This window comes from Neltuma alba, unplaced genomic scaffold (assembly GCF_004799145.2).
Source record: "Neltuma alba isolate B1F8T4 unplaced genomic scaffold, ASM479914v2 tig00012039_pilon, whole genome shotgun sequence".
Taxonomy (NCBI): domain Eukaryota; kingdom Viridiplantae; phylum Streptophyta; class Magnoliopsida; order Fabales; family Fabaceae; genus Neltuma; species Neltuma alba.
In genome coordinates, this window is record NW_021636604.1 from 90,302 (window position 1) to 162,390 (window position 72,089).

General features: G+C 32.5%; 1 protein-coding gene across 1 annotated transcript; it reads left to right on the top strand.

Annotated features, from left to right (window-relative positions):
- Positions 1-26,136: 26,136 nt before the first annotated feature.
- On the top strand, positions 26,137-53,504 carry LOC114721465 (linoleate 13S-lipoxygenase 2-1, chloroplastic-like). The gene is made up of 11 exons (XM_028907278.1): positions 26,137-26,200; positions 26,328-26,409; positions 41,024-41,214; positions 41,685-41,944; positions 47,902-48,139; positions 49,105-49,422; positions 49,635-49,720; positions 50,011-50,121; positions 50,218-50,519; positions 50,866-51,132; positions 52,541-53,504. The coding sequence occupies exons 1-11, from the start codon at positions 26,137-26,139 to the stop codon at positions 53,298-53,300; spliced, it is 2,679 nt and encodes an 892-aa protein (XP_028763111.1). The 3' UTR covers positions 53,301-53,504.
- The last annotated feature ends 18,585 nt before the right edge of the window (positions 53,505-72,089 follow it).

Below are 72,089 nucleotides of genomic sequence, written 5' to 3' on the forward strand. Positions count from 1 at the left end.
GTGTTGATGTTATTGATTACCATGGCTCTAATAAATGAATGGAAATGATGTGTTGATGCATTTAGGGCCATGAGACATCAAGAAAAAGGAATGGCAAAGGTTGAGTAAGTAATCTTAATGGTTGGTAGCAAAGGGAGCAAGAGGAAGTAAAGAGAAAGTTTAAAGACACAAGGTAGCAAACTTGACCTTACTCTTATGTGCTTGGTATTTGCTTGCATGTTTGACATGTTCTGTGTTTATATAGTTTTATGAACTCATGCATTGTGATTGTGAATATGTTTGAAATGTGTCATAAGCCTATGTGTTTCATGGTTAATGCATGATGATTTCCAAACATGTCATCATATTATAAAGGTGTTAAGTTGCAAGCATATTATAAATGATAGGTAGATTACCTCAATTGGATATGCATACTAAGAGATATGAATTTCCAAAGTTGAGCCAAAAAAACTAGAAATTCCAAAATTTATCAAATGAATAGTGATTTTTATGGATTAAACTATACAAATTAGCTTGAGATAAGTCTAGTTTGATATTTTCTCTTTCGTAGAGAATTGAAATAGATTTGAGTAGAATTTTGGAGCACCTCAATAGGAGTTTTATAGCATTAGTTATGATTTTTCAAATTTGAACTGAAAATATGGAATTTGAATAGTGAATAGTAATCTGAGTAATTATGTTGAAATTTTTAATCCACGGGCTTGTTTCATGAATCGCTTGAACCGTAACGCTTCCGAACACGTACTCTGAGGGGTTAAAGGAAGGATATTTAATTAAATGGGCTGTCATTGGTAATACATTTGAGCGGGTTTTCATTGCATACAATTCATATATTGAGGGTTTTTTTAGTAATGCAAGGGCTATATTATATGTTAATAAAACTCATTTAAGTGGTCCATATAAAGGGATACTACTCTCAGCATCAGGATATGATGCGAATAATGACTTGTTGGCTTTTGCAATAACAATGGTGAAATCAGAGAATCTTAATGACTGGACTTGGTTTCTGTACAAAATTAGACAAATTGTTGGTTTGGTGCAACTGACGATTGTGTCAGACCGACACAATTCCATATAGGAGCTGTCCAAGCAATATTTAGGAGTGAAAGGCATGCGTATTGTTATAGGCATGTGAAGAACACTTCAGTACTGAATAAGTGAAAGTAAATAGAGGTAAAATGACAACCCAATGCTCAAAAGAAGATGCATTAAAGGTTCTTGATAGAGTAGCTTATGCAAGGGTTGATAGTGAATTTGATTATGCAATGGCAGAGTTGAGAACTGTCTCCTGAGTTATATGATTGGGTTATCAATCAAGGTAACGTCAATAAGTGGGCAATGAGCAAGTTCCCATTTAAAAGATATGAGAGTATAATAACCAATATAGCTGAGTCTTTCAATGCTTAGATGGTGAAAGAGAGAAAGCATAATGTGGCCCAAATGATCTATAAGCATTGGGAGAAAGTAGCAAGGAAGATGCATACATCATATGTGGCAGTGACTAAGTAGAGGAATTGGTTGAGCCAAAAACTAAGGCAAAAGATCTAGAGAATGTGTATTTCAATAGGTATATGATCTGTGACAAGTATAGAGGCAGAACACTATGTGTACATACATCTCGCAAAGACCAAAGAGTATACCTTGGTCTACACCAATGTAGTTGTCTTGGTTGGCAAATGTTTGGAATTTCATGCTGCCATGTTTGTGCAACCATTAAGAGTGTGGGAAGAAATGTATATGAATATGTTAAAGACTGTTACAAAATTTTAGCACAGGAGAAAATATATGGTAGGAACATGGTTCCAATGTTGACAATTGATATACTTAACCTAAATAACTATATGTTTGAGAATCTCACTAAACAAACCCTGGTTTTACCACCAAACACAATACGGCCTCCTGGAAGACCAAGGATTAAATAGCAGGAATCACAATGCCAGAACAAAAAGTCTACCATTGTAGCAGATGCCACCAACTTGGACACACAAGGAGGACTTGTAAAAATCTTAACCCATCTTGAAGTTATTTTCTACAAGGGACAACTAATTTTTTGGTGTATATACGCTTCACCCTTCTTAATTTTTTTAGGAGAAACACATTGGTAGATTGGCATAGCTACACAACTATTTTTGCAAATAATATGTTTAATGACAAGGGAAAATGAAGTCTACAGATGTTGTTAATGTCCTTTTGTCATTAACAATTACAAAATCTAGTTACCGTAAACGAATCTCTGACTTGTTGTTAATTGACATAGTATTGTTGTAAATTTCCTTGGTTGTATTGTAAATACGGTCTGCTTACTTTGATGTCAGTAAAATCAGATTGCTGTCAAACCACCTGTGGTTTATGGTTAATTGACATAGTATTGCTGTAAATTCCCTTGATTGTATTATAAATGTAGACTGCTTACTTTGATGTCAACAAAATTAGGTTGCTATCAAACTACTTGTTGTTTTGTGGTTAATTGATATAGTATTGCTGTAAATTCCCTTGGTCGTATTGTAAATGCAGACGTCTTACTTTGATGTTAGCAAAATCATATTGCTACAAACCACCTATGGTTTGTGGTTTTTTGGCATACTGATGTTGCCAATTAGTTAACTGAAGTTGTTATTTGGCATACTGATATTGTCACTCGTTAAAGAAAAGTGGAAATAGCGTTATTTGAACAGAAAAAAATGAACTTCATCAATTCCATTTCGGAAGTTGTTATTTGGCAAATTGAAGTTGTCACTTGTTAAAGAAAAGAGGAAAAAAATGTCATTTCAATAGAAAAAAATTGAACTTCATGTATTGCTTAATTGGAGTTGTTATTAGGCAAACTAAAGTTGTCACTTGTTAAAGAAAAATGGAAATAGTGTCATTTCAATAGAAAAAAAAGGAACTCTATGTATTGCTTAACCGAAGTTATTATTTGGCAAACTGAAGTTGTAAATTGTTAAAGAAAAGTAGAAATAGTGTCATTTCAGTAGAAAAAATGAACTTTATGTATTGCCTAACCAGAGTTGTTATTTGGCAAACTGAAGTTGTCACTCATTAAAGAAAGGGTTAAGGTGCAATTTTAACAGCAAAGTTTACCCGAAAGAGCACTGGGCACCATAAAGTTTATTTGGGTGCAAAAATATACATGAAGTTGTCAAAAGGGAGCATTGGCACCATGTCGTTAACGTCAGTCAATTTACCATTAGAGGGGCCCAAAAAGTTAGTTTTAAGGTGCATTTTTAATAACAAAGTTTGCATCAAGGGGCATTAGGCACCATGAAATTTACTTGGATGTAAAAATATACATGAACTTTGTAAAAGGAAAAAAATAACAAAATTCTTCAACCTCCATAAACATCCATTAATTTTATTCTTTTGGGACTCACCAAATGCTATATTTTCTCTCCATCAATTTTCACTTCCAAGTCGATCCATCTTTCTCTCATCATAGTCAACATGCATAATCTCTCTGTCATGTCGTTTTCTTAGCCTCCAAGTCTTTTATATGTATTTAAGCAAAACACATATTTCCCTTCTACGATATGAGGTTTATTGCTTGCATCCAAGTACTACCTCCAGTCCTTAATATAGGATGCAATGGACTAATTTGAGGAGATTAAAAATAAATAAATAAATTACTTTAAAATATTATATTTATTTATTGTTTTTTCTCCAAATTAATTTTCTTGGCTTGTAAACTAATATATAATTTAATGATGCATATAAATATTTTAGAGAGATCATGTACTATATGCTATTGCGTCAAATAAATAAATAATATAATATTTAAAGTAATTTATTTATTTATTTTAATCTCCTCAAATTAGTCCATTGGATCCTATATTAAGGACTAGAGGTAGTACTCGAGTGCAAGTAATGAACCTCATATCCTAGAAGGGAAAGATGTGTTTTGCTTAAATACATATAAAAGGCTTGGAGGCTTAGAAAACAACATGACAGAGAGAATGTGCGTGTTGACTATGATGAGAGAAAGATGGATCGGCTTGGAAGTGGAAATTTATAGAGAGAAAATATAGCATTTGGTGAGACCAAAAAGAATAAAATTAATGGATGTTTATGGAGGTTGAAGAATTTTGTTATTTTTTTCCTTTTACAAAGTTCATGTATATTTTTACACCCAAGTAAATTTCATGGTGCCTAATGCCCCTTGATGCAAACTTTGTTGTTAAAAATGCACCTTAAAACTGACTTTCTGGGCTCCTCTAATGGTAAACTGACGGACGTTAACGACATGGTGCCAGATGCTCCGTTTTGACAACTTCATGTATATTTTTACACCCAAATAAACTTTATGGTGCCCAGTGCTCTTTCGAGTAAACTTTGTTGTTAAAATTGCACCTTAACCCTAAAGAAAAGTGGAAATAGTGTCATTTCAATAGACAAAAATGAACTTTGTGTATTGCTTAACCGAAGTTGTTATTGGGCAAACTGAAATTGTCACTCGTTAAAGAAATGTGGGAATAGTGTCATTTCAATAGAAAAAAATGAACTCTGTATTGCTTAGCCAGAGTTGTTATTTGGCAAACTGAAGTTGTTAATCATTAAAGAAAAGTGGAAATAGTGTCATTTGAACATATACTTTGAATTATGTCAATAGAAATGTCATTTCACCATTACATAATTGTCATTACTGGGTAGCAGTTAAAACCAGTCAACAAGTTCACTACACATAACGATAATGCAGTAACACTATGTACAGTGAATGTCCTCCATTCCCAAAATTCTTCCTTTGTAGCGACTTTCTCCTTTTTTTTTGGACGTTCGCCCCTTCTGTGGATGTGGAATAAAATTTAGCGCATCCTCACACTATTCATTGTTATCATGGCTCACTAGCCACCATATCAGATCACGTTAAAAAGCTGCCACTTCACCCTGCACAACAAATTCAACAACAATATTGCCCTTTTGCTAGTTACAACAATTAAGCAAACCATATCACCTAGGTATATTCTAGTGAAACATTAGGTTCCCATCTACTGAGCCATATTAGAACATGCACACTGCAATCCCTCCTTAGAACAACATTACCATTGTAGTTTAACAATTCCAAAATAAATATAGGAAATCAACACATTACATGTGCAGTGTCTGTATACCCACAAATTACTTTGTTGAGGTACATCAGGCCGTATAATTTCTAAATTTGGCATTTCTCAATCAAATCTGGCCTAACCATATGGATAATGTCATGAAGCCTTTCTCTTTACACATATATCAGATATTCATCAAGATCACTATAATTTTAGACACTAATAATACAATGAAATATGCCTAGGTGATTCTTACACATCCTACTATGGCTATTTCCTGAGGGTTATACGTGACTGCCTACTTCTTCTTAATTGTTGTCTTCTTAGGCTGAATAGTTCCTCACATGGAATCCAAGACATAAAACTTCATGGTGTTAGGTTTAAAGGCAAAGCAAAACAAGTGCTCACCAATAATTGTAGGACCCATAATCAAGTCACAGTCTCCTATATTGTTCCTGACAAAATAAGGAATTATTTGTCGTGTATGATGGTTAGGGTCCCACAAAGTTGGGTCACGGATCATTACATCCTAATAAAAACACAAATTGAAATTGTCAGTTTGCAATTAGTTTCTTAAACAGTTATTTGCCTATGCAGTCTTGTTACTTTACATACTACACTTTTTATTTCCCTTTAAGGACTTGTAATTTTCCTATCTAGACTTATCATTCCATAAACTAATGAAGAAACCTCACCATGAAGTCCACATCAAAAATATGCCTCCTTACTCGCCTTTCTACTGCCTGTTGCTCATCCACCACAGCTTTACGAACCAATTACATGACCCTATTACTAACTCTGTTATTTCTCCCAAAAGAATGCAGCAATCATCAGGTGATGTCTTCATCATACATTTTAATCAAAGGATTGACAATTGTTGAAGTGAGTTAGCAAATGGGTTATATTAACATGTAACAAAACACCATCAGAAAAGTTGAGCATCACAATAATTACTAGTTTCTTTTATCACCTTTCACACTTCAGCTGACAATAGTAAAGAAAATATCTTTATCCTCTACAAGCCTCTTCAACCTTGTCTATGCCTTTAACTCCAACCAAGGAGACTTAATTTTGCTAAAGCCAACCCTGGTAGATCTCCTTACTTACTGTGCCTGCACACCTTTAGTTGCTGTCATAGGTTCTACTATGATGGGGTTTGACACTCAACAGGGTCAACATATTTGACAATTGCCAAGGAGGATATAGTCATGGCTGTGTCACCCTTCGTATAATCACCTTCAATATTGGATGACAGGTTTATGGGGGTACTAGGCACGAGTATGTTACCCTCCATTTCATCATTGTTCTTGTCACCACCGGTTCTATCACCCTTTTCTTTACCCTTCCCTTCATCCATTTCATCACCATCCCTATCAGCGTTGCCTACACTGTCCCTATGATCCTTCTATGCACTCTATCCCTCATCCTTTTCCTAACTATCTTTATCATCATTCTCTCCATCATCCTTTTCCTTATCCTCCTCCTCACTTGTCCCATCATCACTCCCCACGTCACCCTTGTCCTTCTCCTCCTCCTCACTTGTCTCATCATCACTCCTTCCGTTATCCTTCTCCTTCTCTTTCTCCTCACTACTCTCACCATCACTCCCTCCATCATTCTTCTGCATAGTTTCACTAGTCTCATTAGTATTCTGTCTCTCCTCATTATCATCTTCAGAGCCACTGACAGTTGGTGTGAGTGTCTCAGTAGGAGCCTTTCCTTTTCTCTTACCATTTGTCTCTCTTGGAATATACACCTTCAACAGCTCCTCATCTACTATATTCATCAGCCTTGATGGCTTTCTTCTATCCTCTTTATTAATCATGCACATAATTGCTTCAGCTCTTGCATGAAAATGGCATTTATCAATTAACTAACAACATAATTATACCACATGATGACCTCACCATTATAGATGACAATTTCACTTTATTCAGTGACAAGTTAACTATTATAAATAACAACATCAGCATATCAAATAACAAGTTACCTACACTATAACAAATAACAACCTATCACTATTACAAATAACAAGTTCATCAGTGGCATAAATAACAACTTCAGTGTATCAAATAACAGCTTTACTATATCAAATGAGAATTCAGTTCACCTTATCACAACTTCAGAATTATAATTAGCAACTTTGATACATCAAATAACAACTACACTATAACAAATGATAGGTTCACTTGACCCCATCGCAACTCAAGTATAATCAATAACAAGTTTATCAAATAACAACTCAAACCTAAACTTTAGCGAATGACAAGTTCACATTAACCAATCACAACTTTGGTACTGTATGTAATAGGTTAAGTTTATCAATTAACAATGTCAACCATAGCAAATGACAAGTTCACTTAACCTAATCACAATGTAAGTTTTATATATAGCAAGTTCAATTTATCAAATGATAACATAACTGTCACAAACAACAAGTTCACTTCACCAATAATATCACTCTACTAAAGATACACATACCAAGTCTAGAGAGTCAACATTTATCCTCTTGTCTTTGCCAGACACAACATTACTCCCTTTCTGACCATGCAAAAGCCCCCTGATGCTCTTCCTCTTAGTACTCACCAATTCTTTGATCTTCTCATCTATCCAATATGGGATAGCACTGGTGGAGCCTCACTGTGCACCTTAGATGAGGTTAAAATGCTCCCAAAAAAAAACACTGCAACACCACATATCATCACCAATTACATTATACATATTGCTAATAAAATAAAAACACATTGAGAAACAAAATGATCATTACCAGAAGCAAGTATATGCAGCCACTAACAGTATTGCTCCCCTCCCATCATTACCCTATCTATACAGCTTCACAAAGTCGGCCATTTCTTTCCACAGGTCCTCCATAATATATGTTGCCTAATCATACTTTTTAAAGTCATCTATTGTGGAATGCATGACTCTCACTAGCTTCTCACTCACTTTTGAGCTAGATAACAGACATAAAAAGGTACCCAGCATGTATAGGACAAACAAGAATTCAAATCTATGATCCTCCTCCACAGAAATAATGTCATTCAGTATTCTCCTGAATGGCACTCTCTGATACTCATTCTTCAAGTTCTTGTATATTTTGTCATCCTCTGAAACTTTAATTTTAATCTTCTCCCCACCATGGCGTATTCCTAAGAGCTTCTCAACATGTTTTTCTCCTATTTCCTCAATTTTTCCCTAGATTGTAAGTTGATGTGTTGGTAGGCCATATGATCTTAGTATAGTCACAATGATATCATGGGGGAGTCTTTTCAATCCAATCTTCAACAAGCTTCCAAATCCTATCCTCTCTACCCTATCCCTTAACTCATCATTATTATTCACAAAGTGCATTAATTTCTTAAAACCTTTCATGGACACTCGGGTTAAAAATAATGGAATATATTTCTTTTTTTTCCTCCTCTTCTATCTTTTTTGGCCTTCATTTCTTTACCTCCTCTATGTACCTCTTCCTCTCTTCATCAAACAAAGCTCTCCATGCCTTTGACACAACGTTTCTTTTTTGTTTTCCTCTGATATCACTGTTACCCAATATCACCAAATACTCCCTTCTGAACAGCCATTGTGTGCTGGTTTTGATTCAGAGACTCCCTCAGATGTCCTTTTTCTTGTAAAACATTCAATATACAATAGTTCACTAAGACAACTTATTAACTGATTAATAATAAATCTGTCAACATTCATTCTATCAATCAAATGCCTATGATAAACTTGTTATTTTCTCTACGAAAGTTGTCAATCTTTAAACTCAACTTGTTATTCCCACCTACTTATCATAATTGTTATTTCTAATCATACACTAGTGATTTACAGTTATTAACTTGTCATTTGAAATGATAAACTTATCAAATTATCATACTCAGCTTTGTTATTCAAACAAGTCATTTCCTATTATCAACTTCTCAATTCCACATAGCAATCTTGTTATTCACTATTATAAACTTGTTATTTTCCATTACCAACTTGTTAATTTCACATTGACATCTTCTTATTCCCAATCAATCAGCAACTTGTCATTTACTATTATTAAGTTGTTATTTTCATTACTAAACTTGTCAAATCCCACCGTCCATCTTCTTATTTACAACAAAACACACTTCAGTACCTCTTCAATTCAATTTACACTTTACCAAATCCTGTGTCTTTATTTTCCCAACTATTATTGTCATCTACAACACTGATATTGTCATTCCGTCCCTATGCAAACACTATTCCCACAAGTTATTTAACAGAAAAAAAACATATCTTTTTCACAGTAAAACATTCTTCATCACTCAATCACAATTGGATACCTTTACTTTCTTGCCCTAAACTCTTTTCCTCTTGCCAATGATTCTCACATTCTTGCAGCAACCAGCCCAAACAAAATTAGCCATCAAACTTACCACAATCAGTCGCCCGACATATCTGCTAGCTCTGATCACCAAAAGCGATTGCTGCCCCACTGTTCAATTATGCCTTTGCCTTCTTTAAATCGTTCCACAATGTTGATAAATCACAGCTCTGTTCACCTTTATCATAGCAAATATGCTCTTCACGATTACAATACTCCTCTCAACACTACTCTTACAGCAAAATGGCAATAAGCAGGTGTGCGAAAATAGAGAGAATAAGGAGAATGTTAGTGGCAGTCTCACCCAAGAGGGGGGTGAATTGTGTTAGTTATAAAAATTTAAGTATATTGAAACAGTGAAATAAATAAAAACAGAGAGCTTTGAGTTGGAAGGATTTCATCGCGGAGCAAAGACACAGGATTTATACTGATTTGGTTTTAACCACTTGACTTACGTCCAATCCTCAAAACACCTCTGACATTTCCACTATGATCCCAAGATTAAACGGTCTCGTGGCACCTTAGTACAGTAATTGATTTTCTCAACCACTCCTCCTTACTACTTGTAAGGTTACAATCCCTCTCAAGAGTCCACACTCTTGAGTGACTCTTTGAAAGTGCATAATTAACTGTTAGATTGAAGAGCTTCTAGCCATTGAAAGTTCGGTTACATGTTTTCTCAGTTGCAATGGCATTCGCCATTAATGCTTCGACACAGTAGGTTAAGGGCTACTAAATATCTATTGAGCTTTGTATTCTATAACAATACTTGAAACTAATAATTTTTTCCTTCAAAATTAAAATCATGAAGATAACTGATCAAGTGATAATAATAAACATTCATCTGGCAGTTGGAAAGGGAATCAATCAATCACCAGATACTTTAAACATGAACTAAACATCCTTGATCAAAGTCATGATCAATAACTGGATAATCGATCAAGTTATCGATTAATCAAAGTGAAAGCATTTGAAACAGATAACTATATTTATCGATCAAGTTATGAATTAACCATTGATCTATCAAGTGATCAATAAATGAAAAGAGTGACCTTTGAAAGATTAAGCAGGAAAAGGTTTAATATCATCTATGGCTTTAAATCTCTTAAAATAGAGAATTAAGATAAACAAGGCTGAGAAAAGCTTAAGGATAAAAATATGAGAGTTTTTGAAATCATCGTGAAAAACTTGTTATGAAATGAACTTGTACATTGATTGAATAATTGATAAAAAATTGCTTGACTAATCAAGTTATCGATAAAGCTAATTATGAGTGTAAAGGTTTTCCAAAGACTATTGATCGAATACTTTATCGATAAATGAACGATAAAAAAACTGATAAAAAAAAAGTCAAGAAAAGTATTTTATGATGAAAGCACAGAATGTATAATGTTCAAGTAGTTGATTGATTAAGGATTGATCGATCAAGTGATTGATAAAATATTGTTTGAAAGACTTAGTTAAAAAACCAGGGATAAAGCTTGATCGATCAAGTTATGTGAAAATAGAATATTCAGAAGTTTGGATAATTGAACATTTCATCAATAATTAAATGATTGATCAGGTGATTGAAAACATACCTTAAAATAGTAGGTGCAGTGCGATAATGATGATCAATCGTTTGATCAATAAATCATTGATCGATCAAGCGATCGATTAAGAAACCAGACAACAACCTTAAACAAAAATATATCGATAATCCAATGAGTTGTTAAGTAATGTTTGATCAGGTTATTGATAAGTCTATGATCGATAAAGTGATCGATAAATGGTGAATGAAACACAATATAACTTAAGTGGAAGAGCTTTACTATTTATCTGTCTTCTTATTGATAACTTATTTATCGATCACATGATCGATAAACGCTTACCAGAAATATGTCTCTGTATCTGTCAGTTGTTTAATCATCTAATTATCGATCAAGTGATCGATAGTTTTCTGTAGACTTCTATAGCAAACAGTGTTAACAATGATCGATCAACACATAAAATTTGAAATATCTATCAATTTATCGATCAAACTTAGTGCCAACTTTCAGGCATACAAAGACATTTTATCTGACACTTGATCGATTGTCTTTTGATCGATCAGGTGATATCGATCAACATATTAAACAAGAACATATTTGATTTGTTATTATCAAAACCTTAAATCTAACAGGGAATGCAGAGAAGAGTAGGAAGTTGTCAATAGTGGGGGGACTACGTGCCGGGGTTTCAGGTTATTCAAATTACTAAGGGGAAATTTCATCTTTTCACCAAGATTTGCTATTTACAATTTGAGACCGAGTCCCTCCAGGCAATTTGGCTTATTCAAGTAACCTCCTTGTAATTTTGATAATTCAGGGGTCTTTATTTGTCATTTTTCCTTTTTTTTCCTTTTTAGAGATATATATATTTCAGATTTTTTGTATATTTCTAGTTTGGGCAATAAGAAAAATATTTGAGAAAGTTATAAATTAAGCTAAAAATCTTGGTTAAAAAGAAATTTGTATGTCAAATTTCATAGATAATTGACTTGAAAATTTGGGATGCTATATATTTCTGTCAATGTTTCAAGATTTACTGATGGACAACATCAACCAAATGAAGGAAGATTTTTAAACAACTATAACTGAAGTAAATAATTATTAGTTTAGGGTCTAAATGATTTTCAAACTTTGAATATGTTGTATTGGATTTAGGATTGGATTTCTAAGTCTTTAAAATTACATATAGTTAATTGATTATTGGATTAGGTTCAGGTTATGTTGATTTCTTTAACTTGTGTTTACAAATTATATTTTTATTGGTTTCTAAAATAAAATTGAATGTTTTTGCTAGTTTGCCAGTTTACTGCATTATTTAGTTGCCATTTGGTTAAATATGCAGAAAGGTTGATCATTAAATTAAAAAATAGCGTTAAAAAAATAAACTGTCCATGCTAGTTGCTTGACAGATGTTATGGTAAATGTTCACGACTTCTATTAGTAACAAACAACATGAAAAGCATGGTATAAAAAACCGGACCGGACCGGCCGGTTCAGACCGGAAACCGGCGAACCGGCCACTTGTTCGGTCCGGTTGGTTAACAAAACCGGGATCACAGTGAACCGGCATGACTCGGTTTAACTCGGAGTAAACCGGGATTAACCCGGGTAACCCGATGGTCTGGATGGGTTAGCTGGGTTTTTTTTTTTCAAAGCTTCCCATGCTCAGAAACTTTAAAAAAAAACAGAGAGAGAGACAGACCAGACCGTCACTGGATTCTGCTCTGAAAGTTGAACTCTGTTGCCGCTATGACTGTTTCCTCACCGTCGTTCTTCTCAGTGGCAAGATCTCCCTGCAACTCATTAGACTGTTGCCATCATGCTTTACAAAGAGCCTATTAGATCTGTGTGGAAAAGCCATGGACGCCAGTGAAGAAAGAGAGAACAAAATGTAAAAGAATGTTGCCTTCGAAACATGCGCTCTGAATGCTGAAGCGTAGGAAGCTTAAATGAAAAGACCATCCTAGCTACTGAGACTCGTAATGCGTGAGAAGAGGAGAGAGGCAAGTGATCACGTGAAAGAAGGAGAATAACAAAGAGAAAAGTCAAAAAGCAAGAGGAACGTATAGGTGATAGGTAGGAGAAGAAATTAAAAAAAACCATGGAAAAGAAAATTCTTGTACATATAAATGTTTTGTAATTTATATATTTATTTAAAGACTGAATACTTTGTTTTCAAAATTAAAATATAAATATTTTTATGTGTTTTAATTAAATTATAATATATTAATTATTACCGGTTTGACTTCGGTCTGACCCCGATTTGATCCACTAACCCTTGAACCACTGTCTTGACCGGTTTAGTGACCGGTCCGGTTTTTAGTACCTTGATGAAAAGTTTACAATCCCACATCGTTTTGATGGTGTAATGACATGGGATGATATCTTTCCACATTGATTATTCTTAATAACCACCATGAAAACCGGCTTACCACGGTGTTTACCAAAATGATCTGAAATCCTCAAATTTATTATGTCAACTTCATGGTCTATACACATTCCTCCCAAAGCAATGTTAAAAGCTCACTTGGACCGATGTTACGCAGTAGTGTATTTTACAATTTTTTATGCCTAGAAATCAAATATTAAAAATATCTGACATGAATATTAATAAAAGATATTTTTAATGATATTATGAGAATCTCATTTATGCATAATTTTTAATTATCTCCATATAAGAATATTCAATGCAAATTGCCCAAGCCAACAAACATCCGATGCTAGGTTGGGCTTACAAAACAAAACAAAAAAAGTATTAAACTTTTTTATTAAAAACTAATTACTTTCACCTAGAAATATAACGCAAAAATTCAGTCAATGTTCATAATAAAAATATATTAGTATAACAACCTATGAAGAAATTAGTTTTTATTCTTTACGTAAGATTTCAATCAAATTAACTTCTAAATTTATATTTTGTTTTGTAAAACATTACTATTAATTACATGTATTAAAAAAATTCATTTATGAGAATCATGATTAAATCGTTGTTTAAGAAATTAACACATATTTGTTAATGATAACTATTTATCAGATTTTTTTAATTATTTAAGCTAAATCATATAAAAATCTCCTAAATTTTGGATTAGTTGTACATCACCTCAATAGCATTTCAATGTTTAAATTTAACCCCCATAACCTTTTAATTTTTTATTGTAGACCCCCTCTGTTAATTGACCAGTATCTTTTTGATGAAAATTGCCACTATGCATAGAAGGCACATGGTATCATACATAACATCTTTTGTAAGTTAATAATTTTAGAAAATTGCTATAAACCTTAAGTTAGTTGCGTAAAAATTGATAAATTTTAGAATATGCAATTTAAGTTTTGAAATGTCAAAAGGGTTATATACAACCATTTTAAAGTTTACGATTTTTTTGGTAAAATCAATAACTTACATAAGATGCCAACAAGACGCCATGTGTCTCCTATTGATGTGATATGGAACCACCGGCCCAAGATTAAAAAAAAAAAGGAAAAATTTCAACTAAGGACCGCAGTTGGCAATTAATTTCAAACATCCTTTGAAATTTCACTGAAGGATTCTGAAATTTCACTAAAAGACCTAGGGAACAAACTGAAATTAATTGGACAACCCATTTTACTAAAATGCCCCTATTAATTGTCGCCTGAAATTTGGCAATGAGAGGGCCAAAAAATATGAAAACACTTAATCCCACTTTTCCCTCTCTCATATCAGTCACATTCCCTCTTCCCTCTGACAACAATTGTGTCTCTCCCTCTTTGAAAACTATCAAACTACTTCAACCACTGAACGAGATTGTCATCATCGCCGTCATCCTGGTTCCACTATAGCCATTGTCATGGACAAAGGAGGAAACTTGGAAGGCCATAGTTTTGGTACATGATAGTCAATAGAACAAAACAAAGAAGAAGGAGAAGCAGATATTGATTAGAAGATAATCGAGAAAGGAGGAACAAAAAGTAGAAGAGCCTTTAGCCAAATAGAAGAGTGAAGTTCAGTGAAGGTAAGCCTCCTTATGTATCTTGAATGTTGTATTTGTCTGATTGGGTTTATTTATAAGTGAGAGGGGTAAATGAAGCTCTATTTGTATGACTGAATTTCCATTATTTTGTTAGTATATTAAGGAAAAAGCATTTATTGTTTGGGTTTATTTTTGTGCTGGGTGCTCTGTTTTTTACCTTTGACAAAGGTAGATTGTTCATTTATGTGTATTTCACTTTTTGTGATGAGTGGTGGGTGAACAAAATTATGAGTGGGAACGTTATGTTTGGGCTAAGGTTTGGGCTTGAGAGAAGAACTTATTATGTGTCACTATTTGTGGTTAGTAGTCTAACAATTGAAGTTAGGCAATTTTGGCAAAAGAACCAGTCCATTTACAAGTTGATTGTGGTAATTTGATATTCAGTGGCGTAACAACTGAAGTTAAGCAATTTGTGAGAAGAAGTAGTGCATTAAGAAGTTCATTGTAGCAACTTTATTTTTAGTGTCCTGACAATTTATTTTAGGCAATTTACAAGATGAATTAAGGCATTAATAACTTGACTATAACAATGATATGTCTCATCAAGTAAAGTAAAAAAAAATTCAATAATAGTTAGTGTATTTAGAGGTGCAGAGTTCATTTAACAAATGGAGTTGTATGCAATGGATTTTGATGTACTGTTTAGCATACTTGTTGATAAAATAATTATTATTATGTGAAGGCTTACAAAAGATGACAAAGAAGGATCCAGAAGTTACTAGGTGGAAGGTATTTAAGACTAAATTTTGGGAAAAGAATAAAGAGGACATGCATAGGATGAAAGCTGTATCACATGCTACATTAAAAGTTTGGAAGAAAATGAAAAATGTTGCTAAGGATCCATATAGAATAAAGGAGGAAGAGTCATCACAAGGAAAGAAGAAGAAATATGTGACACCATTTTCGACCCGGTGCTCCCCATCTAAATTCAAGGGAGTAGCTGATTTTGTTAAGGGGAAAACAAATTTAAAGAACAGGGTGGAAAATTTAGGGTTTAGGAAGCTATTAAATATCATGCTAAGAAATATTCCAAGAGATTTATGTGTAGAGGTTATACATACATATGATGCCCCCACAAAAGAACTGAACATAAGGGGGAAGACATTAACAGTAACACCTGAAGATGTGAAAGTGCTAATGGGGTTACAGGATAAAGGTTTAACAGTGAAGTTAGATGGCTTCAAAGATGAAGTCAAGGAGCTGAAAAGAAAATATACACCATTGACATATGCTTAAGTTGGGGAAAAGCTAATGAGTAAGGAAGATGATGAAATGTTTGAGTTCTATTTTGTTCTCTTTAAGTTGGGAACTTTTCTTTATCCCATCAGGAGTGCAAGTGTCAATGAGAAATTGTTAAAGTAATGACTTGCATAGAGAAGAAGTGGGGAGAATTTGATTAAGCACCATTTATGCTTGATGAAGTGAGTGATGAAATACAACGGTACAATATGGGTAGCAAAGAAGGAAAGCCTGAAGGCCCAAAAGTCATTGGAGGTTGTACCTATTTGTTACTGGTACTTATATACTTGCCTGCATAATTAAATGGAAGATTTACTAATTAAATTGTTTACGTATTCCCTTGTTTGATTAATAACTTACTATTTTTTTTCAGCTTTACTTCTTGCAAAGCTTCCTATTGGGAAAGCTGTACCCAAATCATGTCATGCAATTAAGTATTGGGATGATAATGTTGTGAAAAAGAGGATTAAAGTAGAAAAGGAAAGTTGACGTGGCATCTTGACAAGTGCACAACTACTGAAGTAAAGTCAACAACACAGCAGGAGGGAGAAGTTTCCAAGACCCGGTAAGTAGTACTAATGTATTAGTCTTATTTGGTGACAGTTAATGTATGTTTTCTGACATATATTTAAATATGCAGGACATCCAGGAATTTTGGCTGAAATTCAACTATAAATTAAATAGTGAGATGGAAAAGCTTCAAAGTTTTGTTTTCAAAGAATTGATAAAGTTAGAAAGCAACAGGCCTACTAGTGGGGGAGATGAAGGAATGCATGCTGTAGAGGTAGGAGAAGGTGAAAAAGAAGATGAAGAAAAAGAAGAGGAATAAGAAGAAGAAATAGATGAAGCCTCCAAGGGGGAAAAATAAAAAGAAAAAAGATGCTAAAGAGGTAGGAGAAGGTGACAATGAAGAAGAAGATAATGCAGATGAAGAAAAAGGGAAAAAAGATTATGAAGATAAAGATAAAGGAAAAAATGAAGAAGAAGATGAGGAGGAAGCAAAAGATGATGAAGAAGAAGAGAAGGATAAGGGAAAAGGTAAAGAAGAAGATGACCATGAAGAAAAGGACGAAGAAAAATAGCTAGAAGAAGATGAAGATGAGAATAAAGGAAAACAGAATGATAATGAAACTCAAGATGAAAAAGAAGTTGATAAAGGGAAGAGGAAACAAAAAGCGGTCTAACTACCCAAAAAAAGGTCAAAAAGACGTCCTAAACCGGCAGTAAAGTCACTATATCAAGCTATGTACATGAGAAAGGTCAAAGTCAGTGAGAAGGAAGCATTTTATAAAATTTATACTAATTAGTGTCCACAAGACAAGGGTAGAGAGTAAGTATAAAAAGTGGTTGGAGTTGCGATAACATGGGAATAATAGCACCGCACTAATTTAACTTTCATGTTTGTTGTGCAGGGCTTTGGTGGACATGTTTAGCCATTTTGCAACACGACAAGACCTACAGGTCCTTAGTCCAAGGTTGTGGATAAGCAACTAAGTATGTGTGATGTTGAATTGAAATTGTATAGACATATATTGTGAATCAATTTTAATTTTCATGCTGCATTAATTTGTAGATTATGTCATTGATTGCCCATGCTATAAATAGCGAACATAAGGAAAAAGCTTCTGTGGTTAAGAGACACATATTTGATGCTGATTTCATGGTTAGTATTGTCTCTTTTTTTGGTTTATACGTTCATATATGTTTCTGAGAATATATTAAAATACATTGTCTTGTGACAAGTACAATTTGGAAATACACAATAACATTTAGAGTGTTTACAATGAAAGTTAGGACATTAACTAGTTAATATTCTCCATATATGTTTTTGAGAATGTATTGAAATACATTGTCTTATAACAAGTACAATTTAGTAAGACACAATAAGAATTAGGGTATTTACAATGAAAGTTTGTATAAAAACAAGTTGATGTTCTCCATATGTGTTTCTTAAAATGCTTTGAAATATATTGTCTTGTGACAAGTACAATTTGGTAGCACACAATAAGAATTAGGGTATTTACAATGAAAGTTCATATATTAACAAGTTGATGTTTTCTAATGTTGGCTGTCATAGACAAGAATGGTGCAACAACAAAGATCATGGCAGGTCGAGAAACACCTAAAAGAAGTAGTCCCATAACACAAAGGCTACAATTTAGGAGAATGTGAATATCTCTTTGCACCGATCATATTTGTAATGCACTGGTTCTGCTTTGTGTTTAAACCAAAGATGCTGAGGTTTTTTGTGTTGGACTCCCTGTATGGTGGCGAAGATGTAACAGATAAAAAGAAAAAGTAAAAGAAGAGAAAAAATGATCTTAAAGACAAAGGCGAGCAAATAATGGCTCGATTTTGTGTGTGTTGAATCATCCTTATTGATATTTTGTCACTATTGATGAAAAACGTTGTTTGATAGTTATTTTTTATTGTCTTAAGGTCACACTTCATTAACATACTAAGGAGAGTGAAGCCTGATTTAGAGTCATTGAGCAACCCAGTAGCAAACATTAACATCTTGTACCTCACTATTCATGTCCAAGAGAACTTGTGAGTTTTCAATAATGTTTTTGTATTGCATTTCCCATTTTTAATACAACCTAATAGTATAGTTTGTCAATTTTTTAGCGATGATTGTGGGATTCATGTCATCACATATCTGAGATAGTGACCCCACGTATAAAAGAAAGATGAAATTGAATATATTATTTCTTATTATATAGAAGTATGAGTTCATTAAGTGTTTATCTATGAATGCATTATTTTTAGATTTCATTCTTGTACTCCACTGTGTCCTTTTTTTGATGGTTCTTAATATTGTGTAATGGGAAGAACTCAATTCCCTGAGGTCAGACTTGCTGTGGTGGCTCGTTACTCATGCAAGAAATACAAGATCGGTAGTTGTTGTGCAGCTACTTGCAAAGCTACAAACACAACCGAGAGGAAACTGAAGAGGGATCTGTCAGGTCAAGATGTCTTTCATACTAGCATAGATATGTCAACTTTTATGCATACGGATTATCCACAATTTCATTTTTAGTGCAATAAACTATATATTATATCTTTATTAATGTCTAGTAATGGCAATATATTTTCCCCCACAAATTTTGTACTTTGAGTGCAAATATTGACTACTGGAATTAGGGAATTTACAACAATAATAGTTGAGTTTACAACAGGGACTGGCATTTTCACAAGTGGTTTTTTTCAAATATAACTAACCATCATGCTAGTCTGTCTAGTGTGTTCACAACTGGGTTTATATAATTTGCAATAGATGATAGGGAATTGACAAGACAAACTAGTGTTTTCACAAATGCAAATTTCCACAATAAACTGTAAGCCATCACACTAGAGTTTGTCAAGTGTGTTCACAACTAGACTTAGACAATTTACAATAGTCGTTAGAGAATTCACAAGACAGACTAGTGTTTTTGTAAGTGTAAATTTTCACAATGAACTGTGAACTATCAAGCTTGAGTCTATCAAGTGTGTTCACAATTGGGCTTAGACAATTTGCAACAGGCGTTAGAGAATTCACAAGACGAAACTAGTGTTTTCACAAGTGCAAAATTTCACAATGAACTATAAACGATCATGCTAGAGTCTGTTAAGTGTATTAACAGCTGGGCTTAGACAATTTGCAATAGGCGTTAGGGAATTCACAAAAGGAACTAGTGTTTTTGCAGGTGTAAATTTCACCATAAACTGTTAACCATCATGCTAGTATCTGTCAAGTGTGCTCGCAACTATGTTTAGACAATTTGCAATAGGCGTTGGGGAATTTGCTAAAATGATATGTGCATTATAATAGAAACTAGGGAATTTGCAAAATCAATACATTAACTAACAATAGAAATACGTCCATTCACAAGTGAATAAAGTCTTTCATACATTTACAGTTTTACCAGCCAATTTCAGTGCAGTACTTGGGATAGCTTGTCATCAAGTATCGTCATGAAATATTTCAACTATCAATTCATCATACAAAAAAGATTCCAAGCCACCACCAAAAATACTAAATGGGTTGTCATAGCTACTTCCTCAATCTATAAAAAAAAATACATATTGAGGTTCATTCATGTACAAAAGTAGCTATATATTAGACCCAAAAAGTACTATTATTAGCAATAAAGTCACACAGGGTTCAAGTTACTATAAGTCTTTCTTGTGACCACCTTCACCATATCTTGAGCAATGATACACTTTCTTATCCTAAAATTATGATTCAATCCTCCTAACTTTAGGCCTTCCAGGATGGTGAGTAGTCAATGGTGGTTGTAGAAAGATAGTTGATGAGTATTCTTCATATTGAAGGGAATCTGGTAAGAATGTCATGTATCTTAACTGAGATCATAAGTGTACTATAAATTTTTTCTTAAGCTAAAAGTAAAAATCAATAATCCACATATGCATATATATACCATATATGTTCTTGATTGCGGCATACAAGCAGTCCTGACATCTGCCAACCTTTGCAAGTGCATTCAGGTAATATAAGATTTACCCGCATATCAATGTTTCCCCACCTGATCCTAAATGTGTTCATTCCATAATCTTGTACATCCATTCTTCTTCTGGTCTAGCCACATGATCCATCAATTTTTTCTTATATTAGGTCCCACACCATTGGTCCAATTTGTCATTGCCTCTTTGCTGTTGCACATCTTTTTTGCTAATTTTTCCCTATATTCATGTATCAAGAAAGTAATGCCGTGCTTCCTCTCATGAACTAGCCATTAAAGGATTCAACTAGGTTATAGTGATATTATCCCACCTCTTGTAAGAAAATTTGCTTTGTGCCCAATGCTTAATGTCTCCATTCCTTTGTAGCCATTCTCCCAGTTCTGAACAAAATCTCATTAGCTTCTCCATACTACAATCAAAGTCTCTATCAAGTCTTACATATGAAATTGAATCAAATAATTTCAAAGCAACTTCCTTTGTTTGTTTATTGGTCTTCATCTTTTCCCTGTTATTTTAAGAACTTAGCACTGTAATTCTCTTTCATATGATGATAAAAAAAAGCATGGCCATCTCCTCCAAACACAAACTTGCACTGTACTTTTCATTATGATCCTAAATGTGTTCATTCCATAATCTTGTACATCCATTCTTTCTGGTCTAGCCACATGATCCATCAATTTTTTCTTATATTAGTAGTCCCCACACCATTGTCCAATTTGTCATCGCCTCTTTGCTGTTGCACATCTTTTTTGCTAATTTTTCCCTATATTCATGTATCAAGAAAGTAATGCCGTGCTTCCTCTCATGAACTAGCCATTAAAGATTCAACTAGGTTTATAGTGATATTATCCCACCTCTTGTAAGAAAATTTGCTTTGTGCCCAATGCTTAATGTCTCCATTCCTTTGTAGCCATTCTCCCAGTTCTGAACAAAATCTCATTAGCTTCTCCATACTACAATCAAAGTCTCTATCAAGTCTTACATATGAAATTGAATCAAATAATTTCAAAGCAACTTCCTTTGTTTGTTTATTGGTCTTCATCTTTTCCCTGGTTATTTTTAAGAACTTAGCACTGTAATTCTCTTTCATATGATGATAACAAAAAGCATGGCCATCTCCTCCAAACACAACTTGCACTGTACTTTTCATTAAGTTGTACCTATCTAGTACTATTATTAATTCCAATAATCTAGTAATATCCTTTATGTTACTCAAAAACTATGCCCACTCTTCAAAAGTCTCATCCCTAACAATTACATATACAAGTGGAAATAACTTGTTATCTACATCATATACTTATGCTCCCAATAAAATCTCTCTGTACAGACTACTCAAGTAGCATCAATCCATATAATATAAGTCTAGCACCTTCCAAAAACCCTTTTATTACAGTAGTGATATACAATAAATACAGCTTGAAATCTATTATTGATGATGTAATCTACTTTGCTATAGTCTCTGGATCAGTTTGTTTTAGCCTTTTACATATTTAAGGGATTAACATATAAGAATTATTTGGATGACCATGAATATGCGACAATGCTTTCTCTTTTACCCTATATGCTTGTTGGTAGTGGAGGCTCAACCTATACTCTATTTCTAAATCTTGTCTAATGTTGTTTGGATATTTGTCTATGCTCGAACTCAACTCATCTACATTCACTTCTGAAATAATCTGGACTTCTTCTTCTTCTGGGAGACAACTAAGTTATCTTGTATGGAGTGTAAGTGTTCACTGTCAAATCTTCTTACAACTAGGAATGTATTCTTCTTGTCTACACCATATGCTGAAATTTTCTATGGAAACCATCCACACAGCACTTGACAATAATCTTATGCTTATCATTCTTTACAAATCGGTATGCAAACTTGTGTGCAAGGCTATATTTATATAATGATTCTCTAAAATGTGTAGCATTAACAAAAATTTGACCTTTTGAAATTAACAAATCTGTCCACTTTGAAGAATTCATCACTAGCATTGGGGTTGGCAACATTTCTGCACCTAGACTTCCTATGTTGGACCATCTTTTCCCTCTTTCACAATCCATATTGGTTTTGGCACACCTTCTATTGGAGATGTGTTCAGGTTATCTATATCCACATCCAATACAGTTAGAGATATTGACCTTATAAAAGAAGGTTCGACCAAATCATCTACCTTGCATACACAAATACAAGTTCTAAGTTTTACGATTAAGTTTATGAAAATTATACCAATCTCTTATCATATACAAAAAATCTAAATAAACATGCCCACTTACTCTTGTGCACTGTCCAACTATGACACTAGTCTCAAGTCTTTCTCATTGTTGCAAACATAAACATGTCCACTTTTATCATTGTACTCAATTAATTGTCCTACTCCAATATCATCAACAAGGTCCAAAAATATTTTCCTGTCAAAACTAACTATGTACTTCATTTTATATTGACCACTGCTTGGCCAAACATCATCTGCTACCATCTTCTCTAATCAATCTTCTACTTATAATACCCACTTCATATACCATTTTTCATTCTGAGGTCTTCACAAATTTTCATCCCATATGGAAGATGCAAAATAATTGTTTCCCTCCACTAGTAGCCATTTATAATAATCTATAGCTACACATCATTCAACTATCAATTTGAATCAACTTTTAATAATAATATACAGTATAGGTTAACAATAGGAATTTGTGATTTTACAATAGAAATACGAGTTTTCACACATTAAATTGTTATTTTCCTACACAACTGTAATTTGCAAATTTACAATCCGAATACATATTTTCACAACTTTAAGTTACCATTTCTCTGCACATTTACCTTTCATATTACCCATTTCAACACATTCACCCATTTCCCTTCATTCTTTCCCTCCCTATTTCTCCCTCAAGTTCCTTCACATGCATTACAATCAGTGTTCACCCATTCTCACCCACTTTTCAAAAATCACTAACACCTCATGTTTATTAACTTCAAGCAAGAAGACAATAATAATCTCTTTCTAAACTTAAAAACGCCATCAGATTTTTCCTCCCCACTACATACTTATCCATGCATTTAAACACTCATTTCTATATTATTCAACTATCACAACCCAACTATGCTTAACAAGTAAGCTCAAAAAATGAAAATTTTGGAAAAAAATATTTTACCTCACACACCAAGCACCAAAGATGATCAAAATGCCACTCCATAAGGTAGTTACGGCTTCTGTCACTTCCATCAACACTAACGGTGACTTCCCACAAACGACTGACAAATGCACCTTCAGATTGACCATTACTCACTACATTTTTTCAGCTCATTCTCATCAATCACCTCCCTTCATCACTGCATGGGTATGGGAACAACTAGCGTCAAGTTCTCCTTTGTCCCCCTTTCTTCTTGCTTTTCGACACATCACATTTCATAGGGCATTTCTATAAAATGGGTTGTGTAATTAATTTCAGTTTGTCCCTGGGGTCCTTCAATGAAATTTTTGAATCCTTCAATGAAATTTCAGAATTTTTTTAGGGCTATTTGAAATTAATTGCTAACTGTGGTCCTTAGTTAAAATTTTCCAAAAGCAAAAACATTAGGGTTAAATTTAAACTTTGAAATGTCAAAAAGTTACCTATAATTAACCCAAAATTTTAAAAAGTTTTGTATAGTTAGCCTAAAATTTATAAATTAATTATCTAATTTCTATATTTATATCAAAAGAAATAATACATATTGAATTAGGTTAAACAAAGCACACAACACTTTCACTTAATATGGCTAACATACTAGATCCGATTATATTTATTGGACAAACAAATCAGTTTTTTCACCTTGAGGAATAGGTATTAATGACTTGAGATTATAAACAAGATTAAGTATATGAGCAAGATGAACAAGCTTGCTGAACATATCAAACCTAAAAACTCTCAAGTCTCAAAACTTGAACTCACATAATCCACATCAAATCTTTAAAAAAAACTTATTGTTAGATTCAAAAGAAAAAAAAATACTCTTCCAATCCTAAATATAACATTTATTTTGTAATGTAAATTATACTATAAAATGAGTCTTATATTTAAGATAGGAGGAGTATAATTTTCAATTTCTTTAATAATTTTTTTAAAGTTACTCACTACTACAGAAAAGATCTTTCACAATGCTAATTTACGATGGTCATTAGAAAAAACACTGTAAAAAAATGACAATAGCATTTTTGTAATATAGGAAAGTAAATTTTACTTTTCACGATGGTTACTTAAAAAACTGTCGTGAAAAGTATTTTTAACGGTGGTTTTTAAATAACCGGCTTAAAAAGAAAAATGCTGTAAAAAAAATTTTAGTGGCAGTTTTTTTAATACCCTTAAAAGCCTAAAAAATCTATCAAAATTTTAAAACCATATCCATCACACGATAGTTTTCACTTTTCAGAGTTAGAGCTCATTGTCCCCTGTTACCTCCTCACTCAATTTTCTCTCCTTCTCCTACCTTTATTGGCCTTTATCCTTTGCTTCTATCATCTCTGCCATGTTCTTCCATCACCGTTGCTATCATTGTTGCCGTCACTATCGTTGTTGTCGTCACTGTCACTGTTGCTATTGCCTCATCCCTCTTCATTCTTATTTATAAGTTTTTCACCCTTTCTCCTCTATTCTTTCCATGTGTTTCATAGTTTTTTGTGGTTTAGAGAGATACCAAGATGAGAACTTTCTAGAGTGAGTTAGACTAGGTTTCTCTCTCTTGGGACTCATGCACATGTGCTCTATGGTGAACTCAGGTCAACAGAATGTTCCCCCGGTCTAACCTACGACCGATAAAAATAGACAGAAACAAAAAGAAAAAGGTTGAAGAATGTCGTACTACTATAATGGACAATCATATGGAGGAAAAAGCTCAGGATAATGATGGCGAACCTGTGGACAGAGCTCAACAAAATGCAAAAAGCAGAGACAATGGAAAAAGTCAAATATGTCGAATAATTCTCATCCTATCATGCCTCACTAATGGGTTTCAACGGAGTGGCTCATTGAGATTGTCCTATGGAAGAGGACGACCTACTCAATACCGAGGAGAGGTGTTCTGGAAATTACCAAAGGCATCGAAGGAGGTCAAGAAGTTGATAGAGATATATCCAGTGGTACCTATCACTCAAGAAGAATTCAACGAGTGGTGTGAACCACGGAATTGTACTTTGATTTTGATGATCTTGGGTCGTAAATTTGACCTATTCATGCTTAGAGACTATTTCAAGCAACTGTGGGGCTTCACTTCCTTTGACCTTATTGACCTCCTAAATAACTATTTCCTTGTTAAGTTCACCAACCCAGGATAGTAGAGCCAACGCTATAAGAAAGTTCTATGTGATGGACTATGGATAGTAAAACAACACTCAGTATTAGTACAGAGGTACACCCTATTTCAATCCTTATCGCAACCCACTGGGATACGTGGCCACGTGGTTCGCATTCCAAATGTCCCCATGCACTGTTACAATAGCCATTGCATCAGAAGAATAAGGGATAGAATTGGCATAATGTTGCAAGTGGATCTCAACACGCTAGCAGACTCCCAAGTTAAAAACTTTGAGGTGGAAAGAGGTAAGTACGCAAGAGTCTATGTTGAACTTAACCTTCAAAAGCAACTGGTTCCGAAAATCATTGCTGCTGACAAAGTTTTTAATATGGAGTATAAAGGGCTTAGATTAATATGTTTTTCCTGTGGAAGATACAATCACTATAGAGAATCATGTTCCTAGAAAAGTAGCTCTAGCTCCCACTGTGATGGAAACACAGGTGCCTGACCAATGGTAGTAAACCCAGTAAGGTCACTAGAGAAGAAGGTCACCGAAGATGAAGGTCAGTTTGGGGCTTGGATGATTAATCCCTAGGTAAACAAATCTCGGTTATCAAGAAAGCCTGAACCAATAAAGAATCAGAAGCAACAAGTGGGATCTGTCAGAACTCAAAAGACTGTAGCCCTTGTAATTCAAAAATAAAGATTTGCGATAATTAAGAATTGGAAGTAAGGAAGGTTTTGAAGAGGAAGAGATTCTAGGCAAGTCGAAAGGGAAAGGTGACCCTGACAAGCAAGAGAAAGTTGTGGTACCATTTGGAAAGAATACGACGATAACAACAGGCAGGAACACCATAATGCGACCTATGAGAGATACAGGAAGAATGATTCAGCTAAACTCAAGATAGCATATAAACCTAAAGGAAAGGAGAACCATAACCCAAGAGATGGGCCGGGAATGGAAAATGGGCCAAGAAAAAAGAATAGAAAGGAAAGCTTGTTTATTAATGATAAGGCCACACAACTGGGCCAGAAGACTAAACAATCAACAAAAATAGAAAGGGCCCACCTTATGGTCTAAGGCTGTCTAGAGAATACAGAAAAAAACAAATTTTAGCCCAAGCAGAAAAGGCCTAGACGTGCAACACCATTGTTTTATCACATGCTCAGCAAACTCCTCAGGATACAAGTATTTCACAGCGAAAAATACTACACCTTATTGCTAGAACAACTTATAATTCAATTAGAACCATTTTAGACCACATTGGATAGTCTTTAGTCCAAAATCTCATTTAGGACGTTGAGAACGCTACTTTTTGAATTTTTATTGTTATTTGGTAAAATCCAGTTTTCTAGTCCAACTTTGAAAAATCATAACTTAATCTAGAAAAATTGAAATAGAGTATTTTAAAATTTTATAGAAATCTATTTGAATACTCTTTCAAGGAAAATAATATTAGAAATTAATTCCTTGTCAAAAATTCCCAGATTTTTGTGAAAGTCACCTCTATCCTTTTGGTAAAAACCCTTTTTCAAGATTCTGGACCTTAAATTTGAAACATCATTAAAACTCATACATTTGTCTATTTTTAATGTGCTACCTATCAATTGAAGCTCGAGACATGATCTCTCTAAGCATGCCAAATTTCACACTTAAATTCATTCAAGAGCTTAATCAAAATGTTGCTTCAAGTTGACGGCTTCCCTAAGGTTACAGCACCAACCAAGCATCCTTATACATAATCAAAATAGAATTGTTTTCTCATGGTTCATCACCACAATTACTCTTGAATTTACAGCTTCCCTTTGGATGATTCAGACCCTAAAATGTTAGATTATTTTGAAAGGTAAGATTTCAATGAAATCCTAGTAGCAAGAATAATTAACCATAACATCATAACGCATCAATTACAAGCATTCCAACCTTTTGCTATTAATAAGGAACTACTTTACCTCATACATATAGCACTCTAACATGCAATAGCCAAGGAACTTAAAGCAAGGAGTATAGCTACACAATCATCATCACCATCATCTTTAGCTCAATCACATAATAGCACATGAAATACACAGCAATCAATGCAACACTTATCATTAAAGTTAATTAAATCTTACTACTACCCTGATCCAAAAGCTTCTATGATTCTTTGATCTTCTTCCTCTCCTCCACAATTAATAAATCTTAATCATCAAAGACCATAAAAGAGACAGCAACGTTACCAACCAAAGCATATCAAAAATCGATAACAAAACTCAATAAATTCTTAAGCCCTTTAAAGCTTCCCTCTTTGTTCCTTAATTTTTAGAGCTTGGTTCCTTAACCCTAAAAATTCTTTCTTGGTTCATTCCTACATGATTTTCATGTAAATCCAAATATGTACTTGAATTTAAGGAAAGAAAATTCCTTCTTCTAGTTTCAGCTTGGCCGAACCAAAAGGGCTCATTATCCAAAATTACAACTTGGATTCTAATGCTTCCACAACTCATCTTCTTTAGATTTGTCCTACACCATTTTTTCATTTTAAACACAATAGAAGCCTCAAAAAATTGAAAAAATCATCCTAGGGTATAGCACATGAAATTGCACAGCAATCATGCAAACTTATCATTAAAGTTAATTAAATCTTACTACCCTGATCCAAAAGCTTCTATGATTCTTTGATCTTCTTCCTCTCCTCCACAATTAATAAATCTTAATCATCAAAGACCATAAAAGAGACAGCAACGTTAAACCATAAAAGCATATCAAAATTGAGCAACTCAAAAATTCTTAAGCCCTTTAAAGCTTCCCTCTTTGTTCCTTAATTTTTAGAGCTTGGTTCCTTAACCCTAAAAATTCTTTCTTGGTTCATTCCTACATGATTTTTCATGTAAAATCCAAATATGTACTTGAATTTAAGGAAAGAAAATTCCTTCTTCTAGTTTCAGCTTGGCCGAACCAAAAGGGCTCATTATCCAAAAATTACAACTTGGATTCTAATGCTTCCAACTCATCTTCTTTAGATTTGTCCTACACCATTTTTCATTTTAAACACAATGGAAGCCTCAAAAAATTGAAAAAATCATCCTAGGGTATGATTCTTAAAGTGGCCGAATGGTTCCTCTTGAGAAATAACAATGAAATCTTTTTAAAAGTAACATACAACCACTTGATATCATCATAAAACAAGGTGTTTTAACCATGTCTAGCAACTAAAACTTCCCTCCCTACACATTCATCATTTTGGCCAGCATAATAAAAGGGAAGAACCAGAAACTTCAACCATACAACTCAAGAGAATCAAGCAAGGAACAACATAGAATCATCTACTAACCTTAACTCCAAGTTTACTTGATCCAAGTTGGTTGCTTTTCCCTTGAATACACTTGAAACTCTTCCCTGCTTACTCACTTCCTCTCTTGGCCGAAACAATGGTCTCAAATTAGGGGAGGAAGACTCTTCTTTAATGCTCAAAATATCCCAACAACCAACAATTAATGCTATGCCAAGTGTCAACTCCTTAATTAGTCTTGAATCTCTCTCTTAATTAACTTAAATCCAAAAGTAGTTAATTTCCAAAGTCAAAATCTTCTCCACTTAAATCTTGACACTTGAAAACTTTAATTACTCTCTAATAAGGGCTTGACAAATGGAAACTTGTGGGCCAAGTAAAGTGCAAGACTCTAATCAATGCTTTATCAGTACACTTTTACTTCAGATTTGATTTCTTTTTTATAATTACAGTACTCTGACCTCTAATTATTTTTGTCAGATTCATAATTTATTCTCTTCATTTTTCTCTTCCCAAAATGCCCTCTTTAGCTCAAACTTGAATTCTCATTAATTATATAAAAAGGAAAACTAATTTTCTTCTTATTATTGATTTTTTCACTTGTTTAAATAATTAGGAAAAATTTTAGATATTTGAGAGTCTCCTTTTTAATCTCATAATCTCTTATAATTTCTTGGAACATCATAGGAATTTTCTTGAGATTTTATTTTTCTTATAAATATTTATTTGGAATTTTCCAAATAAAAGGCATTAATTTAGCCTAAATCATCCTTAAATTCCTTTATAACTTTTTCAAGAGTAATTTGGTTATAAAAATAATTACATAATATTATATAATTCTCAAGGAATATTATCCTTATTTTTTTCTTAATTTTCTAAGGTTTGGAAATATTTTTTCATAATTATTTTTGACCAATTTTCCTTAATTAGTCAAATTTTCATAATTAACTTGGAAAATAATAATAATAATTTTTCACCAAAATTCTTCTATTTGTCCTTATCATTTTTGGTCCTTAATTGTTTAGGAATATCCTTATTCCTAATTAACCCATTACTGGATGTGACAACAAATATCCCATACAAATACAATTCCGCTTTCCGGGGACCCCAAGCCACTTGACCCCATTGCCCCCAACTTTGAGTTTTTAGAGGATGTCAATGATGACAAAGCATCCATGGTGGCAGAGATGCAAGAAATGGGAAAAGAAGTGGAGGACCCTAACGCTCCACAGCAGTAAGTGCTCCTTCTCCTTCCTCCTATTGTCCATAATGATTATTGCTTCCTGGAATTGTGAGGGGGCTGGTAGCTGAGCCTTCCCCATTTTAATCAAAGACATTGTTAAGAGATACAAAATTGACATTCTGTGCTTACTAGAACCCCGCATTAATGGTCACCGTGCTGAAAAAGTAGTTCGTTCTTTGGGGTTAGTAATTGGATAAGAGGGGAGTCTACAGGATTTTTTAGAGGCATCTGGTTACTTTGGAATAGTGTTGATTTTGACGTGTAATATCTTCATTTAAATGTTCAGTTCCTACACTATCTGGTCTTAAATCGTAATATAAACTCTACTTGCTTCATTTCGATAGTGTATGGAGAGACGAATATAAGAAAGAGGAAACTTCTCTGGAACACAATTTGCGCAATTTCCACCACACGTTCGGCTCCTTTTGGAGATTTTAATACTTTTCTCTCCCCTTCAGACAAAGAAGGAGGTAGTGAACCTAAATGGGAATCAATGAAAGCTTTTAAAGAATGTATTGATAACTCAAGACTTATTAAAGCAGGAATTCAGGGCAATAATTTCACTTGGGAAAGGACAGGCGTACAGGAAAGGTTAGATTGGGTTTTTAATAATGCTAGTTGGGATCTGAATTTTCCACAATCTCTTGTTAGGCATGAACTCAAATTCAAATTAGATCATCGGGTGGTGGTGGTAAACTCTTTTCCCACAGTTACTAAAGCTTCTCTCGTGAAAAATTTGTCCTACCAACAAGCTTGGAGTACAGAAGAAAGTTTTCAGAATATGGTTACTAACTCTTGGCAGGGGAAGGATTGGCGCAATGGGTTGAAGGAATTCCATTGGCAGCTTTGGAATGGAACAATCATCATGTGGGGAATCTCTCTTGGAAAAAGCAGAAATTAATCTAAAGGCTAGAGGGACCCAACAAACAACAAAACAGGAATGATCATCTGGGAGTAAGGAAATTAGAACAGCAACTATGGATAAATTTCATAAATTAGAAGCACAAGAAGAACTTATGTGGTACCAAAAATCAAGGTGTAAGTGGCTCAAGTGGGGTGATCAAAACACAAGATTTTTTCATGCATCTACAATTATTGAAAGGAAAAAGCAGAGAATCACAACTTTACAGGATGAAACTGGAAACTGGATTGACAACCCTCAACTTCTAAGTCAGCTAGCTAGTAATTTCTTTAAAACCCTATACTCCTGTGATGGCTAGGTAAGGAGTTCTGAAGGGTGGTGCTCAGATTTCCCAGCTCTAAGCACCTTGGAGTTACAGAGATTAGCAAGAGGAGTGAGCAAAATTAAGATAAAAAATGTTGCTTTTGCCATGGATGCTTTTAAAGCACCAGGACTAGATGATTTACAACCACATTTTTTCCAAAGTCAATGGAACCATATAGGAGATAAAGTTTGCAGTATGGTGGAGGAGTTTTTTCAATTTTTAGAGAGAATTAAAGATATAAATCAAACCAAGGTGGTACTTATCCCGAAAGTTGAATACCCTACTTCTCTCAAGGAACTATGACCAATCTCATTCTGTAACATGAGCTTTAAAATAGTAACAAAACTCCTAGCAAGCAGTTTGAGAGAAATTATGGACAAGATGGTCAGTCAGGAGCAAGCAGTTTCATACCTAATCGGTCCAGTTGTGACAATATCGTCATAGCACAAGAAGCGATGCACACTATGAGGAAAAGAGGCTGAAAGAGGAGCTATATAGCTATCAAAGTTGACATGGAGAAGGCATATGATTGACTAGATTGGAATTTCATCAAAGACTCTCAATTGCTTGAAACTGGACGTGAAACTCATTAATTTGATTATGGAGTGTATTACTTCAACCACCATGTCTGTTATGTGGAATGGTGAGGAAGGACCACATTTCAATCCTACCAGAGGTATCTGCTAAGGAGATCCTCTTAGCCCATATATCTTTGTCTTGTGTATGGAGCGACTGGGACATTTGATCAAAAAAGAATGTGAAGCAGGTAGATGGGCTCCTTTGAAACTGAGTAGTAAAGGACCTGACATCTCACACCTCTTTTTTGCAGATGACCTTCTCCAGTTTACTGAAGCAACTAGAGAGCAAATGACTGAAGTTAGACAGATTATGGAAAACTTTTGTGAGGTTTCTGGCCACTGGGTTAACCTTGATAAATCAAAGATGTTCTGCTCCAGAAATGTCCACTTTAATAGAGTTGTAGAGCTTAGCCAAGATCTTGGGATTGGGGTCACTGCTGACTTGGGCAAATACTTGGGAGTGCCACTTTCTTAACGATATGGTTAAGAAGACTACTTTCTCCCATTTAATTCAGAAAACTCAGAGAAAATAATCCTCATGGAAAAGTAGATTTCTAAACATGGCAGGCAGAATGGTGCTAGTGAAATCTATATTATCTGCGTTGCCTAGTTACCAGATGCAATCTCATATGCTGCAGGTAGGCACTCTCTCCGAAATTGAGAAGATCAGTAGAAGATTTTTCTGGTCCTAGGATGAGGAAGTAAGGAAACTACACTTGATTTCTTGGAACACGATAACTTCATGCAAAAGCAAAGGTGGTCTAGGCATTAAAAATCTGGCGGCCCAGAACAAAGCCTTCATCATAAAGCTCTGTTGGGGTTTATTAACCAAACCACAAGCTTTATAGATCAATTGCCTAAGAGAAAAATATAAGTGTGGTGATGGAGAGCTACCAAATGTTTACAAGAAAGCAAATATGTCCAGAACATAGAGTGCCATTGTAGACATTGGGAGGCTTTCTGTTCCAAGATTGGTAGGAAAATTCAGAATAGAGAAAATACTAGTTTTTTGTGGGATTTGTGGACTAATCTAGATCGACCACTTATATCTTGGGTGTATAGTCTAAGTCATATTAATAGCATGGAGGGGAACTGGAATGTTGGGGCCTGGCAGGGGATCTTACCCCCTTGGATTATCAACAAGATCATCAGAATTCCGTCACCAATAGGAGAGAGGAAAGACTGCTTTTGGTGGAGACCAGCTATCAATTCTCAGTCAAATCCGCCTATGAAGCTATCATGAATAAAGAAGCAACAAATGACTCAAACTTCTGGGGGGAACTATGGAAATGGCCTGTACATGAGAAAGTAAAGTTTTTTATGTGGCAAGTGTCCCATGAGCAACTCCCTACTAACTCACTCTGAGCAAAGAGAGGCTTCTCAGCATCAAATGAGTGTCCTTTTCAGTGCAAAAAAGCACGAGAGTTATGGGAGGTTATTTTAAATCCTAACCTTTCTTCTAGATTTTTCTCTGGTGATTTGCAAGTTTGGCTCAACTAGAATATCAGAACTGCCCGAGACGAGGAGCTTTCAGTAAACATAACTGGATTAAAGTCTTCAGTCTAGGATGTTGGTTACTTTGGACCTCCATATGTAAATTTATCTTTGAAGGGAAATTGGATACTCCAAGAGAACTTAGACACAAGATTCAACACCTACCTATGGAGCAAGTCGTGGGAGAACAACTCAAGCATCAGATCTCTAAGTTTTCAGGGCACCAAGAAATACCCTGGATACCACCACCCCAGGGAGCTATCTGTATTGATGTAGATGGATTAGTCCAAAATGACCAGCAAGCTACTTGTGGAGGCCTTATCAGAAATAGTGATGGTGATTGGATGATAGGATTCCCAAGGAGCATCAGCGTTTGTTCAGTCATAGAAGCGGAATTGGTGGCTATTCGAATAGGTCTTGAAGTCGGACAATAATATAGCTATCAAATGGTTCTACTTTACTCTGACTCTATGGATGCACTAAACTTGATTTCTGGAGTGTGCGCAATGGACCATTCCTTGAGATCTATTATCACAGATATTAGGGAATTTTTATTTACTCAAAAGGGTATCAAATTGCATCATGCCAGTCGTGAGAGTATTAGATGTGCCAACTGTAACATCCAGACTTTTGGGCCTAGAAGCATCAAAAGTAGCCTGAATTGGATAGGCTACCAAATCCTTTTTGAGCAGAAGTCCCAAAGATGAGAAAGAAAGTCAAAGCAGTTTCAGGGACTAAACTGCAAAGTAAAAGTTTTTCAGGGGCTTCAGTATAATCAAGGTCAGAGACTCCAGTAAAGTCTCGAAGGCCTAGAGAGAGAAAAGAGACTAGATGTAGGCCAAAGGTTAAGTTAGAAGCCTCAAAGAGAGAATTATATGAAGTTAAGTCCAAGCAGGGACTAAACTGTAAATTCAAAAAGTTATGACCAGCAAGGGCAAAAATGGAAGAGTGAACAGAAAATTCCAAGAAAATCCCAAAAAATGGGAAATAATATTCTAAGACTCTTCTATGAAGAGAAAAGATGAAAATACCCCTGAGATAGCTTAAATGGAATTTATGAGATTATGGCTAGTAAAAAGTACACTGTTTGAGGTAATTATTTAAAATAGCAAGAGATCTCAAAAATATACATAAAAATGAGGATTAATTGGTTGAAAGGTTATACTAATTTATAAAATTAGTCCCGTAACCAAAAGGCCAGTGGAATGACTTTAATAAATTAAAGAGCAGATTATACCGACAAAAGAGTATTTTAGTAAATGATTTTTATACAAAGTTTAGAGGAAGTGTTATGGCCTGAGAAAATTCATAGATACTCTCTAGAATGAAGGAAAATTTATGGAGTAGATAGAAGTATTTTTTGAACCCCGGAAGGCCGTAAAGAAAGTCGGAGAAATGTGGGCTAAGTAAAATAGGAGGAAACTTAAGGGCTAAGTTTAGATCCGACGGTTATGATCTAATCTTCCTTCTCCTCCACTATTTTTGCGACACGTGGCCTCTTCTAGAAGCATGATGCAAGGATGATGTAATAAGGTGATGCAATGATGATGCAAAAGTCCACTTGAACTTCCAAAATTGCCCTTACTCCTTCTTCTAGCTACTAAGGGCATTTTGGTCCATTCAAGCCAACTTTTTGGCTATAAATAGGCACTCTTCCCCCCCCCCAATTTGGCCAAGCTGATCAACACTAGGGGAAACTCTACTGCCCTTGCATCTAGAGAGAGAAAGAGCTATTTCTAGTGAGAGAAAGTCCACCTAAGTTCAAGCTTCAAGATCAAGGTATGTGGTGGCTATAGCATCTGATTTGATACCTATTTCGAATTAGTTACTGTGCATATCTGATTCTGAAATTTTGTATGCTTAAATTACACTCTGTAAACTTTAAATCCATGGGTAGAATACTTCATTTGGATATGTGTACGATTTATGGTGATTTTTCAAAATTAGGGTTTGAAATCTGGAAACAGTGTTGAACTTTTGGAAGAGTTTTAAGTTCCGTACAATTTCGGTACTGTTTAGAATAGAATTGGTTTCTGAAACTATTTTTCCTTTAAATTTAACTTAAGGAGCTTTCATTGAGACTTGGAAGCACTCAATTTGGATTTTTCTACATTTAATTATGAATTTTCAAAGTTGAGCAAAAATTCTGGAGTTTCTGCGTGAACAGTACCCGCGAACCAAAATTTCCAGATATAGTATTCTTGAATCGAAGGCCATCTAAAGTGGTCCTAATTGACAAGAAATGGATCTTAAGGATGGGAAATGATAAGATTTATATTAGAAAAGTTAAAAAGAAAACCCTAAGACTAAGAGAAAGGGTTGAGGTTCAAGAAAGCTAGTCTTGAACTTTATATAATCTAATGGTCCTAATGGATTGTGTGATTATTATGGTTATGTTTAGGACCTTTGGAACATCCAGGAGGATGTTTGGTGATGTTGACCGAATACCCACATGGTTGGAAAGTCAAGGGAGTCAAAGGAAAAGTAAGAGGAAAGCTTGAGGTGCAAGGTAGTGAACTTACCCTTTATGTGCTTGACATGGTATGCTCATGTGTTGATTTGTATTTGTTATTTGAATGATGTTGTGACATGATGATTGTTGCTGGAAATGCTTTTTTAATATGTTCCCATGGCCATTCATTTTTATACCAAGCATAAAGCATGATGGCATGTCACTAGTTAACTTAAGTTTATGAAAAACTACATACCATACACTAGCATCCATCTTGTGCATGTATGTGGTAATGTTTGCTATTGAGATTCCCCGAATCTCACCCCTTCGTAATCAACCATTTAGGTCAATCAATGATGGGCACTAATGGCATGAGAAGCAAGGAGAAGAAATGGAGAATTATTGATGCTAATGATTGATACTAATATTCAATATATAATTCTCCTATGTTATAATTATGTTGTGAATGCCATGCATTTAATTATAAAGCTTATGGCATGTATAGGAATGTATGAGCATGAATGGGAAAAAAGTAAGCCCATGTTAGGTATGCCAAAGAATTAAAGTAAAGAGATGTTAAGGGATAAAACGTAGGTCATGGAGCAGTTAATTTCGAGCTTCGGTTTGACCTATCATATGAATGAGTTAAGCTACGAAATTTGGTATACTTATAGTTCACATCCCAAGCTTTAAAATGAGTAGTGAATCACCTCATTTGGATGTGTATACGAAGAGATATGAATTTTCAAAATTAAGGCGGAGAATCTGGAAAGTCCAGATTTTACCAAACGAATAGTAATCTTAATCCAATAAACTATACGTTTTCAGTGAGGGTGAGTTCAGTTGAATATTTTTCCCTTAAAGAGCATTGAAAGAGCTTTCTATAGAATTTTGGAATACCTCCATACAATTTTTCTAAAATTAGTTATGAATTTTCAAAGTTGGACCTGTAATCTGAAAACTGGACAGTAAACAGTAATTTTTGAAAATTAACGTCCAAATTGAAATTTTTAAGTGTAAGACCATCCAACATGGTCTGGAATGATTCTAAATGAATGCTAAGGTACTATATAAGTAAGGTGTGACACCAACTACCTGGCAAAGGGAGGACATGGAGATGAGTTAAGTACCCGGTTGGTCAGGGATGTACCAGAGGGGTGCATAGATATTTTTCTCTAGGATAAGCCTTATGGCTCTAGTTGCTGGTTTGTTTCGTGTTTTTCAGCTACTTTTCAGGCAGCCTTTGTTTTTCATCCAAGCTTAGCTTGTCCTTATAATTCAAAAAAAAAATAGTTTTTGTGGTTTGATAGCCTGAAATTTATGAATTTTATCATATCTAAGTTTTTGATTTTACTTTTATTAAATCTTAATAGCTTTGATCTGGTGGTAGAAGGCGAAGCAAAATGGCACTATTACGGCAAAAAAGAATATATGTTTGTTTCATCAAAATGATTTTAACTAGTAAGAGGTTATTGGTTAATTGATTCTTAAACCCTTTCCTTTGGGGCTTTATTCTTCCGTTCCATCCTAATCAATAGGATGAAAGTAAACTAAAAAAAAAAAAATTTCACGGTGGTTATTTATATAACCGCTGTGAAAAGTCACATACCACGTCGGTTTTTTACCCGCGGTGAAATTTTTTATATTTTATATCAATAGTATAGACATCGCTCTTAAAACCGTCGTGAAAAACTCATTTTAACCGCCGTTAAATATCTTTTTTGTAGTAGTGACTAGTGCTTTTTTTTTGGTGATAAATAGTACTTTTATTAATATATGACAAGATTACTTATAATATTTACGAACAATTTCAAATAAAATGTGCAAAGATCCTACCATAATTTTCCATATTTAGCTGTAGCAGTGAACACTGCGGGCCTCTTTTCCTTTATGAGCAAAATACACGGTCACAAATTCACGTGACATCACGGGTGTATCTACGGGCATCTGAATCCACTCAGAATTTTCCAATCTGTAAGTTGATAATGTTAAATTTAAATATTATTCCCCGTACATTTTGCTCGTTTAGTTACCAGCCATATACTTTACAAGTTAAAACCTGCAAGATTTATTAGCCAGTAAACATGCAGGATTTATTGAATTTACCATAGCAAACTTTTACATCAAGTGTAATTTACATTACAAATTATATTATAAAATAAGTTTTATATTTAGAATAAGAAGAATAATATTTATACTTTACAAGTCTATATAGTCAAGACAAAATATTACAGAGATCAGAGTATTTTAGCTATAATTAGAAAATCATTCAAATCATTGACTTAATGTCTGATCTAGAATTAAGCAACCAATGCAAATCGGCTCACAACTACTTGAATAGGCAATGATGAATTGGTTCAAATCAATCAAAATTTTAATTCTAAAGTAATTTAAATCATATCATATTTCCAATCTAAATTTTATGCACATATATAAATTATAAGTAGTAAAAAAAAGAAATGCTAGTGAATAAATAAATAAGAAAAATGTAAATATTATAAAATTTTAAGTTTTAAAATAATTGAATACATTATATAAAATTATAAATTTAAAATATTTATTGATTTTCTTAAATTATATTTTGAAGAGCTAAGATAACATATTTGAAAGGCCAAAAAAAGATAACATTTTTGATAAATTGAAGACTTAGTAACCTCTCACATGTTTCCCTTCCATTTTTTATATACTAATAAAACGATGTTCAATAATAAAAATAAAAAATTAGTCAAATTCATCCTATAACTTAATTTTATAAAATAATATTCTATAAGATATTACCTTTAATATTATATTTAATATATAAAATTAAAAAATATTAAATTAATGATAACCAGCTTGAATGCTTGATCATAATTCTACCACGAGGCTATTATTGACTTTTGGGCTTAGCGTGTGGTCGGATGATTCAACAGCTAGTCTAAATTTTAAATCGTGGAAGGGAAGAGACATCACATTGGAGCAGAAAGAAACCCAATAATTAATTCAGCAATAATGCAACGTGACATGTCAACAAAAAATATAGTAATGATAATAATGAAACGTGTTAACTTATTATTAACGACGTCGTTTATCCGTGAAGTGATTAGTGAAGGCAGAAAAACTGGACTCGTCGAAAACCTTTTTAAGATACTACCTCCTATAAGACTCTGTTTAAATTTTATTTTGTTTCTAAATATAAGACTTCAATCCACTTTGTCTATTATATTTATATTTTTTTCTAAAGTAGTCCTTCTAACAATGATAGTTCTAATCAATATACTTGATTAGCAAAAATATTTTAGGAAAGACCACATATTCATGACAAATAACTAACTCAACTTACTTCTTTAATCTCCTTAAATTAGTCAATTAATTCTTATAATTAGGATGAAAAGTAGTACAGCCAACTCCTTAGGGGCCGGCAAGTAGGTACGACTTTTGTCAGCACAACGACAAGGCGGTACGAAAGTAATGAAGGTAGATATAATTACGAAAAATTACCGCCACATATCCACATGTTTTCTAAATTATATTAAAACCTTAGAAAATTTATAATTAATTTAAAATTTAATTAATAAATAATAATTTCTTAAATATAACTGTACCAAAGAAAACATGATAGCAGTAATAATTAGGAATTCAGAAATAGTTTATAAATTAAATATCTTGAAAATTATATTTTTTAGATATAATTTTGAGAAAATTGCTATGAAATTTCAAATAAGGAACATAATTACTAAAAAATCCTGATGACAATAGACCAGCCTGTAGTGACAAGTTTTAGGAGAGTAAATGACAACTACTCATTTATAATTGAAATTTATTAGTAATTATTTTCTTTCTTTAAAACCTCATTGTAATTTTTGATATAATCTTTCCATATAATTAATTATGGGGGACCAATGTAGCAATCATTTAACGCCACAAAAATCAGATATAATCAACCAAATCTAAACTTTTTTTTTTTGGCCAACTAATGATCTACACATTAAAGATATTGAATACACTTGTGCTTTTAAAAAAAAAAATTTAATCATAACTTGTAAATAACTCGTTAATAGTGCGGTTTATAATGAACCTTCATTTTATACGCACCAAGTTAAAACATTTTAAGAGTTATGATATTTTAAATTAACTTAATTATTATTAAGTCTCATATGATTTACTACCAAAATCCTAAATAGTTATTGTCAAATTTAACAAAAAAATAAAATACAATTTTAACTATTTCAGTAATATGTCTTTTTTTTCCTTCCAAATTTAGCAGTATTTTGAATCAAAACATGACATCAATAAAAATTTTGTGTTTACTTAAATAATTATAATTTTAGCTAAAGTATACTTTTAGTCATTTTAGCTTTACATAAGATTTTATATTAATTCATTAACTTTAAAAAGTAAATTTTTAGTTCTCTAACTCTTAACCAAAAAAAAAAGATATTAAACTCTTGAATGCTGATAAAACATTACTAAATATCAACATATTAAGTTTAATATTTAAAACAACCACGATTATTGCAAAAAATAATAATTTAAGACTAATAATTTTAGAATTAAAGGACTAAAAGTATACTTTTTATAATTAAGAGACTAAAGTAAAACCTTACAAAAAGTTAAAGGACTAAATATATAAATATATATATATGTTAATTTATAATTTTTAGATCCATTCAAGTTAAATATTCAAAATTCAGGTCCTAACAGGCATCATTGCATCGATATTATGTTAGAACTTGGAAAGATCATGTTCACATGCGCCAAAATCCATATGGCAAAACAGAGCAGCTATTGTTAGCCAGCTAAAGACATTAAATACCTTTCTCATAGTGAAAGTCATCGCGACCATTCAACCAAAGGCTAAACCTCAAAGAAAGCGTGTTCCAGCAACACAGAGATGGCCAGTGGCAACTCAGCGAGCAAGTCCGAAGAATCTCACAAAGTGAAAGCTACTGTGACAATTCAGCAAACAACTGGTGGTCTTCTCTCTGGTGTTGTAACTGCGGGCCTTGATGGTTTCACAGACTTGGTCGGAAAATCTCTTCTCTTGGAGCTCATTAGCGTCCAGCTTGATCCTAGTAAGTATATTTTAGTGTAATTGCACAGATCTTTTGAAATAAAAGTTTCGTAAAGTTTTTCGAATTAGATTATGAGGAAAGTAAGAGAAGATTTTCCGCAGAAGGAGAAAAAAAAAAAATCAGACGAAGCTTACTCTCGGAAAACTTCCTAGATTCTCTATTAGCGGCTCAGCATCAGATCTTTTGTTTTTGTTGCATTGGTTTATTCAAGAGGCGAAGTCGTAGAAGAGAATAAAGGAAATGCAGAGAAAAATTTGAAAATATAAACCAGATTAAGAATACACCGAGAAACTGTTCGAATCGGAAATATTTATTAAATCTATAGATAATAAATGCTTTGAATTTGAATTTGTGGTCCTGGAATATTGAAGAAATTAACTTCATGAATGTAACGCTGGAACCGATGCTGATTGATTATCCGATCTTCACTTTGAATCTGAATTATTTGTTTTGCTGTGTGGTGATTGAAGAGACGAAGTCGGAGAAGAGAATCAAAGCATATGCAGAGAAGAAGGAGGCGAAAGAGGAGGAGGAGTACGAGGCGTGGTTTGAGATACCTGGAGATTTTGGAGAAGTGGGAGCCGTTGCTGTGGAGAATGAGCATCACAATGAGATGCTTCTGAAGAAGATAGTGATTCATGAAGAGCATGGCTCTGTGAACTTCACCTGTAATTCATGGGTTCAGCCCAAACATGAAGGCTCGCTCATGAGAACCTTCTTCAGCAACAAGGTAATTGCCACTTCTTAATCATAATATAATACAATATAATAGGGATAATTAAACAAAGAAGACTAGCATATTGAAATGGAGAAAATAATCTTTAGTTCCCTAACTTTATAGAAGATTACGGTTTAAACAGCTAATTTTAAAAAGTATAGTTTGATGATTTTTTTTTTTATAATAGTCATTGTTATTTGAGAATTAAATTTAATACGTCATTATTCAAGACTATTTTACTAATATTCAAAATTTGAATACCAGCAATTTTTTTGCTAACAGCCTTAGAATTAAATGAATTAAATTTTTTAATAAAATTAAAAGATCGAAATAAAATTTTATATAAAATTCAAAAGACTTAAAATACACTTTTAGCAACTTCCTAAAAGAGTTAAAAAAAATTTTAAGAACAAAAATTATTAGCAAGTTTTATGCCAAATTTAAGGTTACAATAAAAATACTTCAAACTGCAACATTTTTTCCAAAATAAAAAAAAATCAATACAGTATTAATTAGAAAACTCTCCACGCGTTATTAAAGAAATAGTTTGATGAGAATTTTATTTGTATGTAGTATATTAATTTTATGTAAATTTTATAATTAGTAGAACATGCTTGTAACATTTTTTTTCATCTTTATCTTAAATTATTTAAAACCTTACTCTTTAAAATTATTGACGCGCATTATAAAAAAAAAACTACTAATTTTTAAACACACACATTAGGTTGAAATTTATAATTAAAATATTAAATATTTAAAGGTAGGTGAGGATAGATCAAAGGTCTAATACCTCCAAGTATAACCAAAAAAAAAAAAGTTTAAATATTTAGCAAGTTAGAATAAACCTTGATATAGTAAATAATGGGCAACTTTGCCCCCAAAAAAAAAAGTGATGTGTGATGATATATATATATATATATATTTATATATAATATTTTTGAAGCTGATATACTCTTTAATTATCAATATCTAATTGTGATTGAGTAAATTTAAAGGAAAAACTCACACAGAGATCTATATGAGAAGCAATACAATAAAAAACGAAATTTAGAACTATTTCAACCATGAGAAAGCAAATTTAAATGAAGCTTTAAGAATTAGAACGGAACTTTCGCCAAACACTTAAGAAAATTTTAGAAATATAGAGTCAGTAGGGAATGACCTAACCTAATCCTATCAAAACATTAAATAGATTTTAAAGTTACTTGAAGGTCGCATAAGTAGTAAAGGTCGAGTGGGAAATGGATAGGGATTTAAAGTTGAAACCCTCACAATGCATAAAAAAAGTACTCTTTCGGTCCTTAATATAAGACCCATTTAACTAATTTGATTATATTAAGAAAGTTAGGTAAGTTAGTTAATTATAAGAAAAATGACACATTTTTTCTAAAATACCATAATCATCTTTCTTAATACCCCCTCTCCCTCTTCTACTTGGTTATGGTTGAGAGAGTATCCATAGGGGTAATTTAGAGAAAATTGATAAATATCATAAATGAGTCTTATATTTAGGACCAAAACCAACACAAGAATTAGGTTCTATATTAAGGACCGGAGGAGTAATAAATTTTTTTTTTTTGCTCAATACAGAAAGCATATTTTTTTCCTAAAAACTACACTGTCAATTTTTGATTCAAATTAATTTAATTCTGCCGTTTTATTAAGTTTCTTCTTGACTATATCTTTTTAAAAAAGAAAGTTCGCACGGAAAATAGAATGTATGCTTTTAGACTTGTTAGTGCAGAGGAGAATTAGGACGTGTCTTTTGCCTCACTTTAATTTTGCAGCAATTTTTTTTAAAATTAAGTAAAATACATTGACTGTCTCTTTATTTTACCTAAATTATAAAAACCTCCCATCTATTTTGAAAATGTATATAAACCTCATTTAAAATTAAAATGTATGTTATACAAACCTCTCTTATATTTTTGAGATTCCATTTCTATTCATCTAACCATTAGTTGACCGTTAAGTTTGATTTTTAAACTTTTATTTTGACCAAAATATCCCTCTTTACTATAAATGTTATTTAAATATTTATATCTATAAAACATATTTTTTGAGACAACAAAAATAATTATAATACATGTATTTTCAAAATTTTTAATATGTTATTAAGTTTAGTAATTTTGATTATATTATATAAATATAATTTTAATTCTTCATGAAATGCTGAAACTTAAGGTTTCTTTAAAAGGCTAGGAAATATTTTAAATGTTTTTTTCATATATAATGTAAATTATGTGAGTTTGGAAAATTATATAAAACATTTAAATTTATAATTTAAATTTTTAAAAAAATTGTTGCAAACATTTATAACTTATTTAATAATAATTTGATTTATTATATATTTATTTAAAGAATTCATCAAATTTCTATTCAATTTTTTTATGTTTACATTAACTAAATTACTTAATTTTCTGGTCCAAATGATAAAAAAAAATTAAACAAACAACAATTTTTAAAAATAAAAGATAAAATTAAAGTAAAGAAAAAAATCTTAAATTCTTCAAAATAATTATACCCAAAATTTAAAAATTTAATATCATGAAGGGGTAAATTAGTAAACTAAAAGTATTTCAACATAAATTTTAATTAACAAAGCATCTTCTTAGAATATTTTTAATGAAATTAACAGTTTGAATTTAAGTGTATATTTTGAAAATAAAATACAGATCCGTATGATTACTACAGAATGTAAGAGAAGTTGGAATACTTTACTTTTTAAAATTTTGTTTCAAGGAGCTGCGCTCAAATAAGCGCAGGCATCTCATACCCAATCCGTCTTGAAGGGGCAGTTTAGTCTTTCCATAATTTACATGTGATTGTAAACTAAAATTAATATAAATATTACTTCATACCAAAAATAATTTTAAAACCCCGATCTCACTTTTAATCTTAAGCTCAATCCCAAACCCAATCTATCAAAATCACAGTCCTGCGAACCAAACGGAGCCAATTTTATTGGATCCTGGAGAATGATTTATCTCTTCAATTTTCACTTCACTCATTTCGTAATATTTGTGGCATGAATGGTGCGAGTATAACAAGTCATTTATCCACATGTTTGATTGTCCGTCGTTTTCATAACGCTTGCGCTTGTATTTAATTTTTCTATTCAAAAACTTAAGAAAAATAAAAGGGAAAAAAATTTAAAAAGTCCCCTACAGTCAGTGTTTGTGTGACTCTGAGGAGAACTACGGAACACTTCGGGAAAATTATTATGTTTTCCTAAGGAAATATAATTATCTAAAAGTACATAACAAGTAAATGAAAATGTATAGTATGAGAAATGAAAACAAGAATAATGTTATTTACTTGTTATCAAAATGTTTTAACCAGTAAAATTTTTTTGATCCTTGCAGTTTTGATTCGGTTTAACTTAATCCCTAAATTTTGATGTGCTAAAACTTAGTTCTTATAGTTTTAATTATTTTACAATTTAGTCCTTGTATTTTAAAAAATAAAATTATATATCTAATAAAGAAAGGAATTAAATTATAAAATTGTTATATATAATTATCGAGTGGCAGCGAGTCAAATTTCAGCAGCTGAGTTATAACCGAGACAAAACTATAAGAATTAAGTTACACCAAGTTAATATATAGAAACTGAGTTATTACAATGACCAAAAAATTAATTTTTCTTTTTAATTATTACTACATCCAACTTTAAATATAAGATCTAGTTTGTAGTGCAATTTGCATCATAAATTAGACTTTATACTTAGAATAGCAGGTAGTGTATTCTTATTTTAATATCTCAGTATTTCCAAGCTCGTTTTCCTTTCTTTAATTTTGCAGCATTTTATTTCTAAATTTGTTTCAAGCTGCTTCCTCATAGCCTAATTTTGTATGCAAATTCCCTGCACTTAACGTGTGACACAATACCTAAAAAGAAAAGATTTTGGTTTTTTTTTTTGGGAAAAGTCAGGAAAAGCCTCTCATTAGAATTCTTATTAGTAAAAACGAGTTACTAAATTTTTATATATAAAAATATCAGCCCTTAGAAGAAATTATACAACCAGGATTTCTTTTTGCCAACTAATTTAAGTCTTCCTAATTAATAAAATTTTTAATAAGAAACTTTTTCTTAATTTTTTTTTCTTTTTTGCGTATTTGGAGATAAAGAAGTTTTGCTGATAATCATTTAAGGCTAAAACTGTTGTAATAAGAATAGGACAGGTTGTTGTTGATAAATGTCAATGATGCAAACACTCATGATACCTTAGATTAAAAAAAAAAAGAATTGTTTGAATACGTTTTGAAAAATAAGTTTAGTTTTTTTATTTTTTTTATCAAAGTTCAATAAAATTTAAATAATTCATTTTGATGTGTAATACATAGATTAAAGGGATAATTAATCTGCAAGTCCTTATAGTTTCAACCAATTTTGAATCATTCCGGTCAAAAAAAAAAAAATCAATTTTGAATCAGGTCCCTATAATTTTTTTTCTTTTTATCAGATCCTTATACTTTCACCTGTTTTTAATTAGGTCCTTGCATTTATTTTTCTTTTTATCAAGTCCTTATAAGATCACCTTATTTTTAAGTAAGTCCCTGAATTTTTTATTCTTTATTTTATAAATTCTAATAGTACTATTTTATAAACATAAAATAGTATATATTATGTAATATTAGTTTATAAACAATAATATTCTAAAAATAATGAATTATTATAATAATTTTATTTTTTAGCAAAAAAATTAATTGTTTTAAAAAAATTTCCTTAATTAATTAATTATATTACTTATCTTTTATTATATAATTATTAATATTTTATATTTCAGTACTAATTTATTTAATTAAGTTCATATTTAATTAATAAATAAAAATTAAAACTAGATGGACCTAATTAAAATTTTAGTGAAATTATAAGGACTTAATAAAAAGAAAAATAAATGCGAAGACCTAATTAAAAATAGATGAAAGTATAAGGACCTGATAAAAAGAAAAAAAACTATAAGGACCTAATTCAAAATTGGTTAAAGCTATAAGGACTTCCAGATTAATTAACCCTAGATTAAAAATGATTATCCCCAACTCATTTTGAAAATATATACAAGATCCAATCTAATAAAAACGAAGTGTGTGCTCTTTTGCCTACCTTGTCTCACCACCGCCCCGTTGCATAACTTTCGACTTTTGAGAATCTCCATTTCTTGATCCTATATTTGCTAATAATCTTAAAATATTATAAAGAATACTAATAAATTCTTTTTTTTTCCGTGAAGTAATTAATTTGATAGGCCATATGTCCTAGTTCTTCTTAGACACTAGATACTTTCTTTTTAAAAATCTGATCTTCCCCCATTCAATCCAATGACTAGTAAAGTAGTAAGATGTAAATATATACAGTATGTGTATGGGCATTTTGAGTTCAAATCTTCGTGATGTTTAAAAATATATGTATATATATATTTTCCCGTTGGATGATGGGGTAGATAATATATAACTTAGATGTTTGTGGAATACTCTAATATTTACACCATTATGAATGCGCATAAATTATTGAGAAAATTACACCGAGCCCCATAAACATGTGAAGTCAATTTAAAAGACTGTTAAGTTCAAAAGCAGTCTCACCAGTCATAATTAACTTATAAATAATCTGCTTACTGTTGTTTTAGTTGTTATTTTACTAATTTTATTACTCCTCCCGATGTAAATGTAAGAGTTGGTTATAGATAGAGTTGGGTTTGATTCTAAACATAAGACTTTAGTCCATTTTATTTTTTATAGTTGTCGTTTTTTTTTTTGTCCAACTTATATAAGTGGATATGTAATCTAATATTATATACCGGTATTTTAAGAAGATCATGTCAATTTGGTTAGAATATTGAATAATTTATGGTTAGTTTTCTTAATCTATCAAATTAGTTAAGTAACTCTTGCATCAAGTAACAAAGAATAATTGAAATTTTAATTAACATTGTGTTATACATAATAAATGCGTTATACATGGAGCAGTCATACTTGCCATCAGAAACACCAAGTGGATTGAAGAGTCTGAGAGAAGGGGAGCTTGTGGCTCTAAGAGGGAATGGAGAAGGAGAACGCAAAAAGACCGAGAGAATATATGATTATGATGTCTACAACGATCTTGGTGACCCTGACACTAATATCAAACTCAAAAGGCCTGTTCTTGGTGGCAAACAACATCCTTATCCTAGACGATGTCGTACGGGTCGAAAGCTCTCCCATGCTGGTACCAAACAGCATCTTTGTCATAAAATAGTATATTTAAACTTTAATGATTTAAATTTAGGGTAAATTATACTAAATACCTCTAAATTTTATATAATATGTAAATAATCTCCCTAACACTTGAAACTTCATAATAAACTTGAACTTTTTTATTTATGTAGATAATTTTAATACTATTAATTTTGTTCATTATTTATCTGTTACTAACTTAAAGTTTGAGGGAATTATTTGCATCTCAAAATTTGAGGGGGGTTATTTGCATACAAAAATAAAATTCCAATGGTACTACCTATAGTCCTTAATATAAAATCGATCTAATTAATTTAGATGAATTAAAGAAAGTAGTTAAATTAATTATTTGTCAAAAATATATGTTGGTTTTCGTGTAATACGCTCCTAAATCATTTGATTGAAACCACCTTTTGATACAAATGCCCTTAACATATACAATCAATAGGATTAATTTAGATAAATAAAAAAAAAAGATGGATTGAATCTTATATTTGAAACAAATTTAATTTTAAATTAATTCTTATATTAAAAATTAGAGATAGTTTAAAACTACTAGTTTGAGATTATTTATGTGTAACTGAAAGTTTACAGGAGTTGATTATTAAAGTATTGAAAGTTAATGAAGTTATTTGCATATTGTTCTAAGTTCACGGAAGTTTTATATACTTTCACCTTAAAATTATTGTTATTTATTTCCTGAATTTTTATCATCTCAGCTAAAATATTCCCAAATTTAAGTCTTTTTCAAATACCCCATATTAAGATTATGCATGCAATTAAATGCGCAACACAACTGAGTCAAAGATGCCGACATTGTTTTATGCCTCTCACTGATTTTAACTCCAATAAATGGAAAAGAGCATTTGAAAACCGACAAATCCCTATTCTTTCTCCAGTACTATTCTCCTCCACAACACCGATTGTGGTCTAAAACTTAATCTGTTGGCTATACAGATCCCTTGTCAGAGAAGAGGAGTATAAGTATGTATGTTCCTAGGGATGAAGTATTTGGAGAGACAAAGCAAACGCAGTTCACAGCAACGACAGCTTCATCAGGATTGAAAGCAATCTTACAATCCTTAAACTCAGTGGCGGCCAATAAAAATCTTGTATTCTCAAGCTTCGAAGACATAAACATGCTCTTCAAAGATGGCTTCTCTGTTCCACAGCTTAAGAACGATGGATTGCTTCAGAGAATCATTCCCACTCTCATCAAGGCTGCTTCTGACAGCGACCAAATCCTGCGCTTTGACACACCTGAAACTGTTAAAAGTAAGTATGTGCAAATGCCTCAAATTAAAGACAATACTCAAAATTAAATTCATAATGTGTCTGATATTAGTTTCTCTAGTAAAAACACAAGACATAAATGTTTGTGTAAGAGAAATTCAATCACAAATGTCCAATTTGACAACATTTAAACCAATATGGCCATTGAGCATAGATTTTGATATGATTGTGATTTGTGAGTTTTGGAAATGCAGGGGATAGCTTCTTTTGGTTTTCAGATGAGGAATTTGCAAGGGAGACTCTGGCTGGTGTCAATCCATACAGCATAGAGCTAGTTAAGGTATATATAGCCTGGTTGTTGGAATTTGGAAATATTTTGCTCGTTATGCTATACTGATATTTCTTTTTAGATTTGAATTGTTTATTTGAATTTCATATTTCCCTTATAGTATTTATATGTGTGTGCATATACATCTTTCGTACATGTATCTTAAAATATTACAACTTGATGTGTCCAATATATTGTATTGTATATGATAAGCAAATAAGAATAAGTGCAACATAGCTTATTATTTTTTTCACAATTGCATATGCTAAATATATATTTTGGTTTATTAATTCATCATGTAGGAATGGCCATTGAGAAGTAAACTAGACCCACAAATCTACGGTCCTGCAGAATCAGCAATCACCAGAGAAGTGATTGAGCAACAGATTAATGGCAACAAGACAGTTGAAGAGGTAAATACTAAGGCAAACAAGATCTAAAGCATTATTGGCGTCATAGAGAACCTAGAACATTCATGATGAAACTGTCTAACAACTAAAAACACGCAGGCCATAGCAGAGAAGAAGTTATTCATCTTAGACTATCATGATTTATTGCTTCCATATGTGGGGAAAGTGAGAGAGATTGAGGGCACAACACTGTATGGATCAAGGACACTTTTCTTTCTCACCACACGAGGCACCCTGAAGCCACTAGCTATTGAACTGACTAGACCACCTCTAAATGGGAAGCCACAGTGGAAGCAAGTTTTCACACCTAATGGTCATTCAACCTCTCTTTGGCTTTGGAGGTTGGCCAAAGCTCACGTTCTTGCTCATGATTCTGGTTACCATGAACTTGTAAGCCACTGGTAAGTACCATCATCATACTATCCTTTTACGCAATACAGTTACGAATTTTCACAAAAGTGAATCTTCCAAAGCATTAGATTGGGGACCAAGTGTGGGTTTCACCTTTGTGGGATTCACAATGCAGAGGTGGGACCCACTCATCCCACCCGATTTTTCTACTTTACCCTCTTAAGTACTTCAGGGGTCTAGGTCCAATAAAAAATTGATGGATGGGGTATGCTAAATCTTTACCATACCCACGTCCCAAAAAAAAAAAAAAAATCTTTACCATGCACAAGATAGTTGACCATACAATTTGATTGATTCTTCAGAGTCATTAACATGTTGCATTTGTGTATTTTTTAGGTTAAGAACTCATTGTGCTGTAGAACCCTTTATAATTGCAACCCACAGACAATTGAGTGCCATGCATCCGATCTACAGATTGTTGCATGCTCATTTGAGATACACAATGGAAATCAATGCCCTTGCCCGTAAAGTGCTTATCAGTGCAAGTGGAATCATTGAGATCTCTTTCTCTCCGAGAAAATATTCCATGGAGCTTAGCTCTGTGGCTTATGACCAGCTTTGGCGGTTTGATTTGCAGGGTCTCCCCAATGATCTTATTCACAGGTACAGAGTCCATGATCTGTTTCTTTAATTTACTGCACATAAAACCAATAAGATCCTTATTTCATAAGTTCAGTTTTTTGTTTTTTGTTTTTTTCTTGGGCCAACTATTTCATAAGCTCAGTTACATTCTTGTTAAACCACATTATTCATCTCTTTTCTAACTATAGGTTAGGTTTTGTTTGGTTTATCTCTCTCTCTCCCCCTCCCTCTTCTCCTGAATTAGACAATTTAAACAGAACCAAACCCCACAGCCACGTAGGGCTTTCCTTATCAAGGAACTTTCAACCTCACTCTTTTGAAGGAGGTGCATGGCATTGATCTTAGGGATGTATTTACATCCCGAAATTGAGCCCAATTAGTCAAGGACAAATGCCATGTTTTACTACTGATTCAACAAACCCATTCGAAATGTCCATGAATTATTTGAATGACATAATTTAACATATTTTTATTTGGATTAATATAACTTTTGGTCTCTGAAATTTGGACAAATTTTGGTTTGGTCCCTCAAATTTCAAACATGTAGTTTTAGTCCCTGAAATTAAGTTTGTCTTGAAATTTCAGTTCCTGAAGGAGCAACAGTGTTAAAATCTGCTAAAATCTTATCAATGACATTAAAAGTGGTGATGTGAACTCTCCAGATGACACCTAACTATATCTAATGTGAATAACACAGTGCAGTACAGTGAACAACTCCTAAAAATGAATAGTGAGGAAGAAAAAACAAAAGGCTAAAGAGTTGTGTTTTGAGGATTTATTCTATTTTTCCTTTCTATTATTCACACAAGATCCAACTAGGTATCATCTGATGAATCTACATAATCACTTTAATGCTATTTATGATACTTTACTATATTTTAACACTGTTACACTTTTGGGGACTAATGTTTTAAGATGAACTAAATTTTAGTGACTAAAACCATGAGTTTGAAATTTGAGAGACTAAAACCAAAATAAACCCAAATTTTAGAGACCAAAAATTATATTAACTCTTTTTATTTAATTGAGATTTTGGAAAGATTCTGCTTAAGATCTAAAGAATACATGGCATACAGACTTGCTATCTTGAAAAAGACCAAGAAGAAAAGAGAGAAGTTTCCTTCAAACGTTGAGACATTTGCAAATATTCTACAAATTCTTAAAACTATAAAATAATTCCATAACTGAAAATTACATGCTTCTTTCTTAATTTTATCAACTCAATAATCATGTTATATTTACTTACAGCTGAATCAGATTTTCATTTTACTTAGAACTAAAAATACAAGCCCAACTGCTATAAAATAATAATGTTAAGGAGCCGAAATATGTTACATATATATATCTTTTTTTACTTAGAAATCAAGATTTGAATATAGTTTACTGACTAGTACATTCAATGAATCATCTCCTTTCGGTGTACTAACAGGGGAATGGCAATGGAAGATCCCAGTGCACCACATGGCCTAAAGCTGGCAATTGAAGACTACCCTTTTGCCAATGATGGCCTTCTCATTTGGGACGCCCTAAAATCATGGGTCACAGATTATGTCAACCACTGCTACCCAAACCCTAGCCTCATACATTCAGATCACGAGCTCCAATCATGGTGGACTGAAATCCGAACCATTGGTCATGGAGACAAAAAAGACGAGCCATGGTGGCCAATTCTCAGAACCCCCAAAGATCTAATTGAGGTCATCACTACCATAGCCTGGGTTGCCTCAGCTCATCATGCATCAGTCAATTTTGCTCAATACGATTATGGAGGGTATTTTCCTAATAGACCCTCAATTGCTAGAATCAAAATGCCTACAGAAGATCCTACAAAAGAAGAATGGGAGAAATTTGTGAACAGACCTGAGGATACGCTTCTAGAGTGTTTTCCATCGCAGATTCAAGCGACTCTGGTTATGGCAGTTTTGAGGCTTTTATCAGATCATTCGCCTGATGAGCAGTACATTGGGGATTTCGTGGAGGATTCTTGGGGTGAAGATGAGAATGTGAAGGTTGCTTATGAGAAGTTCCATGGGAGGTTGAAGGAGATTGAAGGGATTATTGATTCAAGGAATAAGGATTCTGGTTTGAAGAATAGGAATGGAGTTGGAATGGTGCCTTATGAATTGATGAAACCTTTTTCCGGAGCTGGAGTCACTGGAAAGGGAATTCCCTATAGCATTTCGATTTGAATTCTGGGGTTTTAAGCTTATCACTGAGGAGATAGCTTCTTAAGTATTGCTTCTGATGAACATATCAAATTTTCTTTCTCATGATATTTGCTATATTTTAATATGAAAATTCTCCTTCATATATTTATACTCTTGTGTGACTTCCTATTGTTTTAATATTAAAAAAATACTAAAAATAAAAAAAACATGTTGTTGTAAATATTATGTTGTGTGAATGTTCATAGCTCTTTAGCCTCTTGGAATTCCTTCTCATGATTAATGGCATTATGCCTTGAAACTCCCAAATTGAAGGGTTTATGGTATTTATTTCCTATAACCTCCAATTATACAATTATGTTACTTAATTCCTTTCTTTATATACTTATAACTCTTTAGGTTAATCTTCAATATTAGGGTCCTATAAATAGAAGATCATGTATACACATTTGAGACAATGAAGTAAATGAGAACTCCCCCTTAATTTCTCTTCCAATTTCCTCTTATTTTCTCCATCTCCCTCATCTCAATCTTTGTACTTTTCTCATTTTTCATAACACATCATAAGCACGAGTTTGCTCTGAAGATCTGAAGTATAAGCACTTTGTAAATTAATATATTATTATAGTATATGATAATACTTTCTACTAATTTCCCCATTACTCAATTTTTTTTTATCCTATTAACATATGCAATTTTAATTTTCTATACATTTGTTATATAGTATGTTATTCTTTTATGTCATTTATTAATTTATTCTTTCTATATATTTTAATTCTATTATCTCCTCATTGTAATATTGTGTTATTTATTTTATTTATTTTTCAATACTTCTTGTTTGTTTGTCTATATATATCTGTTTGGTTTATATTATGTCATTTTACACCTATCATAGTATTATATATAGTTATATAATGTGATTTATATTTGGATTTATTTGTTATTTATATTTGATTATAAATTTAAATTTATTTAATTTATTTTATTATAGTATTTTTTAATTTCATTTTATTTTTTTGAGCAAATTTCATTTTATTGAATGGTTAGAAACCATAATACTCTTGATTTTGTAATTAGATGACCAGAAGTCATATCACATTTGTAATGGTTCTTTTGTAAGAGAACACTATGGGTATAAATGACATGACGAGAAAAGTCTATGATACTTTAATGATCTAATGGTGACAAATGTCAAATCCTTGAAAGCCAATGGTTCAAACACCAAATGAGACAAAAGAGTTTTATTTGAAAGACTTTTGCTATAGTCCTGAAGATTGATATTTAAAAAATTAATTATGTGCTATTGAAAGCAAAGAATATATCTATAAGAGTGATAAAGAACATGACGATATTATATTTGTGGAATTAATAATTTAAAGGCAATGATCTTTAGTCTTGACTATTAAACCATAATTGAGAAGATAGTGATACTTCTAATTATGAGAAAATATTATAATATGATCAGAAGTCATATAGACAAATATATGTACTAATCCATTGAAAGTAAATGTCAAAATTGGTTATGAAACCAAAAGATCAAGAGATATTATAAAAAGTATTAAACGTAATTATGATGCCCAAGGCAATGTCTTGTAAAAAAATATGCTCAAATTAGTCAAAGTTGAAAAATATAACCATTAATCTAGAAGACTATATCTAAAAGGTTATATGATATTACAATTTCTTGTGATTCATTGGTAGAAACATATTATTATAAGTATTTAATATTAAGATATTGATAAATATTCCAAGAGTGGTATGAAACAAAATATACTAAAAAGTAGTTATCAGTCACTTTGAAATGTTAATTTATAGTGCCAATTTATTTACATATTTATGATGGTCATATTATGATATTAATATTTTATTGTGCTATTTTTGTGCAAATTAAAAAGATGATATATTTTTCATATTTTATTTATTTATATGCTATTTGTATGACCGTAGTTTAAATGATTTATTGTGGTTTATTGAGAATAAATTTTATTATAAGCATTTAAAGTTGTTTTGAGTTAAATTAAATAAGAAATTAGTTGAGAAAAAAAGTTAAATATTCATACAATATGTAAGTAATTTTTCAAAAGATATATTTTGAGTATTACAAATTAATTAAATAATATATATTAATGTTAAGAAGTTTTGAGCAATATGTTTAATTTTACACTTTATTCTCAAAAAGTTTATTCTAAAAAATCTTTTATATTTGTGTTCTTTTTAATTATACATGTTTGTTTATGAGAGTAAATTAAGCACGTGCAAATGATAATTATAGTTTTAAAAAATTTATAATTATTGGATTAATTCAAATAGTATTTAATTCTTTAAGTTTATACATTTTGAAATAGTATAAAAATATTAAAAAATCATATATGTCACGTTTGAATTGAGAGAATAAGAAATTATTTAATTTTATGAGAAAATTCATTATAAATAGTTGAAGTTGATTTTGGTTAGTTGGGCAAAATCATATTTACAATGTACATAAGTTCTTTATATGTTGCAAGTTAAATCTACGATACTCATAACTATTCATTATTATGCACTATGATGTTATTAAGATGAATTTTTTTTTTCATATTTCTCTCAAATTACATAGTTCTTGAAGAACTATATGTAACAATATTAATACAGTTCCCAAAAAACTAATACACATTTTTCCTTTATGAGCAAAAAGAAATTGATAGTTAAAAATGTGACCCATTGATCTATATCACAATTTTGATTCTCCAAAAAGTCTAAAAATGATAGCCCAAATGGATTAAAATCCATAATTATATATGAATTAAAAAAGGCTCGGGCTTCCAAGTGAGAGAGATGGGTTATTGGCCTATTATATACTAGTCACTATTTTTTAAACCACATGAATAAGAAAATTATGTTTGTATAACTCACATTTGAAGGGAAAAGTGCTAAAATACAAGTGTGAGCTGATGTTGGAAAGAGCTTTATACATACAAGAATCGTATTACAGTAGACCAGAAGTTTACTGATCCAGTTAGATTTATTGTTGGCATGACTTGTTTGGTTATCCTGAATCACATATATGATACAACAAATTAGTAAAGATTACATATTGATAACCACTGAAGAACTAGAAGATTCTTCATGAATAGCCAATATATCATATAATTCAAGAATTAATATTATACTGCTTGTTCTCAAACAAAATTGGTTATGAGAATATCGATAGTTATGATTTAGAATGGATCTTTACATTTCTGGAAATATATCAAACTTAGATATATGGGCCCATTTAGATAGCATGTAAACCATACAAGTATGTAATAATTTTGATAGCTGCATCTATAAGATAGTTACATGTGTTATTATTATTAGTTTGTAACCTAAAGTTTGTAAAATTATTTGAGTAATCATTGTGTTGAGTGCACAAGTTTCAAACTATGAGAGCCAAAAAATCTCTATTGAAAAAAATTGTGAATTTATATCCCAGAATTTCAATGATCAACATGCATTTGTTAAAATACTAATTGAAAAGTCTGCTTAACAGAATAATCTGGCAGAATTATTAGCCTCTATGAATGGCTAGGTCAATACTTTTGAGAACAAGATCTTTATCTTAGTGTTGGTTTATTTAGTTTGATATATTGCAACATTTATACAAATCAAGCCAACAAAATTCTCCCAATGAAATTGGCTTTTGGTCAGGAGCCAAATACTTTCCATCTTAAAAGTTTGAATGTGCAATGCTTCTGTCTATTGATCCACCACAATATACATATAGATGGATATAAAAATTGGAATGAATGTTGGGTAAAAACCTCTTTCTTCTTGTTTGTATCTAAAGAAACAAAAGGGATGTTTGTAAAAGAGGCAAATGAATTGAGGAGGCTCATACTGCATGATTAATTGATTGTCATTCGACAAAATTTTCCCAACATGAGCAAAGTTTACCTAACATGAGGGGGAGAAATTGAGTAGCTAGAAAAGATAACACATGGAATGCATTATTATTATCATTAAATATAGATCCTCAAATATATGGCAGCATGAACCAGAAGTTCATCAAAGAATGCATTCATAAGATATTACAAAATATCTGTCAGATGCTATTACTGACCTAAATGAATACTATTAAATCTCATATTCCAGCTAAAAGTGCTCTAATTAGTATAAATAAAAGTGAGACATGCATGAAGCATGAGAGATTAATCAGTTCCAATATAATTATATTGGATAAAAATGAGCATGAAATTTAAAAGTCATATTAAGGAGGCATGCGCTCTAGAAGAGTGCTGAGACATAACTAGTTGGGGAAAAAAAACCCCAAAAGAGTTTCAAGTACCTAAAGAGTAATAAAAAGATCTCAATAAGTTATGTCACAAGAGAAGAAATGGAACCGAAAAGATAAAATTGTTGACAACATTTTTTTGACGATAAGATCACGTGATTAAAATGAGGATCTCATATGTAGATATGTTATATAAAGCAGATAGAAATTTGGCCAAAGAAAAAAGTAAAAGAAAAAGACGCAATGGAAATATTACTTCGATATGTGAAAATTGAGGACATGTAGTCCAAACACATGAAATACAAAGTTATTATGTGATATATGAATATTTATGTGAAAAATAAAAATTTTCCCAAAGGTCTAATGAAGATTATGATAAGGCATATTAGTTTTTTGTGGATAAATAATTTTTGTGTACATTACTAGTTTGGCAATATATAAAAAGAGAATATGCATCTATAAGACATTGTTATAGTCTATGCATATAACTCATTAAATAGTAAAATTTATATGAGAACATGTGAAGGACCCAAAAATGCCAAAAGCATGTCCATAAAAAATAATGCAATATGTGAAATGTTGCGTGGATTAAAATAATACGAGTATATGTATTTAATTCAGGAAAAATGTATTAAAAAATAAATAATTTTGTATTTTGCTTGACTTATAGATCAAGTTATTAAATATTTCTGTAACATCCTTATTTTTATAGTTAGTATTTAATTAAATTTATAAATAAATAGATTTTAGTATTAAGTTAATAAAAATTTAGGTATAGGCAAATTATTATTATTATTATTATTATTTTTGTGTGTGAATGTGTGTGTGAGTGTGTGTGTGGATGATATTTTAGAAAATTATACCACGGTATAGAAGTCTCACATCGACTAATCATTAAAGTGAAGGAGCTTGAGGAGCTTCTATATAGGAGGTAGTAGGTGGAGTTTGAAGTGAGTAAATAATTTTCGCACATATTTGAGGTAATCTTAGAAAAGTGCTAATTTTGGGTTTATTAACCGTTGAATCGGACTAAAATTTGGTCAGCCCGTTTGGGACATCCAAGTCGTTAATTTCAACAGTTGGATCATCATTTTGATCTCTGAGTTACAAGTTATTAGGTACGTTTTCAACTTATTTTTTTAGATTTAGTAGATAGAGTCCTAAATAGTAAATTAACATTTTTAAATTTGTTCACCATTAGATTGAGCTATAATTTGGAGGATAATATCATGACAGATGGGAAATTAAATTCAACGGTCGATTAAGGGTTTAACTTTTGTAGTGAGAATAACCTGGTTCGTATTAGGTCTATTTGTCTAAGTCCTTCGAAGATACAACATAAGTTATAAATTTACGATTTGTCTATTTATGTTATGAATTTGATAATTCTAATAATATAATCTAATAATTAAAGGATATTTAAGCAAGAAAAATTTAGGAATCGAGTCTAAATCATATATATATGTTTTCATTCCAAACCTTAAAAAAATATCTTTTAGGCCGGAATTCTGAGTAAAAATTAAAGCTTTTATAGGAGTTAGAAGCTAGAATTTTGTGAGTAGCCTACTCTAATACTATAGAGACAATATTTTAATTTTGTTCATAGATATAAACTCTATTGTGGCATTTTTGAAGTTAGACTTTGGTTGTATTTGACTATTAGCTAGGAGACCAGGTAACTAAATTTCTATATATTGCATGCTCTAGTATGAAGTTGGTGAGCGGTTTTATAACTAATTCTATAAAAGTATATTATGTTTTGTATGAACTGTTTTGTGGAATGTTATTTTAAAAGGGATTGACATAGTTTGTATTGCAAGAAATTGATGATCATGATTATAATGTGTTATTATGAAATTTGGTTGATTATGCATATAAATGTGTCATTTTGAACCCTGTGCATCTATTTTGGGTGGGGAAAGGAGATAATTAGAGTTATTGAGATTCATATACTTGCCACGTGGTATTGGCCTCTATACGGAGCTCTATGGTTAGTTGCTATTATTGTCCCACTAGTTCTTCGAGAGACTATGACACCCCACTAGTTCTTCGAGAGGGAACCCATGGTTCACCGAGTGCTCTGTAGTCTTTGGCTGGTCCACGTCACTTGTATAGTGAGCTTGTCAAAGTTGCCAGTCAAATGGAAAGAACTTAGCCTATGAGTCCAGTTGACGGAAATAAGGAGGATATAAAGATGGATTTGGGTTCAGGAATTGGATATAACATGGGATATTCATTGATATTTATATCTTTTAAATAAATGAAAAGTATGTTGTTTCTTTTGAAATGTATCAACTGTATGAGATCAGTGGAAATATTTGTCTTATATGATTATTGTGAGTTTAAATATTAAATAGATGTCTATAAACTATTATTAACTCTATGTATCCCACCTGACACCTCGCTAGCCCATGCTAAGGTGTGTGATAGGTAGGAATTTAGTTATTGAGACGTTGTCTTATTCCTATTGCTTTACCATTTTCAGGAAACAATACGTTAGCGAGACCTTCGGAGAAGACTCTTGAGGCTCAATAGCTGTAGTTAACAGCGTAGAGCTTCTGGACCTTATTTTATACAATCTTTTCGTATATTGTAAAGCATCAGGATTGCATTCATTTGGGACTTATTTGACCTTCTCATATTTTTATGTCGTTTGACTTAGTGAACGTATTATACCTTCTATCTTTGGTTTATTTTGTCTGAACATTAGACTAGAGTGTTGGTAGTAGGCCTGAGGCACTTAGATTGCATGTGATTGAATTATTGTGGATCCATGATGTGATAATAACAATTTTCACAAGTTTAGTTGTTGCTAGTATTGACTATATAGTCAAATCAGAACTGCTATTATAATTTATTGAGGCATGTTATTTTATAACCTTGGTAGCTATGATTACAGATAGAGGTTATTCTTTTTCTAATCATGATAGTCTTAATTGAGGTTGAATACTTTTCTATCATGATTAGCTCCTTAGTGATGTGACTGCTTTTAAATAACCATGATAGGATATGTTTACTAGTTTTATTCCTTTCTATCATGCTTTGTTCTAGTTAGGAAGTGGCGATGTTACAATTTCAATGATTGCGAAATGATGGATTTTTGTTATGGTAATTTTGTCTGCAAAAATTTATATTTTGTTATGGATTTTTTTATTATTAAGTTCCTACAGGTACACAAGTGAATAATGAAATTTATATTTGATGTTGTAATACTATGAAACTATTATATGAGATTATTGTGTTTAAACCAATTGAACATGTAGATGCAAGGTATATCTTGATGATTTTCATAATAACTTTTCCTGTTGATATTTTCACAATGTATAAGACAGATGGAGTGTATATTGATAACTTAGCATATCCAAAAAATATGTTGGAGAAATATATTAAAAAATTTTATATGATGGCAATGCATCATGTTTGGGTCGATTAAAAGAAATATATAATCTAAAAAAGATCAGAAATAATCCACTTGAGAAAAAGCAATGTTGTTATCAAGGGGAGTAGAAGTGATATTATCATTAGGGCAGTAAAGACCATGTTGTACTTTTTTCCTTAACTAAGATTTTGTCTCACAAGGTTTGTTTGTTAAGGTTTTTAACGAAGCAGCTTCAATGTATTCTTTTTCTTTCACTTGGATTTTGTCCTGCTGGGTTTTTCCTAGTAAGGTTTTAATGAGGAACAATACTTGTTTATGAACACCAAGGGGAGTGTTGTAAATATTATGTTGTGTGGATGTTCATAACTCCTTAGCCCCTTGGGATTCCTTCTCATGATTAATGGCATTATACCTTATAACTCCCAAATCGAAGGGTTTTTGGTATTTATTTCCTATAACCTCCAATTGTACAATTATGTTGCTTAATTCCTTTCTTTATGTACTTGTAACTCTTTAGGTTAGTCTTCAATATTAGGGTCTTATAAATAGAAGATAATGTACACACATTTGAGACAATGAAGTGAATGAGAACTCTCCTTTAATTTCTCCTCCAATTTCCTCTTATTTTCTCCATCTCCTTTATCTCAATCTTTGTACTTTTCTCATTTTTCATAACACATGTCATTTATTAAATATGTGATCAATAGTTGTTTGAACTACTTCTGTGCTTCTTATAATCATAAGGTAATACTCCTCCGATCCTTAATATAAAACCCATTTAACTAATTTGATTACGTTAAGGAAGTTAGATAAGTTAGTTAATTATAAGAAAAGTGACACATTTTTCCTAAAACACCATAATCATCTTTCTTAATACCCCCTCTCTCTTTTACTTGATTATAGTTAAAGAAGTATCCATATGGGTAATTTAGAGAAAATTGATAAATATGAGAAATGAGTTTTATATTTAGGACCAAAACCAACTCAACAATTAAGTCCTGTATTAAGAACGGAGGAGTATCATTTATGCCTTTTATGCCCATTCGGCTTAGACAAGGCAGAGGATATAGATAATAGAAGTCTTTTCTTACAATGTGGTTAGTCACAACAAGCTTTCTTTCCTATTTTGTCCCCTCTCTTTTATCAAAGGTTAAGTGTATATTATCAAGCTATGAAGATTAGTCCGGCAAACACAAGCAGAAACAGGAATTACTTGGCTGGACTTTCCTAATGCCACCAATGAAGGCAACCAATCCATGCACGTGGAGGCCACACCCTTGGATCCATGGAATTCATGTCTATCGACTGTCATACTCTACTGAACCTGGAAGGGAAGACACAGAACAGCAATATTATAACATAACAGAATAATATCACTCGAAGGAAATGGATCATCCCTTCCAGTATGTCCGAATGATTAAAATACCCACACGAAATAGAATCATGGTCTAGACAGAGTTTGTGTTACATGGCAATGTCACCAGCGAAAGAGTAGAGAGAATTGCGTGCAAAGGCTGATTTTAACTTTCTTTTATTTTGGCTTGCTGCCACCTAACGTATAAACATACATATGATGATGTGGAATAGTTTTTGCAGTTTCTTAAGGCTCGCAGCCAATTTTCACATGAAAAGGGGTATCTTACATGTTATTCCCTTAATATAACACCCAATTGTTAAGATGATGCTGATTTTAAATATAAGACATATTTCTCATATTTAACAATTTTTTTAAAATTATCTTATTAATATTTTCTCAACTATAATTAAGTAGGAGAATGAATGAAGATATTAAGGAAGATGATTATGGTGTTTTAGAAAAGATGTATCATATTTTTTTATGATTAATAAATTTAATTAATTTCGTTAATCTAATCAAATTAGTTAAATAATTTTGACATTAAGCATCGGAGCTGGATCACCCATGCTTTTCTTTTTTTCTTATTTGTGCCTTTCTTATGATGGGCTGGGCTTATTTATCAATGATGAACAGGAAAACATTTTCTATCAGGTAGGGTTAATGACACCCGTAAGCCATCATCATCGCACAACCCACAACCCAGCTTTACAATGGTTGAGGATGATCGTCATGCTACTCCAAGGAAACAAGATGATGAAGCTAAGCTTGGTTAACTTGTCCTCTTATATTTAAAATTGATCGGCAATACTACTCCAATTAAATTATGATGGTATGATATGTCATTCAACAATACTCAGAGGATTAAAATAGTTTGATTTCTCTTGAAAATTTTAAAATGTGGTCTAAAATAAATTAGCTCAATAAATAAATAGATTTTGTCAATTTATCTTGGATTGTGTTTTGAATAGGGTTAAGGAGAAAAAATTGTAACACGCCATCTTAAAAAACAACCAAAAGTTAATACAATTAACATATAATCAAAATATGCCAAACCATAATTTTTCAAGCTATATACATAGGACCTAAAGAAAACGTTTAAGATCAAGCCTTGAGTTAAGATTTCGATTCCAACGACAACGATTAATGAGAGAGAGGAGCAACAATTTATGTAAAAGGAGTCGTGTCATGGAGAAGGGTAGTACTATGAAGTGGGCCAATCAAGTAGTAGCCCAGCCCATCGTACGGAGCCCAATAATTATAATGTGATTCACAGCCTTGCCAGAAACCTGTCTTGAGTCTTAAAAAAATAAAAAATAGACTAGTTTTTTATAACATGACGAATTAAGATTAGAATCCTCATTGGAAGAGATGTCTATATTTAGTTTGAACAAAATTCCTTCTGTCACATCCCGAAAAATTTTACCTGGTTGTAGGGAATTAAAAATTGGGACGATAGTCAATGTAGGAACTAGACGGGGAGATGAAAGAACTTTTGATGTGAAACTCTGATAAAGTCTGGGCTGACATTTTCGTAATTATCAGTCTAAGAAGGGTAAAATGGAAGAATTTGAGAAAAGTTTTAGAAAATTTCTAAAAAAATATGAAAAGTGTAAATTAGAGGTTTTGGAAACTCGATCGAGGCCTAAAAAGTGAAATTTGTGAAAATGAATTATTATAAAATTTTTCATAAACAGAGGTTTTTTGGGAAAATAGTAGAAAATAGGAGGAAAGTAATTATTTTAATTAGTCAAAGGCTCAATAAATTTAGGAAAAAGATGTATAAATCATCTAAATATTTATTTGAATTTATAAAATTGGTTTTAGGTCTTGGAAGTTCAAGAATTAATTTTAGAGAATTTATTTCCTGCAATGACACTAATAAAGGCCTAATCGGAGAAAATTTAGAATAAATACCTAGAGGTGGCAAAAAATTCTGAAAATTTTCAGATCATGTTCCCATATTAAAAGGTGAATTATCATGGAGAGAAATAGATTTTTGGAGGTCTGAAAAAATTATAGAATGTTATTAGTGAATAATAACTGATAAAGTTTCATTTTGGTTTGGGATTTTGTTTTGGATTGTGGGCCATCTTTTTGGACCAGCCCATGCCATTTGTGGGGCCCATATTGAGCCCAATAAGGGCCTAATTTTGTTGCCTTGCTCCCTGCTCCAAAAATTAATTAAAACAAATATAAAATTAAGGGATAATTATGTGGAAAAGTCTAGAATTTCCACTTGGATTAATCTAATTTAATTTGCTCTAAATGGCTGCCACATAACCCCCTTGAGGTGTCCCATTTTTGGCCAACAAGAGAGGGGAGGGGCTGATTCTAATTTTCTATAAATACCCCCTAGTAAAATACAAAAAATGTTGGAAAATTGGAAAAACAAGGGGAGACTCTGCCACTGTAGCTCCAACTCCATTTGGCCGAAATTCTCAAGTGTTTTAGGTAAGGAATCATCCAACTTACATCAAGAAAACATTAAGGTATGCTTAAGCCCTCTTATTCCTAAGTTTCAAGCTTGATTAGTAAGAGTTTTTGGCTTGAAAAATTGAGGGTATCTGCTACCAAATTTTCAGTCTGTTCATGTGATGTTAGGGAAGGATAAAGACTTTAAATACCAAGTGGAATAAGCCATGTATAAAGAGTGTATGGATTGATTTTTGGAAGAAAACCAAGTTAGGGTTTTAAAGCTTCAATTCGGCCTAGCATTGTTCATGCAAAAGCAAATTGTTTTGGCTTGATTTGATAGTTCCAATAGGTTTAGAATGTGATGTTTTTGTGTAGGGATATGTTGTTGGGAAGTGTTTAAAATCATTGAAATCGAAAAGAGAATTTTTGTAAATAAATACCCCTTAGTCGACCAGCTACTGTTCATGGAGAAGAAGTTTGATTTTTAAAAATCCGATTCTATATTTGGATTTCTCATGAAAAATTGTGTAGGAATAAGTCATGAGGTTATTGATTCTAAAGGAGGAATCATTTTATTAAAAATCAAAGGAAGGGGGAGAAAATGTTAAATTAAAGTTTAAGGATTGTATTTAAGTTATTTGGTTATTAATATACCCTATATTTATGCTTAATTTAATAGGCTTTGTGAGGTGGAGACAACGACAATCATTATCCCTTGAAGTGATCAAATTGGACAAGTAGCAAGAGGTAGCTTTGAATTATAATTTGATTATATATCTTGCACTAAAAAAAAAACATCTATTTTGTAGCGGTTAAGAAATGACTTGTCTAACAGTTATAACCGCTACAAATGTTATTTGTAGCGGTTAGACAAACTGCTAGAAAATCAAGTGCTAGAAAGGGATTTCTAGCAGTTAAGAGAACCGTTACACAGTATAGTCACAACGCCAGAAAATTTTTAGCAGTTAAAATAACCGCTAGAAAAAACAAGTAGCGGAATGGGAATGATACAAAATTTCTAGCGGTTCATAACTGCTAGAAATCTCTCAAAAATTTCTAGCAGTTAGTTAATCGCTAGAAAATTCTAAGCGAAATTTCATTTTGCCGAGAAACAAAAATTTTCATTTGGGCACCAAAAATTTCAATTTTTTGCTGGGAATTGAAATTTTGGAATTGGTGCCAAAAGATTTGTAGCGGTTATGAACTGCTAGAAATGTGGCAGGATATTTAAATTGTACGAAATTTATTCATCTTTTTTTCATTTTCTAGTGATTTCGGAACCGCTAGAAAGTTTATCCCAGGCTAAAAAAATAAATTGAGATGTTTGATTATTAAAAAATAGAATATTCTAAATTTAAAAACCATTAAGTAGATTATATTAGAGAACTTTTGTTAGTATGTATAATTACTAATGTATTACATATTATACATTTGAATTTTGTAATAAATAATAAGTAATTAAGTTATGATTGTGTCAAATGAAGTGAATTAAATTTAATAAGATAGTTGAATTAAAGATAAGATAATTTATAATATTGAACCTAAACTGTTACGTTGAGAAGTGCTTGAATTAGTTGAGGAAGGTATGACAAATTTGAAAAAGAAAAATCTGAAAAAAAAAGAGAAATAAATATGTTAGTAAATTATAAATAAAAACAAATAAAAGATATTAATACTTATAAAATAAAAATCACCTTACCATATAATAAAGAGAAAAAAACCACCATATAAGAGAGTAAGAAAAAAAGAGAGAATTACAAAGAAGAATGGGGAGATGAAGGAAAAGAGATGGGGTAAATGAATGAAGAGATGATGTGGTATTTATAGAGATCAAGGAGACATTTGTAGCGGTTTTTTTGTAGCGTTTCTATTCATTTTGTAGTGACCTTGCATTTTCTAGCGTATAATAAAACCGCTAGTATTTGTAGTGGTTTCACAATTTGTAGCCGTTATGTAACCGCTAATTTTTTATTTTTTAAAAAACTGAACCAATTTTAATTTATACATATTTATTTATGAAAGGCAAATTTTTTGAATGATAAAAATATTTGAAACTACTATTCTTGATCATCCTCCTACCTGAAAAAGAGATATTAAAAAAATTATGTTAGAATTATAATATATTTATAAAAAATTAGTAATTAGTAGTTAATTATTTAAATAATTTAAGAAAAGACATATACCTAATAATTGCCAAATTATCATCTTCTTGAAGAAAGAAGTCTTCAAAATTCGGGGGTTGGAAGGGTTCGCTGTCATAAATAATGTCACCATCACTCATATCATAAAGATCGCGTGGCTTGAGGTGAACGACCATATTTCAGTTTTTATGTTTCTCATCCTTGACATAGTAAACTTGGTATGCCTCGGAAGCAAGAATATATGGCTCATCATCTTCAGATTCCCCCGTATGAGTAAGTCTTGAGAAATTAACAAAGGTAATGCCTAAGTGGTCAATAACAAGTCCCCATGAAGTTGTCGTATTTGCCCAGGAACACTTGAACAGAGTTATGGTGAAAAGCTGGTAACTCAACTTAATAATGTCAATTAGCTTTCCATAGTAAGTGACGTCTCTAAAGCGCATATCGCCGTCACTGTTGCTAGCATAACATGTCATCCCGAATGTCCCACAAACTCTAGAGCTTTGTGTGAGCAATCCCTGATCACGTCCAACTGTATAGAACTTGAAGCTTTTGACATTATACGAGGTAAACCTTCGTGCATGGTCTAACAGACCGAGGGAAAGAGCTTTGAATTCATCTGTGCATGGGTTGTTGTCATTACGTATTTGATGTGTAAACCAACCGAGAAACTCTTTGTGGACTCTTTTATCAATGTCAGTGGAATGCGCACGCCCCCGTAACTGCTACCTAAGGTAACTTCTAAACTCACTATAGTGAAGTGTAATTTGTTAGAAGAGTCAGTGAGAAACAAATATAAAGTGTAAAAGTTAGTGAGCTTATATAATACTTACTGTATGAAGGGTTCAACTTGGCTACAATTTATCAAAACATGTCTGTGTGCTTGGAGTTTCTCTGTGGGAGTGAGTATGAAGAATTCATATCCTCCAACTAGTTTCCTGACAGGAGGAAATAAAGTTGACGTGGAAGGACCATAAGGAGAATCATCTATGCGACGCGAGTAGTTAAAAGATGTCTCTATGTCATCAAAGTACCTTGAACAGAAAGTTAGGACCTCATCTCCAGAATAACCTTCTGCTATTGACCTCTCAGGCCATGCCTTATTCCTAACATATGATTTTAATTTTCCCAAGTACTTGCAGGTTAATATTCCATTAATAATTGCGAGCAAATGAAATAACAATGTGAAATTTAAAGAGACGGCCGGGGATAAAAGATAATCAATTGTACCTCTCTATAGGGTACATCCATCGATAGTGAACTGGGCCAGCAACCTTTGCTTCTCGAACAAGGTGGATAGTCAAGTGAACCATAACAGTGAAGAATGATGAAGGAAATATCATCTCCAAGTGACAAAGTGTAAGAATTATTTTATTTTGCAGCTGATCAAGCTCTTCTACTATCAAGACCTTCGTACACAACTTTTTGAAAAATGAACACAATTCCACCAAAACCATTGATACATCAGAAGGAAGTGTGTTTTTCAAGGCCAATGGAAGTAACTGTTGCATAAGAACATGGGAGTCATGACTTTTTAACCCAATAACCTTTCAAGCTTGCAAATCGATACACCTTGAGATGTTGCTAGAATATTTATCTGGTACTTTTATGTTCTTCAGCGTCGAAAGGAAGATATCCTTGTTCTACTTCGTCAAGGTGAATTTAGCTGGTTGAAACTTGTCGTTTTCATCAGGCTGAGCCTCTTCACGAATTCTCCAGGCCCATAAATCTTTTCTAGCTATGAGATAGTCTTTGGACTTTCCAGCTTTGTTAAGCAACGTATATAGCACATTATCGCACACATTTTTTTTAATATGCATAACATCCAAACTATGTCGAGCAAATTAGATTCTCAATAAAGAAGAGTGAAAAATATGCTTCTCTTTTACCATTGCATAGGTTGCGTATCAGATGTCCCACGAGATCGTCGTCCCTGTCATTCGGGATCTACATTCTTACCAAACTTGATATTAACATCCTCTAACTGCCGTAAAATATCCACACTAGACAAAGTAACAAGAGGATCTCTCTTCTCCTGTTTCCCATCAAAGCGAATTTGTTGCAATCTAAATCTATGCTTGGGATCGAGGAATCATCGATGTCTTATGAAGCACCACTTGCGACTGTGTGGAAGGCGACATGGCATGGAATCAAAATTGCACTCAGGATAGGAAACCCAGTATGAACGTTCCAGCCGGACAAAGTTCCTAAACCGGAAAAATCACTTATTGTCCACATCAAGGCTGCACGGAGATTGAATAGTCGCTTGTCATATGAGTCATATGCATCAACACCATTCATCCACAGGTCGATCAATTCGTGTATCAACAGTTGCAGGTATACGTCTATATCATTTTCCAGTGCTTTCTTGCCTGGAATGATCATGGAAAGCAAAAAGGAGCTCTATTTCATACACATCAAAGGTGGTAGATTGTATGGGATTAACACCACCGGCCAGATACTGTAACTTGTGCTCATGTTTCTGAAGGGATTGAAACCATCGATTGCCAACGCAAGATGTACATTTCTAAGATCACTGGCAAAGTCTGAAAATTTTGTATCAAATGTTTTCCATGCCTCTGAATCTCGTGGGTGCCTTAACCTGCCATTTGGATTTTCCTCAGTCACATGCCACCTTATGTGCTAAGCCATTTTTAATGACATATACATTCTTTACAACCGCGGTTTCAAAGGAAAGTATCTAAAGAAATAATGTATTAAAAATTTCAAATATCGAATATTTAAATATTGAACAAGTAACACATTATAATCAATTGTATTGAGAATTTCAAATATTGAATATTTAGAGACGGAACAAGTAACACATTATAATAAATTATACCTAAGAATTTTGGCTGGTTTCTTTTTCTGCTTTTTCCCCTTCCGTACCGACTTATAGCAAGACATCTTACATCTCGTACAAATCTCCTTGTTTGCATCAACTCCCCAGTACAACCTACAATCATTTGGGCATGCATCTATCTTCTTGTAGTTCAAGCCAAGCTTGTTAATAATTTTCTTTGCCTCATAAAAAGATGGAGGGAATTCAGCTTGAGGGAAAGCATCTCCCAGTAATTCTAACAGCATGGACATTGCCTTATCAGTCATACCACACAAGTATTTGATATGATACAACCTCACCAAGAATGACAACTTAGAATATTTTGTGCACCCAGAATAAAGAGGTTTGTCAGCTTCGCTCATGAGGTCAAAAAACTCCCAAGCAGTTTTGTTTCTAAGAAACTCCAGTTGAGGCCCCTCTACTTTATCTTCATTGGGATCCTCACTTTCGTGAATGCCAAAAGCATCAAGCACAGCATCGTTCACGGCATCGGCTTCATCCACTCAAACTCCCATCCGTGAAACTACTGGAACTGACTCAGCAACCATATCTGGTCATTCCTCATGTAGTTGCCAAAATACATATTCTCATAGGAAGGGCTTAAAGATCAAATGTTCTCTAACAATATCTCTGGGATGCCACTTCTTGAAATTACATTTAGGACATGGACACTGAATCTTACCATTTACGGCGGCATTGGCGAAAGCAAAATCCAAGAAATAGTTTAGACTAGCCAAGTATTGCGGAGTTGACCGGTGCAAGTTGATCCAGGACCTATCCATCACTAATGTTGCTCAAATTTCATGAACAAATGACATAGGAAGCTTAAAGAGAAGTTAAAATAAATTTCAGATGGAGTTTTTTAGCTTATAAAAGAGGCTAAAGAGAATAAACTAAGGAAAAAGAGAAGCAAATCAAAGCCTTCTATCCACTTTTCCATCCATTGTAGACGTGGGAAAAATGATAGAATATAGAAGAGAGTATAGAACAAAAAAGGAACAAGAGCTCTTTTCTCGTGGGGAAATACAAAGAGTTTCAATGCTGCCAACGGATACATAATGGTCAAATTTTTGTAGCAATTCTAAACTGCTAGAAATTTCGAGCGGTTTTAACAGCTATCAAAAGCATTTTCTAGCTGTTCAAAACCGCTAGAAGTTTTGAGCCGTGATTTTCTAGCGGTTTATACCTACTAAAAATTTCAAAGGAGGACGGAAATTTGAATTTCCGGTGAATGTTCTAGCGGTTATGAACCGCTAAAAATTTTGTAGCGGTTTATAACTGCTAGAAATTTTGAGGGAGGAGGGAAATTTGAATTTCCGGTGAATTTTCTAGCGGTTAATTAACCGCTAGAAATTGTTAACATTTTTGAGTTTTCTAGTGGTTTATAACCGCTATAAAATATCTGTGAGAATAAATTAATATTTATTATATTAAATTTTACAAAAATATGAAAATAATAAATAGGTATTAAAAGGTATCAATAATATATGTATGCATAAAATTTAAAAAATTCCATGATATGTTAAATATTAAAATACTTATTCCAAGAATGATTTTTAATGTTAAAAAAATATATGTTTAGCATGTTTTATATAGTGCAACAATATATTAAGTAATACTTGATATAAATAAAATTATAGAAATAAATAATAAAAGTAAACAAATAAACATAAAATTTAAATAAATATTCACATAAAACATAAGATAATAAAATCCAAATCCAAATAAAATCCTATATAAGGAAAACAGGGAAAATCAGGAGTGAGGGGTAGAAGCAGCGTCATCGTGATCATCAGCCCCTGGATCCTCCTGCTGGTTCTGCTGGCAGTGGGTAGGCAGCTGATCGTGCTGGGGCTGGACTGACTGTTAGTCGTGTAGGGATGGTCAGGGATATGAGGAATCAGGATGTTTGGAGCGATAGTGATCACCATATCACGCATGGCCATAGTAGCTGCCTTCAACTGGTGAAGTTGCAACTGGAACTGATGATCACGCTCTTCCATCCTGGCCTCCATCTCTTGCCTGAGCTCCTATTGCATCTCGTTTGAGGATGAGGAACCCGGCCGCTTCGCTCCTACACTTGCCTTAGAGCTCCCTGCAGTGTATGAAGGGCCAGCACAACCCAAGCGGGGCAACCTAGTCGGTATGGATCCAAGATCGAGCCCACTAACTTAACCAGGGTGCTACGCTCAGCCACGTCCTGCTAAAAGTGAGGCGGTAGAATCCAAGGCAGACCCCTGAGACTCACACAACTCGACATTGACCTGAGTCATTCGCGCCTATCAAAATTAATATAAAGATATTAATTAATATGAAATAATATTTATACTGCGACATGATATTAATATTTAATTAATTACTTACCGCCATCTTCTCAACCTCATCTGACACAGGCTTGTCTAGAGGTCTATACAGAATCATCCACATCTC

Coding starts and splice junctions, on each gene's coding strand:
- LOC114721465 (XM_028907278.1), top strand. CDS start 26,137: ATGTTGCAAGTGGATCTCAACACGCTAGCAGACTCCCAAGTTAAAAAC. Junction 41,215..41,684: donor TAGCGTCCAGCTTGATCCTA/GTAAGTATATTT, acceptor TGGTGATTGAAG/AGACGAAGTCGGAGAAGAGA. Junction 50,122..50,217: donor GCAACAAGACAGTTGAAGAG/GTAAATACTAAG, acceptor AAAAACACGCAG/GCCATAGCAGAGAAGAAGTT.